General features: G+C 33.6%; 2 protein-coding genes across 2 annotated transcripts; both read right to left on the minus strand.

The window, feature by feature from the left end:
• Positions 1-40177: 40177 nt before the first annotated feature.
• LOC120124781 (SEC14 cytosolic factor-like) lies at positions 40178-43079 on the minus strand. The gene is made up of 6 exons (XM_039143356.1): positions 42836-43079; positions 42484-42739; positions 41668-41704; positions 41417-41534; positions 40706-40816; positions 40178-40614 (listed from the first exon to the last, which is right to left on the minus strand). Exons 1-6 carry the CDS (start codon positions 42905-42907, stop codon positions 40381-40383), a joined length of 828 nt encoding a protein of 275 aa, XP_038999287.1. The 5' UTR covers positions 42908-43079; the 3' UTR covers positions 40178-40380.
• Positions 43080-57059: 13980 nt separating this feature from the next.
• Positions 57060-66295, minus strand: LOC120124715 (two-component response regulator ORR21-like). Its single transcript, XM_039143313.1, has 6 exons — positions 65961-66295; positions 65336-65488; positions 64858-65256; positions 64616-64692; positions 57926-59101; positions 57060-57341 (listed from the first exon to the last, which is right to left on the minus strand). Exons 1-5 carry the CDS (start codon positions 66163-66165, stop codon positions 57926-57928), a joined length of 2010 nt encoding a protein of 669 aa, XP_038999244.1. The 5' UTR covers positions 66166-66295; the 3' UTR covers positions 57060-57341.
• Between the last annotated feature and the right edge of the window lie 5794 nt (positions 66296-72089).

The raw sequence follows: 72089 nt of genomic DNA on the forward strand, positions 1-72089 counted from the left end.
ATGGTTATAAAGTCATTGACATTGCATCTAATCGGATTATGCTTGTTGGTCATAGAATAGGGAACATTTACATGGTGCATTTAGAATCTTTTGATATGACTAATTTATGCCTAGTTGCTAAGGATGAACATGATAGTTGGTTATGGCATATGAGACTAGGACATGCTAGTATGAGTGTTTTGCAACAGCTAATTCAAGGTGATTTAGTTCGAGGGATGCCTAAGCTTAAATTTGATAATGATAAAATCTGTGATGCTTGTGATAAAGGAAAACAAAAGCGTGTTTCTTTTAAATCCATTAATGACGTATCAACTAGTAGAGTATTACAATTGATCCATGTAGATCTTTTTGGGCCAACTAGGACTACTAGCTTGGGTGGAAAACAATATGCATTTGTCTTGGTAGATGACTATTCTAGATATACTTGAGATCTATTTTTAAGTACTAAATATGAAGCATTAGAACAGTTCATCACATTTTCAAAAATAATCCAAAATGAAAAGGGTTACTCTATAACTAGTGTTAGGAGTGATCATGGCACTGAATTTGAAAATCTTGGATTTATTGAATTTTGTAATTCTAATGGTATTAGTCATAATTTTTCAGCACCTAGAACCCCTCAACAAAATGGAGTTGTTGAGAGGAAAAATCAAACTTTAGAAGAAATGGCTAGAACCATGCTTTGTGAAAATAATTTGCCAAAATATTTTTGGGCGGAAGCCACAAATACTGCTTGTTATGTTGTTAATCGAGTAATGATTAGGCCAATTTTAAAGAAAACTCCATATGAAATTTTCAAAAATAAAAAGCCTAACATTAGCTATTTTCATCATTTTGGATGTAAATGTTTTGTTTTAAACAACGGTAAAGAAAACCTTGGCAAATTTGATGCTAAAAGTGATGAAGGAATTTTTCTGGGTTACTCCTTAAATTCTAAAGCTTATCGAGTATTTAATAAAATAACTTTAGTTGTAGAAGAGTCTATACATGTTGTTTTCGATGATAATCCCCTTCTAAGGAAGGATTCTTATGTGAATGATGATGTAGGTGTTATAAATACAAATGATGTTAGACATGAAGTTGGAGAACCATCATTAAAGGAAGAAACAAAGAATGAGGAAACTCATGATCCTCTTGAGAATCCAACCATTAAAGAAAGGGAAATATCTTATCCAAGAGAGTACAACTATGTCAAGGGTGGTGAGATTATAGGTGATCCATCCAAAAGGGTAACAACTCGATCTTCTCTTAGAAATATTTGTAATTATGTTGCATTTATTTCATGCATAGAGCCTAAGAATATTAAAGAAGCATTAAATGATGAACATTGGATTATGGCTATGCAAGAAGAGTTAAATCAATTTGACAGAAGTAAAGTATGGACATTAGTTGAAAGGCCTAGTAATAAATCTACTGTAGGTACTAGATGGGTATTTAGGAATAAGCTTGATGAGAGTGGTAATATAGTGAGAAACAAGGATAGACTTGTTGCTCAAGGGTATACTCAAGAAGAGGGCATAGACTATGATGAAACATACGCTCCCGTAGCTAGGATGGAAGCAATTAGAATGTTATTAGCATTTGCATGTTTTCATGAATTTAAATTATATCAAATGGATGTTAAAAGTGCATTTTTAAATGGTTTTATAAAATAAGAAGTGTATGTGGAACAACCTCCAGGTTTTGAAGATTCAAAATTTCCAGATCATGTTCTTAAATTGACAAAAGCTCTTTATGGTTTATAACAAGCTCCTAGAGCTTGGTATGAAAGATTGTCAAATTTTTTAATTAAAAAAGGTTTTTCAAAAGGAAAGGTTGACACTACATTGTTTTTAAAGCATAAAGGTAAAGAGTTATTAGTAGTTCAAATTTATGTCGATGATATAATATTTGGTTCTACTAATGATGTTCTTTGCCAAGAATTTTCTAAGCTAATGCAAAGTGAGTTTGAGATGAGCATGATGGGGGAGCTCTTATTTTTCTTGGGACTCCAAATCAAGCAAAGAAAAGATGGCATCTTCATTAATCAAGCTAAGTACGTCAAAGATATGCTCAAGAAGTTTGGACTGGAAAATGGGAAACCTCATGACACTCCAATGAGCTCTTCAACAAAGCTTGACTTAGATGAAGGAGGTAAATGTGTAGATGTTAAATTATATAGGTCAATGATTGGCTCTTTGCTTTATCTAACTGCAAGTAGACCGGACATTATGTTTAGTATTTGCTTATGTCCTAGATTTCAATAATGTCCTAAGGAATCACATTTACTAGCTGTTAAGAGAATCTTTAGATACCTTAAGGACACTCCTAGTTTAGAACTTTGGTATCCTAGAGACTCTAGTTTTAGCTTGCATGCCTTCTCTGATGCGGATAATGGAGGATGTAAATTAGATAGGAAAAGCACCTCTGGTACTTGCCAATTCCTTGGAAATATGCTGATTTCTTGGTTTTCAAAGAAACAAAATTGTGTTGCATTATCTACCACTGAAGCAGAATATATTTCAGCCGATAGTTGCTGTGCACAAGTTTTATGGATGAAACAACAACTTTTTGATTATGGAATTGAAGTAGGTACTATTCCTATCAAGTGTGACAATACTAGTGCTATTTGTCTCACTAAAAATCCCATCCAACACTCTAGAACTAAACACATTGAAATTAGACATCACTTCATTAGAGACCATGTCACTAAGGAAGATGTAGTTCTAGAATTTGTTGATACTTTGCATCAATTAGCGGATATTTTTACAAAACCCTTAGATAAGGAAAGGTTTTGGACACTTAGGAGAGAATTAGGTTTAACTGACCTATCTTCACTTAGTGTTTAAAATAATTCAGCACTTTTAATAAATACTGAAAAATGCTCATAATAGTAATTTTTGATTGCATTCATTGCTATTAGTTAGGGGGAGTTTATGATTCTTGATGAAAAATTAATTTTATGTTCAAATATCGATTAAAGATTAATTTAATTGTTTGAACATAATTATTTTTCAATATATGAGTTGCCTATACCACTAGAGAAGATTAATTTAGCATTTTGTGTGCTTAAAAATCGGATTTTAGCATTTTGGTGCAGAGGGAATCGATCCCCCCTCATGAGGGAACCGATTCCCCCTTTGAAGGGGAACCGATTCCTCCCACAGGGGAATCGATACCCCCCTGGGGTTCTGTTAAATCGGGCAGAACACCCAAAACCCCAAAATACTCAAACCCTCTTCCCCCGTTCTCTCTCAACTTTTCTCAAATCTCCATTTTTGCTTCAAATCAACGATATTAATTGGAATTCGAATCAAATATCATCTTCTAAACCTGTTGGAATCATTAAAATCGTGCAAACAACATCTAAATCCCCTCAATTTTCATCTTTCAAGGTAAATTTTTCTAAACTCTCTATTTCATTGATTTTGAACATAGGATTAGTTTTAATTAGTTCTAGGTTGAAATAGTGATCGGGCATTGGTTGTTTAGTGATTAGAAACTAGATGTTACAACTAATTTCATCAAAAACACAAGAATTTTCCAAAATTTTTTAAATTTTCGAAATTAAAAAAAATATATTAATTTTCAAATTATTGTGTTTTTATTAAATTATGTTGTTGTTATGAAAACTATACATATATTGTTTCTCAAAACCATATTTTTCAAAAGTTTTTCAAAAACTTTGCCCATTAGAATTGATTTAGAAAACCTTGAAATATCGAGGACTCAATTGAGTTTTGGGATTAATTGAATTGCATACATTTGTTTTTAAAATTGTAGGTTATCCAATCTATTCCGATTTCCTTTACCATGTCCAATCCTAAATGTGCTAGATCTTCATCTAGTTGTTCTAGTCGTCAACCAAATCCACCTCTAAATCCTCCTCATATTCCTCAAAATCCTATTCCAAATCTTGATCCTAACTTGACTATCCAAAATTCTTGTTTCAATCAACCGGGTCCTAAAGATTATCGTTATTGGTTTTACCAATATTTTGACTCGTATAAGATTAGGGAAAAACGTATCCCATCTCTTCAAGCTATGGTTGCTATTAACTTTAAATATCTCCCTATCTTGCACAAATGGAAATTTGATAAACTTTTCGAACTTGAACCCGTTGTCTATCATCAACTTGTTCGTATCTTCTATTGTAATGCCGTTTGTATCAAAAAATCGTGACAAAACCAAAACCATAGGAGTACGTTCCTACCTCCTAGGTCAATATTTCCATCTTGATCCGGCTTACATAGCCAATGCCTTAGGCTTGGATAATGAAGGTTTATCAAATGAAAAACAAGTTTTAGGCTCACGATATAAACGAAATGATAGTGCAAGTGTTCTAGATCTTCATGAGTGTTTTCTTTATCTCATGATCACTTGGTGGTTTCGACCATCCGGGGGTCGTTATTCTACTCTCAGAGCTTTAGATCTTTGGTGGTTGCATTGTTTTGAACACAATATAAAAATAAACCTTTCCGAGATTATCTTTGCTGAGATTGTTGAAACCGTTAACCTAGTGCCAAATAAGAAACTCTGTTCTTCACTAGTTTACGGTTGTATCCTTAGTAATCTCTTTTCTAAAGCCGAGCTTCGAGTTGGTCTAGATGCCTCATTTCCTCTTAAGAAACAAATCAATCTTCTTTCTTTAACAAGAGCGGGATGGGTCAAAAATAAAGAAACCGGTGAATGGGTTCGATCTTCTGCAACTACTCCGGGAGCTAGTTCTTCACAAGCTCCACTCAAAGCTGACGAAGATCCAGAGTTTGAACAATTAATGAGGGATATCGATGAAGCCGAAGATGAGCCTGAGCAACCCGAGGAGCACGGACAACAATCGACTCAAATGCCTCCATATTTTCAATCCTTTATGGAGACATTTGATTTCCGATATGCGACCATGGATTCGCGCTTTACTTCTATAGAGTCCCATTTATCCACAATGGGAGCTCAACAATTAGAGATTCTCCGAGAGATGCGAAAAAACAACGCTTCAAATGAATGAACGTATTGATGCACTCTCACACGAGATGGCCGCTATGCGAGCTCATTTTCCTCCTCCCGATCCTCCTACGGATGTTTGATTCTATATTTTGCTTTGAACTCCAAACTTATTGTTTTAACATTTTGAATATTTTGGAATGTTTGAATTTGTGGATTGTGAATTTGTTTGGATTTGGATGGTGTGAACATATATGTTTGGTGTGATTATCATTATTGCATCATTTACATCATTATTAGCAATATGACCAATTTTGCCATATCACATTGTTTATGAATATTGATTATGGAACTAATGGCTAACGTTTCTCTTGATTGTGATCTTAGCAGCTTATGCATACATATACCTAATCAATTGGCTAAATGATTTTCACGTTTCTTTGAATCTTTTTGATTTAACAAAAAGGGGGAGAAGTGTGTGTTTTTAAAAATGATAAATGGGAGAAATGTTAAAGTAAGGGGGAGTAATTTCAAAACTTGATTTCAAAATCTTAAAATTACTAAAACGTTTTGTTATATCAAAAAGGGGGAGATTGTTGAAAACATTTTGATATTTCGATATAACAAATTAAGTTAAATGAATTTTAAGATTTTCCAAATGATTTTCTAAGTATATTCGATATAATTATTCAAATATCAAAACATTACTCCAAATATTTCAAAAATAATTTTTAATCCTTACTTAAGTGTAAAATTAAGTTTTAATCTTAAAACAATTTCAAAATAATCTTTCAAAGTATTTCGAGCCATTTCAAAGCCAAAAATTCCAGATTGCTCAGAGGGAACCGATCCCCCCCCAAGGGGGTACCGATTCCCCCCTGAATGGTTTGGCTCCGAGATTTCCAAAATGCTTGGAGGGAACCGATTCCCCCATAGGGGGTACCGATTCCCCCTGATCAACGGTCAAAATATTTGAATTTTACACTTAGGGAACCGATTCCCTATGAGGGGGAACCGATTCCCCCACGCTCCAAGCTGTTTTATTAATTATTTTCACACTAAAACGGCTATATGATCTTCACTAATCATCCCCAACGTTCATAAGTGATTCAAGGTGTATTTAAACAAGTTCTGAAGCCCTTGATCAATAAGAAATCATAGAGAAACAAGAGAGAAAGCATCAAACACCAAGTTTGTGCAAATCAAGCCAATTTTCCTTTCAATATTCATTTTGCTTTCAAGAACATCATTTGTGCTCATTTGTAATTATCTTTGAGTGTTCTTTTCTTGTTCTAGAATTGTGCAAACATATTACCTTGTGAGGTTTTCCTTGTAAGTTTGTAAATTTGTAATCTTCTCTTTGGGAAAGAGTGTTCTCAAGAATTGGGGTATATTCTTGAGGGTGTTGTAAGGTTATCTCTTTGGCCTCAAAAGAAAGAACAAATTAGTGAATTTGTTGGAAAATCCTTAGTGTGGATAGCTAAGGTAGTGGACGTAGACTTTGATTGAGAAAGTCGAACCACTCTAAATCGTTGTGCAATTACTTTCAATTATCTGCAAAAGCTTCCATCAAATTTTTAATTGCCAATTCACCCCCTCTTGGCCAAATCCGTCAATCGATTAACTCAACAATTTTAAATTTTTAATGTTTTTTTCATAATTTTTAGTTCATCATAATGAATTTTGGTCAAAATTGATTTTCAATGCAAATGATATCTCTCTAACAATTGATATTAACTTTTCAAATGCTTTGATTTTACAAATTTTAAACTTTTGACCTTAATTTTTAAATGTTTATGCATATGATTTAAAATGTAAATGATATCTCTCTATCAATTTATATCAAAATTTTCATATGCATAACATTCTTGGAAAACTTTATGCATATGCACTTAATTTCAATAATTGGTATTGCATAAAGTATTTTAGGCTTGGATATATTGAATTTCATGTGCTACTAACATGTTTGTTATTATTTATTTAAATTCAATTTTGTTTAAGTGTCAAGCTTTTAAAGTCAATTTTTGTTTGGAATGCACATTTTGAGGGGGAACTTTGATTTTTTAAATGACTTTTAATGTAAAAATTATCACTTACTCTTTGAAGTTATTTTTAAACTTTAAAGTTGAATTCTTTTTTATCTAACAAAAAGGGGGAGAAGTATGGTTTGAAAAATTCAATTTCTTAATGAAAAAAGGGGAGCTGAACTTTTTCCAACAATTGATATCTTTTTCATTAAATATTTTATTAATGGGGAGTTTTGCAAAAAATAATTTTTCAAATGGTTTGTTATATAAAAAAGGGGAGAGTGTTGAACTATATTTTGATATAACAATTAAGGCAAAATGTTTTTGGACTTGAATTGAATTTATTCAAAGTTTTTCAAAGTTTACAAAAATAATTCAAAGTCCATTTAAAAGGTTGGAATTGAGCACAAAACGTTTTTATGGACAAGTAGTACCGATATTGTTCTTACAATATTAATACCTAATGAACAGTATCGATATTGCTTTTATAGTACCGATACCAAAGGTAAAGGAAGTATCGATACTCACTAGGTAGTACCGATACTAACAACATTGCTCAAATTCCAGAATGCAAAAATGGTACCGATACCCAAAGGGATACCAATACTACTATATATAGTAGTATCGATACCATAGGCATAATATCGATACCATCCCAACGGCTAGTTGATTTAAATATAACAAAGTTAGTACTGATACTCCCTTTAGGAGTATCGATACCATCTGTTCTGGGCAGCTTTATTTTGTATGAAAATTGATCCCCAATGGCTCCAAACCACATCCAACGGATAGAAACAACCACAACAACATTCCAACACATAAATACAAGTTGAGGACACTTGAAGAAGGGTTAGAACACCTATCCAAGCAATCAAACACAAGAGAAGAGCTTTCAAATATTATTTTTATTTCTCTTGTAAATATTTGTTCTTGTGAGCTAAATTTTGTAAACATCATCCTTTTTAGAGGTTTTATTTGTTTACATTCTTTTTCCTTGTAAAGGGTTTTTGGTTCTATCTTAGCCAATTAAAAAGATAGGGAGTGTAAATGTTATCTCTTGATCCTTTAAAAATAAAGAACAAATTAGTGAATCTGTTAGAAAATCCTTGGTGAGGAGCTACGGTAGTAGAGGTAGACTTTGATTGATAAAGTGGAACCACTATAAATCATTGTGTTCATTGTCTTATATTTTTCTCTCCTTACTCCCTAAACAAATTTCTATCAATTAACCCCCTTTCACTTTTTTGGTTGTTCAATTGAGCCTCTTCAAATACCAACAGAGTGTAGCATGGAAATTACATGCAATGTGAACCGCACATGTCTATTTCCAACTAGTCCTCCTTAGTGAGATCAAATTTTACCAAAACCATAGTGTGGATAAACCAAAACAAACTTTATTTCTGCAGAAAATAATCTTGAAATAATTATCCTTAAACCGAAGTAACTGAAATTATGTTTATAATAAACGAGCATTAAATACAAACTCTCACTAAAACCAAATATCCTTAAGTGATATTACACCCACATGAGTAGTGTTCTCATGAAAGACCTTGGGTGACAATTCCTTAATAAGCGCACAATTTTGAGTTTGTACCAATGTGCTCTATAAACACATAACCACTCTAAATTTTCTTTAACAAATAGAAACATAATGTCTACGTTCTTATAATTTAAGGTGTTTTTGTTATATATATGAAATAAAGGACTGCAACTTATTGTCACAAAATAACTCAAGTGGTCTTTCTTATCAATCCATAATTAGCAGTTCATGTGAAAAAATTTTGCATCCATATTTCAATAAATCTGAGTCCATAAATCTGATGATCTCTTACTTATTAGACCTCCGATATGTGAACATGTAACAATTTTTGTTCATAAATGTATCGTATAAATCAATTTGACTGCTATCCAATGATCCATACCTAAATTGCTTAAATATCTGCTTAATATTTTAAAATCATATGCTATATACGAATGAGTATAAACCTGAGTATTCATTAAACTCCTCATTTACTTTTGAGGCATAAGGAACCTTTAATATTTCCTTAGTTTCAAAATCATTCTTAAGGCACTGATCAAGACTAACCTCATTTCCTTTAGCAATAGGGGTATGATCTGGTTTGTTTACTCCCACTCAACTTATAATGTATACAATTGTCAACCAAATTCATCTAAAAACCAAACGAGATAATCACTTAGTAAAATTTGTAATATAATTAACGGGAGTCATACTTAAACTCATAAATGGATTTCCCTAATTTGCATATCATTAATTTTTTATCATTAGATACAATTTTCTAATTGCACTATATAAACCATCTTGTCAATGTTACTATTTTAAAATCCAACTTTTGTAACTCAAGATTAAATATGAGCAAGAAGTATCATGGTTATCCTATAAGAGTCTTTCAATGAAACTAAAGAGAAAGTCTCTATAAAATTAATGTCTTATTTATGAGTATATCCTTTAGATACAAGACATGCCTTATACCTGTCAACATCACCACCTTTTGCATATATTTTGGTTTTAAATATCTTTTTGCAACCAATTAATTTTGCACCTTCAGGTAATGAGACAAGTCCTTAAACTTTTATTATCTTGTATAGAACTTATATTATTCTTCCATGACATTAATCCACTTATGAGAGCCAGAATTTTTATGACATGACGAGTTGATTAGATCATCCTCCATCATTTTGTTGTCATCCTTATTGTTTTTGGGGAAATACAACATAATAATCCAAATATTATTTCTCTCATCTTGTGGATCTTTTTAATGACACTTGTTATCTGATGTTGCTGAGTTTGTTCTTCCGAAATGATTTCTCATCTTAAATGGAAAGTTGTTCAAAATGTTGTTATTGAGATTCTAGATTCATTTCTTGATTAACGACATATATAAATACATGGATATCATCAAAAGTGACAATAAAAATTGAGTTATAATCCAATTCCTCCTTAAAATCAATTCCTCAAACCTTATTTCTCCCTCCAAACTCAACATCCTCAAAATTAATATTATAGATCTCATCTTAAAAAATATTCCTAATTATGAGATCATAAAACTTATAACCCCTAAATCATGTAGAATAACCAAAGTAGTTGCTTACTATTTTAGAATTTAATTTCTCCTTATATGTCCTAACCTATTACAAAAGAGAACAACCCTTTATAATATATGATTGTCTCTTTTGAGTTGGACCCTTAACTACTACATTCTTGTTTTATTTTTTGCCATTATCTTTTTATGCACTTTTCAAGTGAGTACTTTCAAACTTATTATTCTTCAACCTTTCTTCCTCTTGCACACAATGAAAAATGAGCTCATTTAGAGTCCATTTCTCCCTTTAAGTTGATTAAACTCTATAATAAGCGATACTGAAATCACAAGAACAAGTAATTCTTTAGAAAAACTCGATCTTAAGTGTCTTAAGACTAGAAGCAATATGAAATATATCCATAATGTACTCTCTCACATTTACTTGACCTTTATACTTTATAGACATCAAATAACTAAAAAATGATGTCATTTAAACCTTATTATTTTTTTTAAAGGAAATATTTCTCAATTTTGTCAAGAAAACCATTAGCCCTAATGATCTTTTCAAATTATGTGTCCCTAAAGGCTTCTAAATATTGTGCTTCATGACACTAGACTTATGCAATTTGAACAAATTTCACTCTCAAAATCCAATTAAGGATGTTATCCCCCATGAGAGGTGGAAATTGTTCTTTCCTTAGTGCAAAGTTAATGTTCTTAGAACCAAAAACCTTATGTAAGTGCATTTTCTCGTTCATTGAAATTTGTCCCATAAGCATGAGAATAAAATTGATATTAGCAGAAACTATGACAACAAAAAATTAGATGAACAAAATAAAAAACAAGCTCATATAAGCAAACAATAAGTTCAAAATAATGGCTAATTCCCATCACAAGATACCAAACACTACATCAATACCATTTTTTTGGATATTAATATTAACAGTAAACGATACTCTTATTATAGAAGTCAAACACGGACAATAAGCTATGTCAAACAAAAGATTAATCTTTGGACTAATGTAATGCTCACATAAAAATACCTTACAGTTGCCACATGTTATTTGTAACACCCCAACCTGTACCCGACCCGGATACGAGTCCGAGGTGTCACATTGACCAGTCAAAGCATATACTTTATAAAAGAAACCATAGAAAATTTAAAACTTCTATTCTATAAGAAATTCTTTTACATAAACATGTCAAAAACTTTAAAAGACTCCATCAGAGCGAACATATTTAGTGACTTAGTTACATGGAAACATACTAAATTATATGACACGACGTACTTTACAAAAATATTTCTGATCTGAACTTTGCAAGGAGATATGCTGCTTTACGGATCCCAAGCTTGATCTTCTGATTGATCCACACCTACGTGTAAGACACTTACACGCTAAGTCATAGACTTAGTGAGACATGTAAATATATAAGGTAAATTAACAATTGCATGAACATCTTATGTAATACACATTATACTTATACACATATTGAACTCATCACTAACATGTTTATCCTTACTTATTTCCTTGTCATTAATTTCATTCCATTATATGAGCATATATTGAACATAAACATATAATATAACTTCAACACACAACAATACATGAGTAAGTACTATGATCATACCATGCATAACCATATAACATCTCATATCACCATTACATATATGCACTTGTTACCATTACTATCATATGATCCTAACTTATTACTTATACATATCACATATCACATATACCTTTTCACGAGAAACACACATATCATTATATCAAATTATATTTCTTTTCAAAGCCTATGCACACTATTGAGAACTTAAGGTATGTGAGTACATAGAGGTTGTGCACAATGCTGTCACCACAGCTCGTATAAATCCCACTAGGGGCTCGTAGAATTTGTCCCGTAGGATCACTATGTCCAGAAGGACCACTGTGTCCCGAAGGACCATTATGTCCCGAAGGACCACCATGTCCCGAAGGACCACGTAGACCCTCAACTCTTGGCATGCCAACTATAGCTATAGCTCTCTTATTATATAACATGGGCATTATTATTCATCTTTTTACATATTCACGTAGGCACATAGTTCACTTTCACATAACATATTTCCATGTAATTCACATTCACTTATCACATAACTTTTCACTTTTTCTTGAATTCCTTTTCACATAGTTCATGGCCATGATTCTTATCTCACAACACATGTTTGCATATACTTATTATCATACTACCCCTTCATTCAATTATAACATCTAATCTATCTTATTAAACTAACATGTATTCATATCATTCATTTCACATACATAACATATCATATAACCTTCTAATAGAGACACATATGAGTCATATTATTTTCACATATATTTTTATCATATATCTCATGATCACATGACCTATTATCATACATACATGCATTTACATAGTTCACACATAAAGATATATTCAACAATTAGACATATGCATTTACTCATATACCATACATCTAACACCATATCACTACATGTTTATGCTTTAGTACTTATATCATATAATATCGGAATTAGACTCATCGCAAGTCTTAATTCCCTAACATAACATACACTTATTATCATGTACTCACCTGGTCTCAATGAACACTCTTAAGCTCTTGTTTTCTTTGTGTATCTTACTCTGTAGACCTATCCGAACTTTACTTTCGATCGATTTCTACACAATCATATATTTATACTATCAGTATTCCATTGATATATTATAATCTATAATTTCTTAGACTGAAAGAAAGATTTATTTCATTTCCAATTGAAGTGCATCGGTACATTATACCATGCATCGATGCATCCCTTAACATGTGCATCGATGCACTACCCATGCATCGGTACACCAATCACCTTCGATGTTTTCATTTTTAAGGGGGTATATCGATGCACTCCTTATGCATCAATGCACTAATGGCATTCGATGCTTATTTATTTGAGAGTGCATCGGTACACATTGAATGTGCATCGATGCACACAGCCCAGAAATTACTTCTTGAGCACGAAAATGTCTTGTTTTGACCCCAAATTCTACTTATTAACCCCTCCTTGTACCTTAAAACTTATCTATACATATATAAACCTTATTATAACACTATAACACTTTACCAACTCCAGTAATCCACCATAATTCTTGAATCAAAGAATTTCATTAAATTTTCCATGTGTTCTAAATTTAATTCTATCACCTCTAACTTCTTAATTAACCCTTTGACAAGTAAAATTCATTCTTGGAACTTCAAAAACCTTTTTATAACAAAAGTTCATTTCTTAACTCTTAATAGAAATTCATTTTTATTTCTTTCCTCTTGGTGTTTTAAGCTTATATAAGATTTCCTTAAGCTTATATAACACTCAAAGAATAAAACACAACTCAAATATTCAAGAATTAACCATCAAAATTAAAACTCACCTTTGAGGCTTAAGCATGAACACATGGGAAGAAGAAAGAAAGAAGAAAAAGAAGAGTTCCAGATAACTCTCCAAACCCACGTGTTTCATTCATATAAAAGGAAGAAAATATCTTTTAAGCTAACATTACCATAATGCCCTTAAAATCCTTTCATATTTACCCTTTCATCCAATAATGAAATATCCCTATTAAAATTCTTGAACTTTCAATATTTCCTAAATTGATCCCCAAATTTTAAAAATTCTCATTTTTATCACTAACCCTGATTTTAGGATATTATAAATCTTCCCTCCTTTAAAGAAAATTCGTCCTCGAATTTTCACTTTACCTTGAGATGAAACAATCCTTTATAATACTAAACAATTCTTATCTTACCCTTACTATTAACCTTTACTCATATACAGTTCTCCTTCGATACTCAATATAAATATCTTTCTTACTCCTTCTATAAACAACCTTCATACAACTTATTTACTTGGAAATCATATATTATTAATTCTTAACAATTCATTATTTCTTGCTTCTACTCAAATCTATTAAAACCAAACTATTTTACTATAGTATCGAAATTTACCTGCCAAAATCTCTAGGTCATCAAAATCTTCATCAGTCCTTAAATTATAAACTTAGGCAGGTGGTTGCATATCATGTTGAGTGAATGACTTAGATCGATTCCTTCTACGACCTCTACCTCTATTTCATTGAGTTACTGTAATAGATATTTCTCTTTGCATCGTCTCCTCAGTCATAAGTGGACAATCTCGAATAAAATGTCCAACATCCCCACATCTAAAACAAGCTTTAGAGATTACTCTATATACCGCTGTATGATTCTTTCCACAATATGAACATTGCCTGACTTGACTGATATTTGATCTTCTATCAATAAAAACATCTGATTCCAACATATCTTGAGTTGGAGGATCATATTCCCTATTTTTCTTGCTTCAATTTCAGAAATTTATACACTGTATAATTCTCTTGCTTCAATTTCAGAAATTCTTGCTTCATCCGTCTAATATATTGGTCACCAATATACTTACGATTGAATTCTTCCAAGAAGAATAACCAAGTCACTTGATCACTTCTTAATCTCATGGTGACATTAGTACACCATATTCTAGCTTGTCCCCTTAACAAAGAAACTATTCCATCTAATTTCTCCATATCAGAATAGTGGAGCCCATCTAACATAATCTTAACATCGTTCAACAAAAGATCTGCAGTAATCGGGTCTTCCTCAGCTTCACCCTTAAACTCAGGTGCTCCTAAACCTTTCAATTCTTTAGTTATATTCATTCGAAGAGCTGAGGCCACAGAGGGTTGAAAACTTGACAAAACATCATTTAACGTCTCGAAAAATATCCCTTGATCTCTCACTGGTACTACTGAAGGTGTTCGCTCCTCACCATGCCTGGCCAGGGCAGGTGAATTGCTACTACCCTCAGGTCCATTACATCTCCTTTCACTACGAGGACTCTCACGATCAGACATATAATACATAACAATATAACATTATTAGAAGACATCATACTCATGACTCTATCAGATCAGAAACTTTCACTTTTTATTGGCATGTACACCTTTTCAAAATACTTTTGACTTCGGTTTAAGCCTAGAATCGGCTAAACCTTAGCTCTGATACCATTAAATGTAACACCCCAACCTGTACCCAACCCGGATACGAGTCCGAGGTGTCACATTGACCAGTCAAAGCATATACTTTATAAAAGAAACCATAGAAAATTTAAAACTTATATTCTATAAGAAATTATTTTACATAAACATGTCAAAAACTTTAACAGACTCCATCAGAGCGTACATATTTAGTGACTTAGTTACATGCCAACATACTAAATTATATGACACGACGTACTTTACAAAAATATTTCTGATCTGAACTTTGCACGAAGATATTCTGCTTTACGGATCCCAAGCTTGATCTTCTGATTGATCCACACCTACGTGTAAGACACTTACACGCTAAGTCATAGACTTAGTGAGACATGTAAATATATAAGGTAAACTAACAATTGCATGAACATCTTATGTAATACACATTATACTTATACACCTATTGAACTCATCACTAACATGTTTATCCTTATTTATTTCCTTGTCATTAATTTCATTCCATTATATGAGCATATATAGAACATAAACATATAATATAATTTTAACACACAACAATACATGAGTAAGTACTATGATCATACCATGCATAACCATATAACATCTCGTATTACCATTACACATATGCACTTGTTACCATTACTATCATATGATCCTAACTTATTACTTATACATATCACATATCACATATACCTTTTCAAGAGAAACACACATATCATTATATCAAATTATATTTCTTTCCAAAGCCCATGCACACTATTGAGAACTTAAGGTTTGTGAGTACATAGAGGTTGTGCACAATATTGTCACCACAGCTCGTATAAATCCCACTAGGGGCACATAGAATTTGTCACGTAGGACCACTATGTCCCGAAGGACCACTGTGTCCCAAATGACCATTATGTTCTGAAGGACCACTATGTCCCGAAGGACCACGTAGACCCTCGACTCTTGGCATTCCAACTATAGCTATAGCTCTCTTATTATATAACATGGCATTATTATTCATCCTTTTACATATTCACGTAGGCACATAGTTCACTTTCACATAACATATTTCCATGTAATTCACATTCACTTATCACATAACTTTTCACTTTTTCTTGAATTCCTTTTCACATAGTTCATAGCCATGATTCTTATCTCACAACACATGTTCGCATATACTTGTTATCATACTACCCCTTCATTCAATTATAACATCTAATCTATCTTATTATACTAACATGTATTCATATCATTCATTTCACATACATAACATATCATATAACATTCTAATAGAGACACATATGAGTCATATTATTTTCACATATATTTTATCATATATCTCATGATCACATGACCTATTATCATACACACATGCATTTACATAGTTCACACATAAAGATACATTCAACAATTAGACATATGCATTTACTCATATACCATACATCTAACCCCATATCACTACATGTTTATACTTTACTACTTATATCATATAATATCGGAATTAGACTCATCGCAATTCTTAATTCCTTAACATAACGTACACTTATTATCATGTACTCACCTGGTCTCAATGAACACTCTTAAGCTCTTGTTTTCCTTGTGTATCTTACTCTGCACGCCTATCTGAACTTTGCTTTCGATCGATGTCTACACAATCATATATTTATACTATCATTATTCCATTGATATACTATAATCTATAATTTCTTAGACTGAAAGAAAGATTTATTTCATTTCCTATTGAAGTGCATCGGTACATTATACCATGCATCGATGCATCCCGTAACATGTGCATCGATGCATCCCGTAACATGTGCATCGATGCACTACCCATGCATCGGTACACCAATCACCTTCAATGTTTTCATTTTTAAGGGGGTGCATCGATGCACTCCTTAAGCATCAATGCACTAAATGCATTTGATGTTCATTTATTTGAGAGTGCATCTAAACACATTGAAGATGCATCGATGCACACTACCCAGAATTATATCTTGAGCACGAATATGTCTTGTTTTGACCCCAAATTCTACTTATTAATCCCTCCTTGTACCTTAAAACTTATCTATACATATATAAACCTTATTATAACAGTATAACACTTACCCTCCCCGTAATCCAATAATTCTGAATCAATAATTTCATTAAATTTTCCATGTGTTCTAAATTTAATTATCACCTCTAACTTCTTAATTAACCCTTTGACAAGTCAAATTCATTCTTGGAACTTCAAAAACCTTTTTATAACAAAAGTTCATTTCTTAACTCTTAATAGAAATTCCTTTCTATTTCTTTCCTCTTGGTGTTTTAAGTTTATATAAGATTTCCTTAAGCTATAACACTCATAAAACACAACTCAAATATTCAAGAATAACAATCAAAATTAAAACTCACCTTTGAGGCTTAAGCATGAACACACGGGAAGAAGAAAGAAAGAAGAAAAAGAAGAGTTCCATATAACTCTCCAAACCCACGTATTTCATTCTTATAAAAGGAAGAAAATATATTTTAAGCTAACATTACCATAAAGCCCTTAAAATTCTTTCATATTTACCCTTTCATCCAATAATGAAATATCCCTATTAAAATTCTTGAACTTTCAAATTTTCCTAAATTGATACCCAAATTTTAAAAATTCTCATTTTTGTCACTAACCTTGATTTCAGGATATTACAAATCTCCCCTCCTTTAAAGAAAATTCATCCTCGAATTTTCACTTTACCATGAGATGAACAATCTTTTATAATACTCAATAATTCTTATCTTACCCTTACTATTAACCTTTACTCATATACAGTTCTCCTTCGATACTCAATATAAATATCTTCCTTACTCCTTCTATAAACAACCTTCATACAACTTATTTACTTGGAAATCATATATTATTAATTCTTAACAATTCATTATTTCTTGCTTCTACTCAAATATTAAAACCAAACGATTTTACCATGGTATCGAAATTTAACTGCCAAAATATCTGGGTCATCAAAATCTTCATCAGTCCTTAAATTATAAACTTGGGCAGGTAGTTGCATATCATGTTGAGTGAATGACTCAGATCGATTCCTTCTATGACCTCTATCTCTATTTCGTTGAGGTACTGTAATAGATCATTCTCTTTGCATCGTCTCCTCAGTCATAAGTGGATAATCTCGAATAAAATGTCCAACATCTCCACATCTAAAAAAAGCTCCAGAGATTACTCTACTATTATGATTCTTTCCACATATGAACATTGCCTGACTGACTGAGATTTGATCTTCTATTAATAAAAACATATGATTCCAACATATATTGAGTTGGAGGATCCCATTCCCTATTTTTCTTGGATGGAGAGGAGCTTGACGAAGCACCCATCCTTTTATACTTCTGAACTCTCTGTTCTTTAAATCTTTCATTCTGAGCTCTCTCTAAAGCTTTAGCTCGATTAACCACTTCTTGAAAGGATGAAAAATTCAAGGCTATCAGCAACTTTCTTAGCCTAGGGTGTAAACCATCCACAAACCAGTCACATACATCCTTCTCAGTCGGAATAAGCTCAGTAGCAAAATGACTTAACTTATTAAACTCACATTCGTATTCATACACTGTATAATTCCCTTGCTTCAATTTCAGAAATTCTTGCTTCATCTGTCTAATATATTGGTCACCAATATACTTACGATTGAATTTTTCCAAGAAGAATAACCAAGTCACTTGATCACTTCTTAATCTCATGGTGACATTGATACACCATATTCTAGCTTGTCCCCTTAACAAAGAAACTATTCCATCTAATTTCTCCAAATTAGAACAGTGGAGCCTATCCAACATAATCTTAACATCGTTCAACCAAAGATCTGCAGCAATCGGATCTTCCTCAGCTTCACCCTTAAACTCAGGTGCTCCTAAACCTTTCAATTCTTTAGCTATATTCATTCGAGGAGCTGAGGCCACAGAGGGTTAAAAATGCGACAAAACATCATTTAACGTCTCGAAAAATATCCCTTGATCTCTCACTAGTACTACTGGTGGTGTTCGCTCTTCACCATGCCTGGCCAGGGCAGGTGAATTGCTGCTACCCTCAGGTCTATTACTTCTCCTTTCAGTGCGAGGACTCTCACGATCAGACATCAAATACATAACAATATAACTTTATTAGAAGACAACATACTCATGACTATCAGATCAGAAACTTTCACTTTTTATTGGTATGTACACCTTTTCAAAATACTTTTCACTTGAGTTTAAGCCTAGAATCGGCTAAATCTTAGCTCTGATACCGTTAAATGTAACACCCCAACCTGTACCCCACCCGGATACGAGTCCGAGATGTCACATTGACCAGTCAAAGCATATACTTTATAAAAGAAACCATAGAAAATTTAAAACTTCTATTCTATAAGAAATTATTTTACATAAACATGTCAAAAACTTTAACAGACTCCATCAGAGCGTACATATTTAGTGACTTAGTTACATGCCAACATACTAAATTATATGACACGATGTATTTTACAAAAATATTTCTGATATGAACTTTGCACAGAGATATGCTGCTTTACGGATCCCAAGCTTGATCTTTTGATTGATCCACACCTACATGTAAGACACTTACACGCTAAGTCATAGACTTAGTGAGACATGTAAATATATAAGGTAAACTAACAATTGTATGAACATATTATGTAATACACATTATACTTATACACCTATTGAACTCATCACTAACATGTTTATCCTTACTTATTTCATTGTCATTAATTTCATTCCATTATATGAGCATATATTGAACATAAACATATAATATAATTTCAACACACAACAATACATGAGTAAGTACTATGATCATACCATGCATAACCATATAACATCTCGTATCACCATTACACATATGCACTTGTTACCATTACTATCATATGATCCTAACTTATTACTTATACATATCACATATACCTTTTCACGAGACACACACATATCATTATATCAAATTATATTTCTTTTCAAATCCCATGCACACTATTGAGAACTTAAGGTATGTGAGTACATAGAGGTTGTGCACAATGCTGTCACCACAACTCATATAAATCCCACTAGGGGCGCGTAGAATTTGTCCCATAGGACCACTATGTCCCGAAGGACCACTGTGTCCCGAATGACCATTATGTCCCGAAGGACCACTATATCCTAAAGGACCACGTAGACCCTCGACTCTTGGCATACCAACTATAGCTATAGCTCTCTTATTATATAACATGGCATTATTATTCATCTTTTTACATATTCACGTAGGCACATAGTTCACTTTCACATAACATATTTCCATGTAATTCACATTCACTTATCAAATAACTTTTCACTTTTTCTTGAATTCCTTTTCACATAGCTCATAGCCATGATTCTTATCTCACAACACATGTTCGCATATACTTGTTATCATACAACCCCTTCATTTAATTATAACATCTAATCTATCTTATTATACTAACATGTATTCATATCATTCATTTCACATACATAACATATCATATAACATTCTAATAGAGACACATATGAGTCATATTATTTTCACATATATTTTATCATATATCTCATGATCACATGACCTATTATCATACATACATGCATTTACATAGTTCATATATAAAGATACATTCAACAATTAGACATATGCATTTACTCATATACCATATATCTAACCCCATATCACTACATGTTTATGCTTTAGTACTTATATCATATAATATCAGAATTAGACTCATCGCAAGTCTTAATTCCTTAACATAACGTACACTTACTATCATGTACTCACCTGGTCTCAATGAACACTCTTAAGCTCTTGTTTGTTTTGCGTATCTTACTCTGCAGACCTATCCGAACTTTGTTTTCGATCGATGTCTACACAATCATATATTTATACTATTAGTATTCCATTGATATACTATAATCTATAATTTCTTAGACTGAAAGAAAGATTTATTTCATTTCCTATTGAAGTGCATCGGTACATTATACCATGCATCGATGCATCCCTTAACATGTGCATCAATGCACTACCCATGCATCGGTACACCAATCACCTTCGATGTTTTCATTTTTAAGGGGGTGCATTGATGCACTCCTTATGCATTGATGCACTAATGGCATTCATTGTTTATTTATTTGAGAGTGCATCGGTACACATTGAATGTGCATCGATGCACACAGCCAAGAAATTACATCTTGAGCACGAAAATGTCTTGTTTTGACCCCAAATTCTACTTATTAATCACTCCTTGTACCTTAAAACTTATCTATACATATATAAACCTTATTATAACACTATAACACTTTACCATCTCCCATAATCCACCATAATTCTTTAATCAAAGAATTTCATTAAATTTTCCATATGTTCTAAATTCAATTATATCACCTCTAACTTCTTAATTAACCCTTTGACAAGTTAAATTCATTCTTGGAACTTCAAAAACCTTTTTATAACAAAAGTTAATTTCTTAACTCTTAATAGAAATTCCTTTCTATTTCTTTCCTCTTGGTGTTTTAAGCTTATATAAACTTTCCTTAAGCTTATATAACACTCAAAGAATAAAACACAACTCAAATATTCAAGAATTAACCATCAAAATTAAAACTCACCTTTGAGGCTTAAGCATGAACACACGGGAAGAAGAAAGAAAGAAGAAAAAGAAGAGTTTCATATAACTCTCCAAACCCACGTGTTTCATTCTTATAAAAGGAAGAAAATATCTTTTAAGCTAACATTACCATAATGCGTTTAAAATCCTTTCATATTTACCCTTTCATCCAATAATGAAATATCCCTATTAAAATTCTTGAACTTTCAATTTTTCCTAAATTGATCCCTAAATTTTAAAAATTCTCATTTTTGTCACTAACCCTAATTTCATGATGTTACATTATTACCACAAATATTGCTTGAAATTCAGCCAAATATTAACTTTCCTTTGGCCCAATTAATAAACACATGAATCACAAGAAACACATAATCGTCTTGATAATTTAAATAAACTAGTCTACACAAAAGAGATCACTTTGACGACATTTTGTTTCAACAAATCAACTAAAATATCAGACTTAGCCAAAATATGAATTAATTTGTTTCAAAATATATATATATTCTAATAATCAACAATCAAAACCGAAAAAACTTCATTGAATATATGCATATATTGCATTAAAAATACAAATAAAACCATAAAAATATTGTCAACCAATCAATTTCTCTTAATTTTAGCTTTCAAGTAAACTGAAAATAACCAAAATAATAATAAATTTGAATACACTTAAACCTTATCTCAAGATAACATATACTCCATTAATATTTTATCTTTAGACAAAATATTCAACTTAAGTGATATCTTGTGCGATAACCAAACATTGATAATAAAAACATGTCGAGCAAAAATCTTTCTTTGGGCTGATTTATCACTCACACATCAAAATGAATATACATACAAACATACATATATACATACATACATACATACATATATACATACATATATATATACATACATACATATATATAGTTTTTAAAAATATATTGGATAATTTTTGAAAAAAATATATAATATATATAATTTTTGAAAATATATAGTTTTTAATAAAATATAATATATATATAGTATACATATATATTTATTATTTTTATTTTTATTATTATTATATTATTATTTTTTTAGGTCTGAATAAAAGTTTAGAGTTCAAAATATTGGTAAGTCCAGTACAGGCCATGAAGCCCAGCAGATAGGTCTACCTAACCCGGCAGGCAAGCCCAAGAAGCAAGTCCAAGGAAGCTAGGGTTTTATACTTAACATTGGTGTCGCACAAACATCAATCGTTAAATCAATATGGAGATTAACGACCAGGATCATAAGAGAGCTACGATTTTTAAACCCTAAACATATCATCAAAAGTATAGCCAATACTGGACCGTTAGATCTGACCCAATCCAACGACCGAAAAATCAACTGGGAGATTCTAGAAAACTAGAAGAACACCAACTATCACCGATCAATCAATGATCGACACGTGAAAACCACTCAACAACAAATAGCACCATACAAACCGAAGTAGAGGGTCATTCCAAAATGTTCAAGCCATTTTTCTCAAGAAACCAGAACCAAATCAAAACCCAAACCCAGACAATCATAACAATCGTGCCGAATCAGACTAAAATTGGGATCAAGACTGCAAACCAAAGTAACAACGATAAGAATCGATACAATGATGAAAATACTCATGCATGGCAACAAAACCATGACAGTCAACCAAATCAAACCCAAAATGGGGCAAATAAAAAAATAGAAGCAAATCATGGTGACAACGAAGATAAGGGAAGGAAACTGAATCACTCAGATTAGGAAATACAACTCCAAGGCTCCTGTAAATTATGTAAAATCAAAGAGAAAAAGAGAGGGAGAGCTACTTAGCTTCGAACGAGAAAGGTGAGACCATCGGGGTACCAAGGAGACACACACTTCACTTCGTGGGTGGTGGCCGGAGTGACAAGCGAGGTGATGGTCAGAGAGAAATTTTGGCCTGTGAGAGGGGTTTTGTTTCTAGAGAGTAGAAAGAATTGGAGAATATGAGGGGTTTTGTTTTATGAAAGAATGTTACAAATGAAGCATAAAGGAGATATAGTGGCTTTATATACGAGGGACTTCAGTGCAAATACAAAATTTTTAAACCTTTTATGCAGTCCCTCCCCTTTTGGCGTGTAATTCATTTTGGTCACCATTTATAATTTTACCTTTCAATTTTAATTTTATTTCAATTTAATCCTTTACATTATTATTTTATTTATTTTAAATTAGTACCCTGATTTATTTTCTTTTGTTTTGCAACATCTTTATTTATTTTATTACTGTTATATTTTATTTTTACTCATTTATTTTCTTAACATTAATTTCATTTTGTTTCAAAGGAACTCATCCAATTCTTAAATAATCGTCAAAGGCAAACGACTCGACTCAATTTTAAATTCTGTTTAAACTTGAAATTCTCGTGTTTAAGACGATCTGGTAATTATATGGTACCAAAATGGTGGTTCGGGGTTGTTCATCATTCCCCAATCGTAAATGACTCCCGAACCCGATGAATTTCTGGTAAGACGTAGACCGAGGTATCCTACCCACCTATTCCAAAAGAGGTTAGTGGCGACTCCATCATTTCATCAAAGTCGAGACGTAACCACCCGAAGGACTGTTGCGACAGTTTGGCGACTCCAATGGAGACGTTAGAGAGCCTAGCCAAAAATTGATTACACGGTCGTCTTCTACCGTGAAATTTGTAAGTTTAAACTTTAATTTATTTTTTATTCGTTTCTTTTTACCTTTGACTTTTAAAAAAAAAATAGTAGGACTAAACATTTTCTAATGATTTAAGTTTCATTTTTAAAAATAAAAGGGCATGTACTTCAAAGCTCTAAACCCGAGCTCCTAACTCGTTTAAGTAGGGGTGAAAGCGAGCCTTCGTGAGAATTTATTCTCTGTGAATGACTATCCTAACCCTTGAGATTTGTATGCCTTATGTCTTTATAGGAATTTATTCCTCATATAGACATAGGGAAACATGTCTCCTCGAGTTTAACTCGATCCGTATAAGCATGTGATGGGTTTAGGATCAAGGGTCTGGAAAGCCCACGGGGGCACCAGTAAGGAGAACTCGGGTCCCTTTTTAAAACCCAAACCATATCATCGGGAGAATTAAAGCCTACCCCTAAATCTCACACAAACCCTAAGATGGTGTCATTTTATTTCCTCTTTTTTTTATTTTACAGTTCAAAGCATACGAACTAGAAATTCATGTGGTTAGGCTATTTATGTGAAAAAGCCTGTGGAACTAGAGATCATGTCTAGGTAGGAATTATTGCATGCCAAGTAGATATCATGCGGAGAATGAATCCTTATAATGCCTACTTGTATTAATCTGTCATACTAACCTTGTTTCCTATTGTTTCTCTTTTCACTTTTTTTCACTTTTTTTTTATTTTTCACCATATGCATAGAGACATTGATCCCTGAAATGTATGACAATTCGAGATGTCATTCATTAATAGACAAAGTAGTTGTAGTGTAAGAGGTTAAAACACATGGGCACAATTAAGAAGGACAATACCACGAGATGGCCATGTCAGCTGGCTTCACATCAATCGAGCAGAATGATGCTGCAAAACATATGGGGCAGACAAAAGTACGGGAAAAAGCAAAAAATTTCAAAATATGCTCCACAAACAAGAAGAATATGTTGAAATTTGAGCATTAGTTCTGGAATCTGCAACACATATGGAAAGCAGAAAGTCCATTTCCGAGGGGCACGAAACATTGAACTCAAATCACGAAAAGCAAGCGAGCTTCATATAGTCCATACGATGGAGGACCTAGTAGAGAACAGACCCAACGAAAGTGAAGTGGTTATTCGGTAGCTCCTGGAGCAAGTCCACAAAATGGCTCAGCAGAGTACACTGGGGCAATAAGATATGACATCCAACCAAAGACCAATGAAGTGAGAAGACTTGATGAAGTTGCCTAGAGTTCAACAATACGCACATTTAAATGTTTCTAGCCATTTTTTTAAATGACACTTTCGTTCCTATGAAGGTTTTTTTATCATGACATGCACTTTTTGGATCAATACCTCGAATTCATCATGCATTCTGCATTTTAATCCAACTAGTTTTACACCATGCATTCATGACGACTAAAAAGTAGCGTTTTATCCATGAAGAGAAAAGCACCAGACCAACTTCATATGCATAACACCCGATTCAAGGCATGAAGAATGGAAGCCAGAATGAGAGTGCTTGAAGAGAACTTTGCCAGGATACAACAAGACTTGGAGAACAAATTAAGTCAGAGTCTTCAGACCATATTGGACTCGATCGTCAATAATCAGAATACTCTGATTGATCAACTGATAGAAAAACTAGCTAGTGTAAATTGTGCTAATGTATCGGGAACTAGAACCGTCAAAGAAAGAAGAGCCCCATCACCATAATTAATAGTTATGCTTGGGTGTCATGCAGATTCTTCTGCCACCAGGGGGCAAGCCATGGTGACCAATCCCAATAGCAATCCTAAAAACTACGTCCTAGACTTTGATGAAGATGATAAATCTAAAAAAATAGAGGAAAATATCAGATAGTTAGAAGACCAAATGAAAATTGTCAGAGGAGATGAAGGCTTCTATGGGATTGACACCTTGGAATTAAGCTTGGTCTCGAATCTCATATTATCGCCCAAGTTCAAGGTTATAGACTTCGAGAAGTTGAATGTGAATATCTACCCTTCACCACACTTGACCATGTTCTGTCGCAAGATGACCAAATATGTCAAAAATGATCAACTCTTGATTCATTTCTTCTAGGAGAGCTTGTCAGGCTCGACCATCTATGACATAATCAGCTGAGTAGGTCTCACATCAAAACCTAGAAGGACCTTGCTAAGTCCTTCCTAGAGCAGTACAAACATGTAAACAAGATGAGGCTAGATCGTGTAATACTGCAAGGGATGGAGAAAGGAGAAAACAAAAGATTCTAACAATATGAACAACGATGAAAGGATGTAGTTGTTCAAGTTCATCCTCCCCTTGATGAAAATGAGACAAGGAAACTTTTTGTGCATACTCTCAAAGCTCCATTCTTCGGATATTTGGTTGTGATCACTTCTGGGAGCTTCGTAAATATCGTGATGGCCAAAAAAATGGTAGAGACGACTATCAAACAAGGAAATATAGAGGGAAGTGAGGTCCCATATGAAACCATCCTCACGGAGCAAGGAAGTGGAGATCAACAAAGTTTCCATCTCATAACCAAAGTCAACTGCACTATCAAGGCAAGTTGACCTTACTCCAATGACATATCAAGAACTGTTTTAGCAACTCCATGATAAATGTTGTTTGAATGCCCAATGCGTGGATCTTGAAGCGTTGTTGCCCCTATATTCACAATGGTCTGAACAAAAAATCAAGCCAACAACGATTCGATCGTTCCACTTATGGTTCTACTTGGCCGTCGTCGATTTACCGCCCTAGCATTTATACAAGTCTTTTACAATTCAGAACCAGCCTCATCGTTTTCTTCTCGTCGTGGTGGATGTCAACAGCATGCCAAGTGTTCATCCGTTGCACCTGAACCCTTTCACACCCCAGCCGCTTCTCCTTCATTCGTCAGTCGTTTTTCATGTTGACCCAACACCGGTGGCCCAAGTAATGACTGTTGGTCATCACCCCACGGTCACTAACTCCATTGTTTAACTCCATGTCGACCGTGGCATCGTCCTCATCTTTTCGATCGAGGCGCTCAACAATGCGATCTTGTGCCATGCATTCGTAGAGTCGGAACAAAATCCAAAGGTAAATTATGAACCTATTTTGATTCAGTCGTTACTGATGTACCACCCCACTTTTGTTTTTACATAGGATTTCTCTGTTGGATTTTTCCCATGAGAACCCGATGACGATTTATCTCCAGAATTTCATGTTGGGTAGCCTTTCTCTCCGTTTTATGCATGAAGCGCAAATGTATTTCCAGCAACTCCTGGAAGTTAAAAGCCTTTCTCTCCGTTTTATGCATGAAGCGCAAATGTATTTCCAGCACCTCCTGGAAGTTAAACACCGGCTTCAAAAAATTTCAAGCACAACCGACGTGGCCGGTCTTATGCAGTTCCTGTCGATGAACGACTAAAAGGCTACTTGCACTTTGAAAAAGACTAGATGGTTCATTTCGAATCAATATACCATTGACCCTTCCACATCTGTAATTCTTTTCAACTTGACATTTGAAAAATCTTCATATCCATGATGTTGTTTAGGCTTACTTTGATGCGATAGGTTGGACACTATTTTCACGGATTAAGTGGACACATTTTATGAACTTGTTTTTTTAGTTATATTATTCGTTCACATTTTTACAGTCTCGATTTATTAATTTAGTATCTCCTGTTTTCATTTCATTTCATTGATGTGACCATTATTTTTTTATATCTATTTCTGAATTTAACCCTGCCATGTGATTCGTGATGGATGTCACGTGTCATGATTATCTAACCGTTTTAATTGAGATACCACAGGAGTTTAACGCGGATTGTACATAAGCTACATTTATCGGCTTATTCGATCAGCCTTTCAATCCTTGCACAACCAAGGCCGTTAATATTCATGACCCAGTGTTATGATATATATATATACACCGATTCTTAGCCTATAAGTACTCGGGCCGAAATGATTCTTCCGGTGGTTTGAGTGAAACTGAACTTTTCTTTCTTTGGTGTGTGTTAAATGGTCGAAAGGTAAATTTGGGCTTTTGATTTGCCCAGGCTTTTGAGATCATCATTCGATCCAATCGCCCATTTATCCTTGGTCATTACATTACTAATCTTGCTGCTCGTATTGTTAATTTTGATGTTATCGATTAACTTTTACGCATTCTCTATGGATGGCCTAGATGAGTGTTACTTGGATTTGATGGACTTGTCTACTATACTTCTACAGCGCCTTACTTCGTTCCACCAAGAATAATGATACCACGAGGCAAACACATATTCATATGTCGTAATGCGCCTCTACCACCGCCATAAGACCCACGCCCAGACGTACAAACGCAAATGCATGATGTCAATGTTTGTCTCTAATCTATCGAGGTGAATATCACTGAGATCCTATCCTACCTCCGTCCTAGTTGAGGCTGTGGCTGTGGCCGTGGTCGTCAATAAACACGGGGAGATTTTTATATCATTTTCTTGTACTTTAAATGTTTCGTATTGGGACAATACGACTTAAGTGATGAGGGTAGAGAAATCGTTGAATTTAACCTTGCTTATATTTATGCTTGATTATAGTATGCCTTGGTTGAATTGGTTTAAATTTCAGTTGAAATTCTTTTCATTTGTTGAATGTTTTAGTATGTCAAGCTTAGATTGGTTACCAAGGAGAAAAGCAAGTTATAAGAGTTTGACCTTATAGATTGTAACCAGTATGAATCCTAAAGTAAAATCATTTTCAATGATCAAATGCAATTGAAGCAAAGCTAAACTCAAGGCTATTTCCTCATAATTATTTTTGAATATTTTACTTTTATTGTTTCCATTGACTTAATTTTTTAATTCTTACTTTATCAAACCTTCTTTTTTATTTACCATCGAAGGTTGGCCTGAGTGGAAGGGACTCTGGTCGATTAAGCAAGTGGTCTCTAGTTCGAGCCCTTGTGGATGCAACAAACTTTCTTGAGAGAGGTCTCCACCTTTAGTGCCCGACAGTAATCCTCGGAGGATTAGTCCCAGGCAAAGCCTGGGGATACCTCGAGATACTCAAAAAAAACCTTCTTTTTATTTACATTTTGTTATAAATTCCTGGGTCAAAATCAATGTAACTCTTTTCCTATCTGTTTTATTTTGGGAAAAGAAATTTATTTGACGAGTAAAACGATGCTTGTCAAATTGAACTATTTCTTCAAACCCATAAACACTAAATTTAAAATCTTAAAAATAATGTTACTCTATTTGATTAATTGTGGCTCTATAAAGGAGATGGCCACAACATTCTCCCCCACCTATTTGATTAATTGTGGCCCTATAAAGGATATGTTCACTTTAGCCACAATTGTGATAGGTCTTTCATACTTGCGAACCAATTGACGATTCTTCTATTGCAAGAAGCTAAGTTGCTTTGGCATCAGCTTAACCAGAACTAAATTCCCAACTTGAAATTGTAGATCATTTCTTTTGCGATCAACACACTTCATCATATATTTTGCTGCTTTCTCCAAGTATGCATTGGCAATTTCAACATTCTGTTTCCACTCCCCTACAAAATTAGAAGCTTAGGGACGCCTCCCTTAATTAGTATCATCCGCTGTACTAGGAAGTCTCGACTATTGACATATCACAAGTTTAAAGAGACTTTTATTTGTGGAAAAACTCTTCTAGGAATTGAAACACAATTGAGTAACTTCTAATAATGCAGTCTAATTCTTTTGATTGGCGTGAATGAAGTGCCTCAGATATTCCTCTAGCAGGCCATTAAAACACTATGTCTGACCATTTGTCTGAGGATAGTAACTCAATGAGAAATTCAAGTAGGTTTCAAGCAACTTGAAAATCCCCTCTAGAACTTCCAAATGAATCTCACATCTCTATCACTGGCTATCATCTATGGAATACCTCATCATATGCTAGAATCTACATAAAAATACGATTGGGTCATTGGGTCAAATATAAAAATAGAAACTCAATTTATGAATTCTATCATGCCCATCGATATTTAACTGTCTGTTTGATTGAAATCCCTAATCCATTTTTTCCTTCTCAAAGTTGAAAGCAATATGTTCCTTTTATTTTTCTTCCTTCTTCAATCAAATCATTTCAGGTTATCTAACCAAACAATGAAATATATATTAGAAAATAGAAACGTGTTTCTTGCCCCCATGCAATAATGCGTGACAAATCGGTTGAAGCATATGTCGATCTACTAGAACTACTCGACCAAAAATCAAACAATAGAACTTGCATTCGTTAACCAAGTTTAAACAATATAGCTATATATCCTTTTAGGTATATGTGTCTTTTAGACTCCTCATAGCTTTTTATTCCATCTAACAACTTTTAATGGGTAAATTTTGCCCAATTTAATTTCCCATTCAACCCTTTCGTGCACAACAACTTCATGTTGTCCTTGCTCGGACATGTCTCACTTGTTGGACATAGAAATACTCCAAAAATGTACAACAATACCCTCACCTTCAGTTTATCTCCATCATATTCACCATATTTCTCGCTCAATTTCCGAGTTGTTAACCTTATTCCTTATATTATGCAAAGAAGCAAGTTCTTCCCCATTCTCCCTTTGCTTCACTTCTTCAACGTTAGTCCATTCATTTTTCAATCCCAAAACGGTTACAACATCTTCTACCGTAAGAGGAAATCTATAATCATTGAACATAATAAAACCATTTTCAACATCAAAATGCTCGACCAACTCTCGACAAATTGATTGTGCCTTAATTCCAATCAAAGGCCCGAACCTTATTTCACTTACAACACTTCTCTTTTTCTTCCCCTTCAAGTCTTCCATCATTTCCAACAGCTTGATAAGGTTACATCTTGTCGAAGCTTCCTACATTTTTTTAAATAAATAATGTTAGTATGATAATAACATATTTTCACCGAATTCCACAATTTATTCATGTATACTTCTTTAATTGTCAACTCTTCCACTCTTGATATGTTTTTTTTTTTTTTTTTGCTTTTTGGTCAACTCATTAAACAGTTCTTTCTCTGCTTCACACATCTTCTTCCATTTCTCTCTTGTCACTTTTTTCTCACCTGTAAGCATTTCTTTATCAAAATTCTAACGCTACATAATATTCATTGTCTACGAATTTTACATTTACTCAAAGTGTAAACATTTATGAATTTGTAATCACTTATCCTGTTCCATATAATACTCAAACACATAGTATACATCTTGATTTGTACTTACTAGAAATGCATATATAGACCGAGTGGTTTCTTCGACGGCATGTCATCTGTTGCAATTTTTTCTTCATCATTTTTTACATATTCTACTTGTTGAAAATTCAATATTAGCCTATATGTTCACACCTAAATTAATTTGATGTCATTGCTTACATCAATTTAGTTTTGATGTCATTGCTTACATCAATTTAGTTAGGTGAAAATTAAGTATTTTTCTCATGTTTTAATTTCAATGGTTTAGATTATTTAGTGTTTATTTTAATGAGTGGTTTAGATTGTTTCTTGTAACCTATAAATACCCTACTTGTATTTGAGTTTTATCATCCATCAATCAAAGCTTAATTATAAGCATTTGAAAGCTTTCTTAAGAGTTCTTCCCTTTTGCAATTTTGTGAGATTATTCTAAAGAGAGTTTTTTTTTTATCAATTAGAGTTTTTACTCTATTTTGATTCAACAATTGGTATCCGAGCCACGTTTTTTAAGATCTCTTGAAATTCTGAGTATGCTCTGTGGCTGCAGTTTTTAACTGATCTTCCACATCAGAAAATATTTCTTGAGTTATTGTCGAGGTTATTACAAACCTTGTGGAGCTTCTTTGTGTTTAGAGTAATTTAGTACTCTGCACGTTTGTTACTCAAGCTTGTTCGGTGTAGTCAAAGCCTTGCCGTTAAGATGGGTGATCTTCAAGTAGTTGGAGGAATCAAGAAGCTCAACAACAAAAACTACAACACGTGGGCAACATGTATGGAGTCATACTTACAAGGTCAAGACCTTTGGGAGGTTGTCGGTGGTGGTGAAGTTACACAACCGGCGACAGAAGATGCCAATGGAATCTTGCGAAAGTGGAAAATTAAAGCAGGCAAAGCAATGTTTGCTTTAAAGACCACAATTGAAGAAGAAATGTTGGAGCACATCCGGGATGCTAAAACACCAAAGGAAGCATGGGACACTTTTGTTACACTCTTTTCGAAGAGGAACGATACAAAATTGCAACTTCTCGAGAATGAACTTCTATCAATGGCGCAACGCGACATGGCGGTTGCCCAATACTTTCACAAGGTGAAGTCGATATGCCGTGAAATTTCAGAATTAGATCCGACAGCTGCTATTGGGGAAGCCAGGATAAAAAGAATAATTGTCCATGGTTTGAGACCCGAATATCGAGGGTTTGTTGCCGCTGTACAGGGATGGCCGACACAACCATCGCTTGTTGAGTTCGAAAATTTGCTTGCAGGTCAAGAAGCCATGGCCAAGCAAATGGGAGGAGTCTCGTTGAAGGGTGAAGAGGAAGCGCTCTACACCAGCAAAAGCAGAGGCACTTTTCAGCGGTATACTGGCAATGGATCTAAAAAGGATGGTGACAAGGTGAAAAATTACCAAGGAAAGGGAGGCCCTCATTCAGGGGGAGCTTCCAAGAATCGCGGTAATAGTAGAAAGTTCGATGGCAAGTGTTACAATTGTGGGAAGATGGGCCACATGGCAAAAGACTGTTGGACCAAGAAAAAGCCTGTTGAAAGTAATACTGCTACTTCTTGTTCGAAGGAGAATAGTGAAGATGGTTGGGATGCTGAAGCGTTATTTGCTACGGAGGAAGAAGAATTAGCTCTCACAGTAACAACACCAGAACGGATTGACTACAAGAATGATTGGATCGTAGATTCTGGCTGCTCAAATCATATGACGGGTGACAAACAGAAGTTGCAAAACCTGTCTGAGTACAATGGAGGTCGTGTGGTGGTGACAGCTGACAACTCAAGGTTACCGATAACTCACATCGGTAAGACAATAGTTACTCCTCGATATAATACTAACCAGGTGCAACTCCAAGATGTTTACCATGTCCCAGGAATGAAGAAAAATTTGCTATCTGTGGCTCAACTAACATCATCAGGCCATTATGTCTTATTTGGTCCCCAAGACGTGAAGGTTTATCGTGACGTCAAAATCACAGAAACACCAACAATGGAGGGACGACGTTTGGAATCAATTTACGTGATGTCAGCAGAGTCTGCATATGTAGACAGGACAAGGAAAAATGAGACATCAGATCTATGGCACATGCGGTTAGGTCACGTTAGCTATTCCAAGCTAAGTGTGATGGTGAAAAAGTCGATGCTTAAGGGGCTTCCTCAACTAGACGTGAGAACAGACACGGTCTGTGCGGGATGCCAGTATGGTAAAGCACACCAATTACCATATGACGAGTCGAAGTTTAAAGCAAAAGAACCTCTGGAGTTGGTTCACTCTGATGTGTTCGGACCGGTTAAGCAACAGTCAATTAGCGGTATGCGGTACATGGTAACATTCATTGATGACTTCTCCAGGTATGTGTGGGTTTTCTTTATGAAAGAAAAATCTGATACTTTCTCAAAGTTTAAAGAGTTCAGAGACTCAGCTGAAGGAGAAGTGGGAAAGAAGATATGCTGCTTGCGCACAGACAACGGAGGAGAATATAGATCAAACGAGTTCTCTCAATACCTAAGGGAATGCCGAATACGTCATCAGTACACTTGTGCCAACACACCACAACAGAATGGTGTAGCGGAAAGAAAAAACCGGCATCTTGCAGAAATTTGTCGAAGTATGCTACATGCAAAGAACGTATCTGGAAGGTTTTGGGCTGAAGCAATGAGGACTGCAGCCTTTGTGATCAATAGACTTCCTCAACCAAGGTTAGGATTTGTTTCACCCTTTGAGAAACTATGGAACATAAAACCTACAGTTAGCTACTTTCGAGTATTTGGCTGTGTATGTTATGTGTTTGTTCCTGATCATTTACGGAGCAAATTTGACAAGAAAGCTGTTAGATGTATCTTTGTGGGATATGACAGCCATAGAAAGGGGTGGAAATGTTGTGATCCAATTAGTGGAAGATGCTACACGTCACGAAATGTGGTATTTGATGAAGCATCTTCTTGGTGGTCCTTAGAGAAGGAGGTGTTGCCAGATTCGAGAGAATTTGGAGACAAACTACAACAAAAGATGGGGGAGCATGATGTTCAACTTCAAACAAGTTCAGATGAATCAGAAGATCCAAATGGCGATGATGTCGAACAAAGAGTGACTCAGAATCCGTGGCAAACTGGCGTGTATCAACAACCAAACGAAGAAGGTGGGCCTAGTGAAACAGAAGAATCAATTCCACAATCTCAACTTCGAAGGTCAACAAGAATACGAAGGCCAAATCCCAAATATGCCAATGCAGCCATAATTGAAGAAGCAACGGAGCCTGAGACGTTCGAAGAAGCATCGAAGAGTTCTGAGTGGATGACAGCTATGAAAGAAGAGATCGATGCACTTCAGCAAAATCAAACTTGGGATATTGTACCAAAGATAAAAGATGTGAAACCCATATCTTGCAAATGGGTTTACAAGATAAAGCGCCGTCCAGATGGGTCAATCGAGAGGTACAAAGCGCGATTGGTAGCTCGTGGTTTCTCTCAACAGTATGGATTAGACTATGATGAAACATTTAGTCCAGTGGCGAAACTTACAACCGTACGAGTCTTACTTGCACTTGCAGCCAACAAAGACTGGAACTTGTGGCAGATGGATGTAAAGAATGCTTTTCTTCATGGAGAGCTAGATCGAGAGATCTACATGACCCAACCAATGGGTTTTCAGAGTCAAGATCATCCTGAATATGTGTGTAAGCTGCGAAAAGCACTCTACGGATTAAAACAAGCACCTAGGGCGTGGTATGGTAAGATTGCTGAATTTCTAACGAAAAGTGGTTATTCAGTAACACCTGCAGATTCTAGCTTGTTTGTCAAAGCCAATGAAGGTAAGCTAGCTATCGTGCTAGTGTACGTGGATGACTTAATCATAACCGGTGATGATGAGGCAGAAATTCTTCAGACGAAGGAGAATTTATCAGTTCGTTTCCAGATGAAGGAACTTGGACAACTTAAGCACTTCCTTGGTCTAGAGGTTGATCGTACACACGAAGGAATATTTCTATGTCAACAGAAATATGCTAAAGATTTGCTGAAGAGGTTTGGAATGCTCGAATGTAAGTCAACTTCAACGCCAATGGAACCAAATATCAAAATGTGTGCACATGAAGGAAAAGATTTGGAAGATGCAACAATGTATCGACAATTGGTAGGTAGTCTGATCTACTTAACCTTGACCCGACCTGACATTTCTTATGCAGTTGGTGTGATGAGTCGGTATATGCAAAATCCAAAGAAGCCTCATTTGGAAGCAGTTCGACGAATACTGAGATATGTGAAGAATACAATTGACTATGGTCTTTTGTACAAGAAAGGTGAAGACTGCAAGTTAGTTGGTTATTGTGATGCTGATTATGCAGGAGATCATGACACCAGGAGATCAACAACTGGGTATGTGTTTAAGCTTGGCTCCGGAACAATTTCTTGGTGTAGCAAAAGACAACCAACGGTATCATTGTCAACCACTGAAGCTGAGTATCGAGCAGCAGCAATGGCAGCTCAAGAGAGTACATGGTTGATACAGTTGATGAATAATCTACATCAACCAGTAGATTATGCAATTCCGTTGTATTGTGACAACCAATCGGCAATTCGGCTGGCGGAGAATCCTGTCTTTCATGCAAGAACTAAACATGTGGAAGTACATTACCACTTTGTTAGGGAAAAAGTTTTGCAAGAAGAGATTGAGATGAGGCAAATCAAGACAGATGAGCAAATTGCTGACTTGTTTACAAAAAGCTTGAGTGTTGGAAAGTTTGAACATTTCCGTCGTCAGCATGGCGTGATTGAAAGAATGGAGGCTAACATTGAGGGGGAGTGTTGAAAATTCAATATTAGCCTATATGTTCACACCTAAATTAATTTGATGTCATTGCTTACATCAATTTAGTTTTGATGTCATTGCTTACATCAATTTAGTTAGGTGAAAATTAAGTATTTTTCTCATGTTTTAATTTCAATGGTTTAGATTATTTAGTGTTTATTTTAATGAGTGGTTTAGATTGTTTCTTGTAACCTATAAATACCCTACTTGTATTTGAGTTTTATCATCCATCAATCAAAGCTTAATTATAAGCATTTGAAAGCTTTCTTAAGAGTTCTTCCCTTTTGCAATTTTGTGAGATTATTCTAAAGAGAGTTTTTTTTTTTTATCAATTAGAGTTTTTACTCTATTTTGATTCAACACTACTACTGGAAGTGCCATGTCCAAATTTGACTTCATTTTTTTTTTTTGGATCTATCACCAACTTTTTGATGTTCATTCATAATAATAAAACACATAAATTAATTGAATGAAAAACAAACCATATATTCACAATCAACTCCTTCCATCGAACAATATGCACTTCACATTTTACACCAATATATTGTTTACCTTTTCCTCATTTTCATAAACATGTCATCACATCACATCGTACATTTTATTTACATCCAACAGTATGCACTTGCATCACTTCAATCTAAAATATTTTATAACAATATCATGCATTTCTTCATTCGTTTAATATATCACATCAATGCAGGGCTTATATCTATGCATTCAATATCAGTTACAATCGATTATGTTATATACAAGCTGTTACATTTTTTGTTAAACCCATGATGTTACATCACAGTACCGGTTTAATGAATTACAAATATTGTTATATACAACCACAACATTTTCGACTCCAACCCACTATGTGAATATTTAAGGAGTTCAGGCAATATGCTTTGGGGTGGTTTATAAACAGAAAAAGTTGTCAAACAAAAATATTGAGTTCTAGGGACAGACGTAGGGGTGAGCTTGAACTTATAAAATTTTAGGGGGCGGACTTGGATTTATAAAATTCTTGGTGGCAAAAACAAATTTTCAACATAAAATACATAGATAAAATCTAAAATATATGACAATTTTAAATTTTTAAGGGGCGACCGCCCTCGCCTAGGTCCATCCCTAACAGGTCCAAATAATTTTCCGATTCAACAACGCATTTCCAACCAAATAATTTTCTTCATAAACCCTAAACCCAAATTACAAAAACTGAAATATGCATACATTTCCTTTCTTTAAAATGTGATTATGAGTTTCTTTCATACCGGTTCCTTGCAATTTCGCCTCAGTATTGTTTGGGAAAACTTTTTATCACACTTTAGGTTAAAACCAGAAAAGTTATTGTTGTTATGAATTTTTAATATCTGAGATACTTTATTCACACCAATCAAAAGAATTGGCCTCGAGTTACTCAATTATTCTTCAATTTCTAAAAGAGTTTTTCCACTAATAAAAGTCCTTTTTGGACTCGTGATAGGTCAACAATCAAGACTTTCTTGTACAGTGGATGATACTAATCAAGGGAGGTGTCCTGGAACTTCTAATTTTGTAGGGTGTGGAAGTGGAATGCTGAAACTGCTAACGTATACTTGGAGAAAGCAACAAAAACACATGAAGCAGGGTGATGATTGCAATAGAAAGAATCTGCAATTTCAAGTTGGGGATTTAATTATGGTTAAACTGATGCCAGAGCAACTTAGTTTCTTGTGATAGAGGGATCGTTGATTGGTTCGCAAGTATGAAGGACCTATTGTAATTTTGGCTAAGTGGGGAACGCTTCTTATAAAATCGATCCTCATGCTTTCATGCTACGTCGACAAATTAGGTGGGGGGAGAATGTTTTGGCCATCTCCTTTATAGGGCCACAATTGATCAAATAGAGTAACATTATTTTAAGATTTAAAATTTAGCATTTATGTGTTTGGTGAAATAGTTTATGGTTCAGAATTTAAGGTTTAAAATTTAAAGATAATTTTTTTAGTGATTATATTTTAAGATTTATAATTTATAATTTAGTGTTTGGAGGTTTATGTTATAATTTTTATTTTCATGGTAGTTCTGTTCAAAAATAAATTAGGACTAAATATTGCAAATTAAGTTTTCAACGAAGGGTCAATCCTTAAAGTATCTTTGTAATATGCTGTCAAGTTTCACTTCAATTAGATTCACTATATCTCTAAGTTCATTTCAAATGCTTTCGGCTGGAATCCTCTACAAAATGTGTAACTTACAATCATACAATTTGTGATGGTCTTATATTCTATGGTTTAAGATCAATTTAATCATTGGACAAAAAAGTTTGTTGGAAATCTGACTCCCGGTTCAACTGATTGGACTATTTAACTTCATATAAATCTGATGTTCAAATATTTAATGTAAATTAGCTATTCAATATAGTTGATAATTAACAGAAACAAGCGGGTTGATTAATGGAATGATAATTAATTTCAAAAAGGAAAATCAATTATATAATAATGGAATCTTTACTTGTTCAACAATTACCAATTATCATATAATTGTTAAGCCAAATAGACAATCAATTCTCAATTCAGACCTAATTAAATGATTAAAACGAAGTAAAAGATCTAATTAATTATAAGATTAGGCTCAAATTTGTCAAGGGTTTTAGGGTTTTAGGGCTTAGGGTTTGAGTTTTGGGGTCTAGGGTCAAGTAGGGAGTGTTTAAATCTAGGTATCCGATGTTCCGGGTCCTCGGGTACTTGATTGGCTGGTCATTGTCCAGACCTGGATGTTGCAGGTACTCGATAATTGAGTACTCGATTTTTTATCATTTTCAAATTATTAATTTAAAAAAATACACAAATTTAAATGTTCGAGTTACATACTCTAATATCCAAACATAGAATTTAAAAGTTCGAAATACATAATATAAATAAAACATAAAAGTTGATAGCCAACTTATTTGAATCAATACCAACAAATGAGTTTTCCAAAAGGGATTTAAGGTTTGTAAATACATAATTTATGCCAAAGAAAAACAAACCATATACTACAAAGAATCTTAACAACAATCATAATTCACCACATTCATTATCAAAGAGTCAAACACAGAATCATCATTGTGCATAATAATTTATGTAAAGTAAACAAGTATGACGATGACAAGAAGTTTTTTCTGCATATTCAACCCTGACAAATCAAATTAAGCTTCTAAGACAAAAGCACAGTACAGACTTGCACAATGACATATTAAGCAAATGGGAAAACAAGAACCTATAACCGGGTACCCGAAAAAAAATTAATTTTGTGACCCGGCCTGACTTGGAAAATGTCAGGTTGAGTATCCGATCCAGAATTTGAATTTTTTTAAATATCTAGATCTTTTGATCGGGTCGATGGGTAAGGTCATCTAGGTAGGGTATTTTTGAACACCCTAGGGTCAGGTGTGTAGGGTTAGACCTAAGTCCAAAAATCTAGGTTTGTTTAAAATAGGTTGGACTGGAACTTCAAAATTCAAGACCCAAACCCCACTAAGGCAGTTCCGTTTTATAAGTTTACGATATGTTATATTATATTATATTTATATATCATATATAAAAATAATTTTATAATAGACATAAAAACAATTTTAATGAAGAAGAAATTATATTAAATATTAAATTAAAATAGATAAAATATTATTAGAAAACATACACAGATTGAAATGAACTAGATTAGTCATTTATAGATATGAACGAATTTGTATAAATTTTAGTACTTATTTTACAGGTTAGACTGTCACATACAAACATAAAATATGTTAATCTCTTGCATAAATTCAGTCTTAATCTTACATTAACCTTTGGCAGACTGAAATATAAGATGATATATATATATATATATATATATATATATATATATATATATATATATATATATATATATATATATATATATATATAAAGTAACTAGTTGAATGACATGATACTTCCTTCAAAGAAAGGTCCAAAGAAGGTTATGTTTTCAAATTGTAGCTATTAAAGATGAAGACAAGATGGCCAATTGAAAGCCAACATCATGTTGGCAAGTTGACAACTATCATCATCGCAACATTAAGCGTATGAAGGTTTAAAGATTTAACACCTTCAATGGCAGCCAGTGTGTTAACTATTCTCAATCACATCGAAATACTCGAATGAGTTTCGAGTTAAAGCAAACACTTGATGGCCTGCGAATTTTGGGGGTCGGAGAATCATCAGCCAACCTTCCAACGAGGGAACTTGTACATCTTGGGCAGCTCTCAGGTTTGCTTTGCCACAGTACTCGACGGGCACGGCTTCTTCGCCTATCTCCTCTACAAAGGTTTTCTTCTCATCTTCATTGGTCACAATTAGAATCTGCATTAACAGAATGTTTTTACTACAAAGGAAACTGTAGCTCGACATGGCATGAATCAATCGAGCTAAGCTTCAGTTTACAAGGAAATACCTTTTCAAGTGTTGCTTTCTCAATGAAGCTAGAAACCATCCTCCAAACACTAACAAAAAACCTAGGCATATTCAAAACGTAGCACTTTGCTAAGCGCTCTGGGAAATCAGCCTGTAATAAGTGAAGATTAGCACTAACCAAACAATAAAAGAAAAAAGCATTAAGTTTCTTATACAGAAGCTAGAGATAAATACAGTTAATTATCGGTCGCGATCTAGTATCGATACTAGAGTCCAATACAATATAGATTGGGTACAAAAATATATTCCTCAAAATACATGAAATGATATATTCTCGTATCGAACACATGACCATATCCGACATTTTATCTGAATTTGAGTAACATAATCCAAAACAAAACCAAACATTTAGGTGTTATTTGCTAAGATTCTGCTTACTAGTGTTGCATTTACTTCTAAGACACAAGAAAATGTTTGGTAGAAAACTTGGGGAAATAAAATGTTTGGAAGAAAGCTCTGTAGAAAAACTAGGTTTACTTGTTCTCGTTCGCTTTGACAATGTACACAAGTCCTGCAAACATAGTTGTTTATACCCGGATTTTTTAGATAAACAACATTCATTTTTACTACTGAGATCACCTAATGAGTAATCCCTTGAGTCCACCATAGTTCTATTCATGATTTTGTTTCTCTTGTGTAATCCCACATGAGGCAATGTTCTTTTGAACATGTACCAGAAAACAAACATTACCTGTAAGAACTGGAATCCAGTTATTAGTCCACGTGCATCAACATTTTTGTATGTAATATTTTGAAAATCAAGAATGCCGATCAACTTCTCGTTTCCTACTTCTCTTCCTCTGATGGCACTGAAATTGGGACAACTCAACAAGTCAAAAATATTATTATAAATCAGCTAAACAATACCAAGTAAATATATAGCCATGGGTGCTTGTATCTCAAAACAAATTCTTTTGTTTTGTTTTATTGTCAGAAAACAACCTTGCTATGGTTTTGTCTAGCAGATAAACCACGAACTCTGCATCAAAAGATACACAAAAAGACACGTAAAGAGTAAATTTTGAAGTATTAAAAAAAGGAAACTTGCTTGAAACAACAGAACAAAATCATAACATGTGAAAAATAATCTTAAATAAACTTTGCTCTAGTATCCTCCTAAATCCTAATTTCATAATAATCCATGAAGTTCATGTGCAAATATAATATACTTTAGACTTTCAGGCACCACGGATTCAACTCTGGCATTTATGGGCAAAATTGTTTGAATAATGGGCGTGAAACAAAAATTGTTTATATAATGTGTAGTAGAAATTATTTATTCAATTAAAACTTTTGCTACAACATTAAGTGGAAGTGGTGAAGATTATTCGTTGACTTTTGGAAGTCGTCGGGACTACACGACGACTTTTCTTATATAGGTGACAAAGAAAAACATAATTTTGGACAGAAATCGCGATAGTCTCGACGACTTCCAGAAGTTGTCTTGTAATCCTGAGTAATTAAAATAATTTCTAATACATTTTATGTGACCCATTTTTTCTTTCTCACTTCATTATTCAAACAAAATTATCGGCATTTATGAGCATCCTAAAATAATAAGCAATGTCTAAAATGTTTTAGACCTCAGATTTATGTGTTTTACCCCCATTTTGTGCCATTTTCTAATGATGAAGCCTTCCTATCAGGAGTCTGGTAACCAAAAGTTGTCATTTCAACAATCGGTAAGGAATCGAATTAAAGTACATTATAAGCAAAATTGATCAATCATGAAGAAGTGAGAGCAGGCTAAATAATTACTCTTGAACTGGAGATGATCCTCGGGAGGATAATGTTTGCAAGCTTGAACAATCAGCACTGGATGCCCTGCTTTTGACAAATCTTGCAAAAAAATCTTTCTAGCTTCCAATTGATCAGGAACTTCAGAATCTGCAACGAACCCATTAGGAACTAATGAAGACCTCCACTTCAGCCATTTAACAAACATCTTTGAAGCATTATCTGTATCCATTGACCTTGCAATCAAGAACCTCATGAGCGTGGGATCCCCATATTTCTATATTAACAAAAAAAAAAGGGTCAAAAACACTGAATTGAAGTAAATAAAATTATAAATATGTAATTTCAGTTGCAAAGGGTAGTGATTAGATGCCTCTGTTGAAAACCCAAGTTTCTCAACTGATTTTCTCATCTGGGTAAGCTCAAGTTCATGGCTTTTCTCCATGTTAGATCAAAAGAAACCTGCTTTGGCTTGTCAGAGAGGGAGAAGTAATATAGAAGAAAGGATAAAGAGAAGTTGATTATACAAAGGGAAGAAAAACAGGTGAGTAGAAGATGACAAAAAGAAAACCGGAATAAAGGGAGGAGACAAGGAGATTAGGCCACAGGGCAGAGCAAAAAAGAAAATGGTTGGCCTGTTGCTTCTGGAGTTTAAGTTCCATTTTCAAGCTTGAAAGCAACTTTCTCAGATTTTTTTTTATTAAATTAATTGATTCTCTCTAACCTAGAAAAAGGGAAAATGGTTTTGTATAAATTTTTAGGATAAATTATACTTACTATTACTGTATCTTTTCATTTTGATCATTGATCTTCTAATTTTGTCAACTAAATTATCTAATCATTTAATTATTAATCAAACTATCATTAACATTTAGTAGATAAAATGATGTGGCAATTAAATGATTTGGTATAATTACACATTAGATCCATGTTGTTTGCATAGTCTATCAATTTGATTATAATTTTAATAAATTAAAATAAATTTAACTAATAGAATATGGAAGTAACAAGGACCCCAGACATACAACTTATAGATTTACCTAGAGAGTTGGGTTACCTTCACTCTAACAATAGGAGTTACTCTATTATGATTTAACAAATGTTGAGATGCATTTGCCCTAGTGATGAGGACGTCGCCTAGTCATTTCTACCAAGGCAAAGATGCCTCAATCACACTTGCTTAATCTTTTAATAGCGTAGAGATGCCTCCGTTAAACATGCAGTATAACTCTGCAGATTGAGTTACCTCTTCTATAGGTCGAAGGCGTCGAGATGCCTCTGCTCCTATAAAATCAGAGAAAATCCTTCTAAGACTAATCAAAAGAGTTCAAATGTCTATATCTTGGCAATAAAAATTAATCAATTATTGATTTATAGGAAGTAGAGATGTGTTAATTCTAACAATAAGAATTACTCATGTAACGTTTCAAATCCCGAGTTAAAAGTTTGATGCTAACCCAATAGGATTTTAGGTAAACCCATTAGACCAATAGGAGGCCTTTGTTTAAGTTTGATTTGGATTGGGATTGGATTGAGCCCAATTAGAAATAAAAAAATACATTTTTGAATGGTGACCAAGCTACAGGGACTAAGGAGTAATTTCACCATCTAAAGTTTAAAAGGTTGATTTCATTTTCATATTAGTGAGGTCACAACAGATACCCGCTCTTTCTTCCCACTCTCTTTTGTCATATTCTTCCTTCAAACTTCATCTCTTCTCCATGGAAGCTTGAGCAAAATGTAGAAACTTTGTTGGCCTACAATCCTAGTTCGGTTTTGCTAAGGTAAGAAATGTAATCAACAACCTTAGGGCTTTCATTTAAGGTCTCAATATCAAGTTTTGGTTGTGGTAGTTGTAGATATCCATTTTCATCCGGGGCTTATTTAGTATATATATTAATATAATTTTTGAAAATATTCTTAAAAGTATATAATATATAGGTTTTTTTTAAATATTTTTAAAAACATATAGTATATAATTTTTAAAATGATTTTTGAAAATATAATGTATGCTATATAGTTTTTAAAATAAATATAGTATACATATTATTTATTATATTTTTATTATATTATATTGTTATTAATATTATTTTTCATTTTTTTAAGGTCCAATGGGTCCAAAAATTCAAAGTTCGGGTCCAAAGATGAAGCCCAACTAAGCCTGCAAGCAAACCCGGTGGGAAGCCCAGCAAGCAAGCCAAGATAGAAAAAATATCTATTAGGGTTTTGGTGTATAGTCCCAACGCCGCATGGCTTACAACCGTTGGATCTGACCATTTGATCCAACGGCCGAAAAACACCAAAGGAACCCAACGATCGACGTTCAACAACCCGTGAAGACCACACGCCGACAAGGTCATCACTATGAACTAAACCAAAGCATTCCAAACTGAAAAATCAAAACAAAATCGGGATTTCCCATCATTTTCAACCAACACAAACCCAAGCAAATCGAAAAACGGGGGGAAAGAACCCCCAGAAGAGCCTCCATCAAGGGGTTATATAAACCTTGCGAAATGAAGTCTCAACACAGAAAAAAGGAGATCAAATGAACGACAGCAATCAAAAACCAAAATATCACAAAAAACCCAGCAAAAAATCGAAACAACATAGCAAATAACCATCGAAATGCACCAAGATAAAAGAGGAAGCAATACTACACGGTAAAAATCGATAATCAATCAAAAATAACTTTCGAAAACAACAAAAAATGAAAAACAAATCAGTGTTTGCATCGGTTTTTTCTGATCGGGATAATAAGGGTTGTCGAGAAAGCGAAGAGCCACACCTAAAAAGGTAAAAACCCAAAAAAAAAATCTTTAGATCTACGTCGAGAGGGGCATTTTTTCGATAATTGGGCCTCGATTTTGTGCTCGTGAGGTTGGGGGAACGGTTTGGGTAAGTTTGGTTTTTTCGGCCGTCGAGTGGCGGCCAGAGCAACGGTCGACTGTGGCCAGGATGGTGGGGCTTTGTCGGAATGTGGTCGGCCTATGGCTGGTTGGAGGGAAAGGTTAGGAGGATTTTTTTAGAGTGAGGGAGTTTTTTTTTTGTGAAATAAGGGGGATTTTTTTGTGTGAATTTGGGGTATTTATAGGGAGGGCTATGGTTTAAATAGCAAATAGTTTAATTATTTACACAGTCCCTCTAAATTTGAAGCGTAATTCATTTTGGTCATCTGCTGTAATTTTACCCTTGAATTTTGAATTAATTCAATTTGATCCTTATTTGTATTTTTTATATTTTGCAAATTGACCCCTAACTTTTTTATTTTTCCTTACAGCTTTCAATTAACATCAATTTGGCCCTTAACTTTTTAATTTTTTCCCTTCAATTTAATCCTTCCGTGATTTGGTACTGAAAGGGCAGTACAAGGGTGTTAATCATTCCTTGACTGTAATTGACTCTTGAATTTGGTTTATTTCTGGTAAAACGCAGATCCAGTAAAATGGTAAACTAAGGTATCTGATCAACCTAATTTTAAATGATCGGTGGCGACTTTAACACATATATCTAAGTTGAAGCCCGATTTCGAGCCCACCCGAAAGACGATTACGACAGTAGCCATAAGTGGGGGTTTTAGGGGGTTGAAACCTATGTTTAACCAGGTCGTTTTTGGGAAATTTAAGCCATAATAAACTTTCTTAACATTTTCCTAAGCTCCCAAACAAGTCAATAATTAATTTACATGACTTTCGTCTAGTGAGAGAAGTTGGAGAAAACTTCAAGAGAAAGGGAAAGGAGAAGCTAGCACTTGGGTGAGCCTTGAGTGTTTTAGCATCTTAGGATTCAAGGCAACGCATTTCTAACTCATCTATACCACCTATTGATCTCTAGATGTGTTTGGTTGGTTTGCAGGAGTTCATGAAGGATGTAAGAGTATCCATGGTAGATTTTAGCTTATGGTGTTATTTAGCATGTAAATTGACTTATTATGACCCCTTTAATCATACATAAGACTTAAATAACTTATAAGGGCTTTAGATGGACAAATGGGTGAAATGGGGTGTCATTTTTGTGCTCAAACAGAGCATCTCTAGGTTTGGGTATTTGTATTGGATGAACAATACCGATATTGTTTTTCAGATTGCCAAAAACAAGGGGTTTTTCATTGGTGGTATTGATATCCTATTCATAAGGTATCAATATTGTTCATTGGGTATCGATACCTAAGGGTATGGTATCAATACCATCTTTAGATTATAAATTCTACTAACCATTTTTTGTATCGATACTCAGAGATTATCGATACCATACGAAGTAGGGGTATCAAATACCATACGAAGTAGGGGTATCAATACCCCAAGTAAGGGTATCGATACTGAATTTAATTTTTCCAAAAATCGAACCTCATTTTGGTATCAATACTAAGGATGGTATTGATATCCTAGTGCAAAAGTATTGATACTCCAAATAGGGGTATCAATGTTGTCAGGTTTTTTTAGATTCCAGTATCCAATTTTGGTATCGGTACTAAGGGTGAGTATCGATATTGAAGGGTTAGTATCAATACTAAAGGGTTTAGTATCGGTACCATCATCTTGAATTGGGTAATAAATATAATTCAATCAAAAGGTTTGGGAAGGGGGTCTAACAGAACCAAAACTTCTTAAATGAACTTACAAGTGAGAACAATAAATGAACAAAGCTACAACTACTAATGATATTGAACTAAGATAACATAAGACTAGTCATTGTGTGACGCTTGGGAAACAACAAAGACACTCGAGTTACTCTAGTAGTATGACAATCGTCTTTTGTGATTAAAATATATTAATATATCTTAACTAGTGTCAAGGCACTTTAGTTACTGGCTGGGCGCAGATGCCCCAAGACTCTAAGGAGTAAGTTGGTCGGGTGTATGTTTTCGTTGCAGTTATAGATCTTACCCCAGATACCCAAGGGTATTATAGGTAGGTTAGTAGAGTGTGCATCTCGAGATGCAAAACCCTCCAACCACACCATGATGCCTACCTCAGCTTTGCATGTTAGTGTATGCCTCTGTTTGCTAGCATGCTCATGTAGCGATGCATGTAGTATAATACAATTATTAGTGTGACACTGAGCTTTTCAGAATTTGTTTCCATGTATAGGTTCTTAAGAGATCTCTCGAGGAACATTATTGTCGTTCGTGGTTCTAGACTTACCAAGGTATCAAAGTACGTCTTGAGTCTTTTTAAAGGACATGTACTATTCATAGACCTTGTACTAAGTCGTAACTCTATTTTGAAGTAATTGACATGTATTGTTATGGGATGCATTTTGAGAGCTCCCCACTTTTGCAACTTAACTATTTATGATTTTATATATGATTTCATGGGTGTTATTTTAATTGAATGTTTCAAGATTATTTTTAAAGAAAATTTTTGGATTAACCACTTCGATGATTCCATATAATACTCTAGTCCATCAATCTCAGGTAAGATTAGACTAGGGTGTTACAACTCCATTATTGATTGACATGACGTCAATATGCCACCACTTGAAAGTGTCATGATTTCTCTGAAGAGTTTGTGGTATTATATCGAGGAGTTGTCTCACTCTCTAACTGTCACAACTCCAAGGAGCCTTAAAAGGGTGATGAGAGGCCTCCGCTCAATAATTAGAATTTCTTGCTATTATGAGCATCGAAATGTCTTTCACCTTGTGAGAGGAGAAAAAAACCTACACATTGCTTCTATTAAGGTAAAGATACATTCGTCCATCAATCGGGTCACTTCTATGGTGTCAAGATGTATCCATTATGGCTGAAAGTGTGAATATATTTTCACCCTATCTTAATTATGAAAATTACATTGCGATCTTCTCATTGGTCGAACGAGACGAGATGTCTCCACCAAATCTACAAGAGCTTAACATTGGCCATTACAAAACATCGAAAAGATGTTATTTGAGTATCCCGACAAAGCAATGGAGTTTTCGTAGAAATATAGGCGAAAAGACAACTTCACCTAGCAAAAGCATGTTTGAGTTCCATAAAAACTAAGACAACACGATTAAAACATGAATCTAGGAAAATTCGTAAAAGCATCGAGAAATTATTACATTCGCGCACATTTTACTAAAATATTGAGAATCCTCTATATGATACAAATTAAAACAAAGACAACTTCACATAATTAGAGATTACCTATTACAATGAGTATAACCAAGCCAAAGTGTTTGGTCGTGTATGGAAGTGCCAAGACGATATTATCTTTGACAAGTATTTAAAAGCAACAACAATCCTCCACAAAATACATAAACGAATATTACAGACAACTTTACTCCGATCTCGAAATGGCCGGCTTTATTTTTTGAAAAATTAAGACAATACTCTTGGACCTTAGGTTGAGAAATTTTTTAAAACATGTAGACTCCTGGCGACATGCTTAGTGCACAAACGCCTTCGTCCCATCACTGTATTAAAATGCTTTAAGAATGAGAACAAAATTCCAAAGCTCATTCAATAAAAAAAACGTATAAACAACGATAGTAAAATAAAAAAAATGACAAAATGTGAGGAAAACAAAAATTTTCATTAAAGAAAAAGTTAAAAACAAAATTCTAAGCCTATTACACAAAGGATTAAATCGAATGACCATCCATATGTGTCTCCAAACCAACAACTAGATTATCTAAAGGAGCCTTAAAGGCTGGCACAAGGTCATTTCTCACAGAATTCTCTGCACCCAACTTTAGAAAAGTGTTTGAATTAGTCTCATCCAAAACATAAGCACCTCATTGAAATTTTCGTAGCTTTCTCCGAAGGGTCTATAGGGATCGAAGGATAGTTCCCCTTGTAAAATTTCTTAATAGCACCAAAGGTCCCATTTCGACATATTATATGGTTGATGGTAGCTTGAATCACACAAACCAAGCTGTATTCATATCTCCCATAATTTTTGAACTCTTGTAGTTCTGTATTGCATGACGGGACAACTTTTTGACATTCACCTTCACGGGAAGTAATCGTTGAACTTCAGCATCAAAAGCTTCTTTCTAACATCACAACTTCGCCATACCATCCTAAAAGGCCTTTTTCTTTTCTACAACTACATTCTTACCTGCACTGGACTCTTTACGAGCCTTCTTCCCTTTCTTTAGGCCTCCATTATTTGCCTTCTAGCCTCCTCGACTTGCTCATGAACTTTCCTAACCTCTCAAATCTTGTTCTGAGCGATCGTTAACTCATGCTTCAAATCTTCTAGCTCTCTCCTCAGTGCCACAACCAAAGCATTAGTAGCACGCAACTCTGCCTACTTAATTGTGTCAATCTTCTTATTCTCACTGCCCTCCAAAGAAGCCTTCACAAAGGCAAAATCAACCTTCTCCTTCGATAGTCGAAAAGATTTCACAACTTCAACCATTAAGTTGGCAGCCTCAGTGAACACCATTCTAACTAGGTGGTGAGTAAAACTCGATTTGAATTGACTTCGAGTGGTAATTTCATAAATCAAACTAAAAAAAATTCAAGTTCGAACCGAGTTGTAAAATACAACTCGAATAACTCAAAATTTTTAGTAAATAGAAGATTGATTTTAAAGTTTAAGTTGAGTCTCTCGAATTTGTATGATATATGTATATTGCATATGGAAAAAAATATATGAAGAAATATATATGTATTGTATATGGTTATAGAAAACTATTTAAATTTTAATCAAATATATCATAATATTATAAATATTTACAATTAAATTTAAATAGAAACTAAAAAAATTCGACCGAAAAAATTTCTAAAGTTAACTTCGAGTTGTAAAATAAGACTCGTCAACTCGAATAATTATAATTTTTTTTACTTGACTCGACTCGATGAAACGGTCACTCGTACTTCTAACTTTCATATAGTTAGGGCCACGAAAGCATAAGGAAGACCCAGAATCTACATTCCCTTTGGAGATCCCGCCAATAGAAGAGGCTATATCCGAACAAATATAGATCAAACTAATAAAAGAGATGAATCGTCTATAATCATCAGAACATAAATATTTCCTTAATAAAAGTAATTTTAAATTTGGTTACTTTCTTTTTATATTTGTACACTTTTTCTCACCAAATTAAAAAAACATAAATTTTGGTCACTTATATTATCGTTTTATTAAGTTTTTCATCACTTACGTTATCTTTTTATTAAGTTTTAGTCACTTGGACGTTGAATACCATTAGTTTGATTACGTGACTCGTTAGTAAAACAGTTTAATTTTTATTTTAATACCTAAATTTTAGACAAAATACTGATTATGATTCTTTTTGTAAATTCAAGTTAGTTTAGGGATAATATTTCAATTTATCCATTTTTAATATTTTTTTCTCCTCAACTCCCAATATTTCTCATCTTCTCTCTGCTTCTTCTTCAGACATCTCGGTTCCATTGTAATAGCCTTCTTGTTTATAATTATTAGTTGTGATTATTTGAAGTCAAATTAGGTGGATTCTCAGTTGTAAGAAAATGTATACAAAGAAGCAATGGAGATCGTGAAAATGCAGAGAATTCGTTATTAAAACTCTGAAATGATTAGCCACCACCACGACGCCACCGTCTCGAGCCAAGAAAAATATAGCTTCTTCAATGGTGGCATTATTGACGACATAGTATAGGTTTTCATCTCTAACTTGTTGTTAACCAACGAAAGCCATGTGATGCGAAAGATCGTCTAGAACGTTTCATCGCATCCAAATATGATCAACCTCCACGACGTCTATGAAGATTAAACTGACGTTCACTTAGTACTTGAGCTATACTCCAGAGGTGAGTTGATCGATACGGTTGTCACATAAATAAGGTACTCGTAGGCCGACGCGATGGCGGTAGTGCGAGAGATCACGTAGGCCGCAAGGGTTAACGATAATTCATAAGGCAAACATTTTTCATAGGGATCCAGAATTGGAAAATTGCTTGTTCTTGAGCAAAAATAAAAATTCAATGTTGAAGACCATGGATTTTGGATTGAGTTCAGTGGATAAATTCACAGATTCAGTTATCAGGTTGTTTGAATCCCTTGATTATGTTTCACTGGAGGCACTTTCTCAAGAGAAAATCACCACGAAGAGTGATATACAGTTATCAGGTTGTTTGGATCCATTAATTTGTCTTTTTGTTCCTTGTTGGATTTGATAGTCTACAATCTCAATCTTTGGAAATTGAATTTTAGTTTGTATAATTGAGATTATTGAACTTCATTTTATCTCTAGATACCTACCTTTTCATTTTTCAATAAACTTGTGATGTTATTTTTTGTTATCGGAAGTTGAAAATCTTGCATTATTCTTGAAATACAACATGAGTCTTTGAAAAAATGCAAATAGAATAATGGAGTAGAGATGTCTGAAGAAAAAGCGGAGAGAAGATGAACAACAATTGGGTTGGGAAAAATCTATTAAAAATGGATAAATTGAAATATTGTCCCTAAACTAATTTGAATTTACAAAAAAACACATAATTAGTATTTTTTCTAAAGTGTAGGGTTTAAAATAAAAATTAAATCATTTTAGTAACTGAACACATCATCAAACTAACGACATTCAACGTCCAAGTGACCAAAATTTAATTAAATGATAACATAAGTAACCAAAGCTTAATAAAACGATAACATATGTGACCAAATCTTACTAAAACGATAACGTAAGTGACCAAAACTTAAGTTTTTTAAATTTAGTGAGGAAAAATGTACAAATATGAAAAGAAAGTGACCAAAACTTAATATGCATATTATGTACGTGGAAATGATGTAATTTTAATTTTATATATTTATCGTATCATGTCAGCAAACCCTTAAAGGTTTAACAACCATTAATTTTCAGTGACCACATCTTAATTAAAACGAAAAGAAAGTGACCAAATATTATGTTTTTTGAATTCATTGAGTAAAAGTTTATAAAACTCAAATAAAAATGATCATTATGTAGTTTACCCTATTATTAAAAAAATTTATATTTTTTGAATTATATATAGAGAAAATCGCCTCAGTGACCAAAAATACCTTATAATATACGATTTTAACCAACTTTTTTTGGATTTGCCAAAATGACCAATAAAATCGCAACGCGATTTAGAAAATCGCAACGCGATTTAGAAAATCGCAACGTTAAAAAGAAAATCGCAACGGTCAAAAGAAAATCGCAACGCGAGCTTCCAAGTTCGCAACACGATTTAGAAGAAAATCGCAATGCGATTGATAGAATCGCAATGCGATTGAGAGAGTCGCAACGCGATTTAGAAGAAAATCGCAATGCGACTGAGAGAATCGCAATGCGATTTATAGAATCGCAACGGTCAAAAGAATAGTTAAAAAAATTTTGTTTCTTAAGAATTTTCTCTAAAAAGATAGTATCCGCGCGTACGTGTCGAAGACACGTATTACCACGACCACGACCACGACCACGACCACGACCACGACCACGACCACGACCACGACCACGACCACGACCACGACCACGACCCGAGACGAGACGGCGGCGGCGGCGGCGCGCGAGAGTCCCCCTTGTCCTCTTTCACTCAACAAGGAAGTGCAAAATACAAGCCTTAAATATAATTCACAATAGTGTTTCCAATACTATGTGGGATTGAGCATTACCAACACTTGTTCCCAATATCATTATTCTTCATAAGTTATCATCCATTACAATATGAATTATCGATAATAAATTAATTCATTTTAATAAGTATTTAAAATTATAACTTGATAAATACATGAAATAATTCTATTATTAAATAAAAAATATATTTTTTATATTAAAATTATTGAGATAGATATTTACTATAAAAATAAAAGATTTTTTTTTCACGTACAACCTCTATGTGAATTAGTTTCACAATAAGGTATCGGTTATGCATTGGATTCTTTCGTATTAGATGGTCTTTAATAAGATCATCATCATCATTCTTTTGTTCAACAATACCATATATTAATGAGGTATATTGGTTCATTAACACGACTAATTCATATTGTAATGGATGATAACTTATGAAGAATAATGATATTTGGAACAAGTGTTGGTAATGCTCAATCCCACATAGTATTGGAAATACTATTGGGAATGGTATTTAAGGCTTGTATTTTGCACTTCCTTGTTGAGTGAAAGAGGACAAGGGGGACTCTCGCGCGCCGCCGCCGCCGCCGTCTCGTGGTCGTGGTCGTGGTCGTGGTCGTGGTCGTGGTCGTGGTCGTGGTCGTGGTCGTGGTCGTGGTAATACGTGTCTTCGACACGTCCGCGCGGATACTATCTTTTTAGAGAAAATTCTTAAGAAACAAAATTTTTTTAACTATTCTTTTGACCGTTGCGATTTTCTAAATCGCGTTGCGATTTTCTCAATCGCGTTGCGATTTTCTCAGTCGCGTTGCGATTCTCTCAGTCGCGTTGCGATTCTCTCAGTCGCATTGCGATTTTCTTCTAAATCGCGTTGCGACTCTCTCAATCGCATTGCGATTCTATCAATCGCATTGCGATTTTCTTCTAAATCGCGTTGCGAACTTGGAAGCTCGCGTTGCGATTTTCTTTTGACCGTTGCGATTTTCTTTTTAACGTTGCGATTTTCTAAATCGCGTTGCGATTTTGATATCGCGTTGCGATTTTATTAGTCATTTTGGCAAATCCAAAAAAAATTGGTTAAAATCGTATATTATAAGGTATTTTTGGTCACTGAGGCGATTTTCTCTTATATATATATATATATATATAGAGAGAGAGAGAGAGAGAGAGAGAGAGAATTCAAACTACTCGATCCTACCCGCATTTAATGAATTATTATTATACAAATAAAATGTTAGTTTTATTTCATCAATTGATTTGACAAGTTAGTTTACTCCTTAAAAAATGACAATAATATTTAAATTATCAATATTAATTCAATTAATATTGTTATTGTCTTTAATATAATGATTAAAAAATAACACTAAGCACTACGGTATTTGATAAATGTAAATTTAGAAATTAAAAATGAAATATTTAGAAGTAACAAATTATATAAAAATATTTTCAACCCTGTCCAAACTAACAATAAAAGTAATTTATTTAAATTATTATGGCTTATTTTTATTTGAAGGATAATATATTGTTGAGATAAAAAATTAAGGACTGCCTTAATTTATCCTCTATTAATTGACAAATAACTTTTAACTTATATTTTCCAATGTTTTTATGGAAAAGTTTCAATTAAATGATTATTAACATTTATTATCTCAACATATTGGCAAAAAATAAATTAAAAAATAGAATTTATAAAAAAGATATGATATTTTTAATGATTTATCAAGTCTTAATTTGTAGAGTTCAAAATTATAATATCGATGCATGAAATATTTCTTTCTAATAATTTCAACATTTGATAGAATATTAAGAGATTTTTATCTTTTTATTTTATTATATTTTGTCATTATATCATTAAATTAATAACAAAAAATGACGTGATATATTTTATGTCGATGTAGAAGAAAAAAACAATTCTTTTTTTACATGGTATATTTTTTCTTTTTCTTTTCTTTATTTTATCGTCTTTTTCATCAAACATAATTATTTTTAGCCATGTACAAATTCTATTGTTCTCCAACATCTTTATTGTCATTATAGACATTGGCAAACTAGACCAATTATTCTCTACCACTTTATTAATTTAATTTTTTTCAAAACCTTTTTAAAATATATGAAATAAAACACTAAAAAATCATCATTTTAGGAGGTTTGAGTGTCTATTTGAAATTTGAATAGCGAAAAATATTCTTTCAAGAAGATGAACATTATATCTCAAAACTATACTCATCGAAATAGCACGAGAGGAGATCGAAGCATTAAAAGGTCAAAACTATAAATCGATAAGAAGAAAAAAAAAAGAGAAATAAAAATATTTTGATAATAATCTTGTCATGAACAACAATTGTGATAATAGTCGGAATAATTTAGGATTTTATGTTTTAAAAAAAAAAGATAAAGATAATGACAGGGTCATCACACTTTTAATAATTCAACTACAAAAAGTTTAGTGACACAGTTGAAATTTTTTATAGTTTGGCGATCAAAACAAGACAGATCTAAAGTTTGATGGCTACTGGTATAATTGACTTATATATATAACATTTTTTATTTTAAGAAATATCATTTTCAAATTAAATAATGCTCTTGGTATAAGATAATTAGTTGACCCTAGTTTCATATGTAATGGGGTAAGGGGAGGTAAGGTAGTAGGCTGCCCTCAGCGCCAGGTTGAGAGCAGTTTTCGTGGAAGACCTCCATTATGAATTGTCCGTCTAGCTCAGTTAAAAGATGTCAACGTTTGTATGTTAGAGGGAGATTTGTTTTATGATTAATTAGTCCAATTAATTTGTTTCAATAGTTGAAACTAATTTAGTTCTTAAATATGATTAAGACATAGCTTAATGTAATATTTTATTTAAAAATAATAATAATAATAATATTAATGGATCTCAGATTCTCTAGTGTATTCTATAAGATAATACAACTTTTATATTTAATAGGTAAATTACTCATCATCAAGTGAGAGAATGAGAGAGAAGTGAAACTTGAAGACAGAAAAAATAGCACTTTATTTTTAATATATATATATATTTTTTTTTATTTTTTTGGGTAAAGAACATAAATGGTCATCTCACTTATAGATTCAAAAATATTTTTTAAGGTGAGCACATATATATTCATAATATAAAATTTTTAAATGGAGTAGGTACAACTAAAATTTTAGGATGCACACCATCAGTAAAATAAGTATAACTAATAAAAGAAAACTCAGATTTTAAGATGGAAACAAAAAATTTCAATGTGGGTATCATCAATAAAATAAGTAACAAATCAAAGAAAATTTAAATTTAAGGAGATCACATGCCCACCCTTACTAAGTCGTAGCTCCGCCATTGACCTAACTATAGGGTATTGCTTAAAGTCCGTCAATTATTAAAAGTTACAAAATGATCATTCGACTATTTGTTGAGTCCCTCAACTATTAAAGTTACAAAATTTTTACTCGGTTATTCATTATATTTCAGACTCGTTCTTTTTCATTAAAAATTTGACGGTTGTTTAAGCTGGACGTTAACACGATGAATGAGATATGATAGTCGTTTGAGATTTTGAGATCAAATTTTATTATATTACAATGAACAAGTTAGTGTTCAGCTCACAACATCATCCATTTTTAACGGAAAAAGACAAGTTCAGAACATAATGAATAGTCAGATGATTATTTTGTAACTTTTAATAGTCAAAGACCTAACAAAACAACACTCCATAGTCAAATGATCATTTTATAACTTTTAATAATCGATGAACTTAATAAAACAATATGCTATAGTGGGAAGACCATTTACGTTTTTACCCTTATTTTTTTATAATCACGATCAAATTAACACATATAGAAGGTTATAATTTTTAAAATTAATATCAAATTGTTATAATATATAAATATTAAAGATTAAATTTATTATTATATCGGTTTAAAGATAAAGACTGCATCCCACTTTTATTAGTAAGTTAAATGGAATGGTCACAGGAATATTAGTATATTATCAGTACTTCGAGAGAAACAGAGACTAAGATATGAGGGGAAATACACACACATTCGAGCATTAAACTAAATGAGAAATCTAACATGACTACCCAAATACTCTACGCAAGATGCCATAATATTTGAACATAAACACATACAAGCAAGCCATCTCACAACCTACTTTTCCCGCAGACTAATTGCCACATACTATCATTCTAGGCTAGACGCGAGTAATGCCTACGCCGTCACCGGAAATGTACAAAAGAGAGCAGAATTCAGTTCCTGCTCTTTTGGAATTTCCATATACCAAGTAGCTTCATAGTATTAAGACTTCAACTGGAAACTATCCGAGCGGCTAACCACACAAGAAAACTAAGATGGGTCTTTGTTCTCACCATACAATGCAAGCCTGTATTAGAAGCGCACTGGATTCAGTAAATTCCCAAATATTAGACATTGTAAATATTGTCTATATGCATGCCATTAGTGTTTCCTAGAAAGAAAGAAAAAACAACAGAACGACTCTTAGGTTAGGTTTGATAAAATTCTAATCACAAGATGAACACCCATTTTTCATAGCGCTTCGATAAATTATACTTATGTTGCACGAGTTGTGTTCAAGACATGTTCAGTATTTTCTTTTTGTTTTACAAGATCTCCATAAATCTGGAAAACCCTTCAATGATCCCATACCAAGTGTGAAATGGGTATTTTTGAAAGAAAAAAGAAAAAGAGGACAACATAGTTTGATAGTGATGGACTGATATGCATAACTAGCCAAATGTTGATTCCTAGCATTCACATGCAAAGTTGTGTGTTGCTTTCAAAATTAGGTCAAACAGAGCAAATGTCAAATTTTCATCAGAGAATGAACCAAGTGGCAAATTACTTTTAGTCAAATAAACGCCACGTAAAAGCAACAAAAGGACAAATCAACTTGTGCACATGCATGCTGTTAGGAAAATAAAATTTAGAAAGACCAAATTAAAATACCTATTCAGTGAAAACACTCATGAGATCATTTGGAGGAAATTTCTGTAGCATTGGTATTCCCACTTTTGCATTATCCCCAAACTCCATATTAGGCTCCTGCTTCACTCTGGTACCAATGTTCTCACTGAAAACCTTTCCAAGGCTAGAGCTGCTCGAAGGTGACTGAAATCCATCAACAAGATACCGGGCAGCGAGGCAGGTCCCTTTGTTGATATATCCAAGACTACTAAAAGGTGCTTGATCAAGCAAATCTCCAGTCTTGGTAGAACCATAGGAATCCTGAACATTGTTCGTGCTATGTACAAATCCTGGAAAATTCCTGGGTGTTTTAAATGTCATGCTTGAGGTTTGAACTTGCTGACTAGCACAATTTTCAGCATTTACTGAGCAGGATGAAACAGATGGAGAAACAGAAGCAGGGGGGATATAACCACAAAGATCACCAGTAGTTTGGAGATACACATCAGAGACTTGCCCGATACTCAATGAAGAACAATTTGATTGAGACGAAAGAAGATTGTAACCAATACCAGAAGCCCTACTAAAGCTGCCATTCTGGGTCACAGAAATGGGACTATTTCCTACCTGAAAACTAGCAGATGACTGAGAGGGTGCAACATGGCAAGATGGCTGCACGTTGATCAAAGGGCGAAGCTCAGGAACAGTAGATTGCTGCTGTGGTTGCTGAAGTTGTTGATTTTGCTGCAACAAATCAATAAGCATGTTACCACTCTGAGAACTTAACCCTCCATTATTACCGGGTCCTACTGTACAGATGTTATTCGAGGGCCATCCTCTGAATCCAGAAGAAACATCTTCGACAGGGGTAAAGGATTGTGGTAAGTGTTTGAAACTGCTGTATTCGCATTTTACTAAAGGAGGAACAAATGTGACACCATGGTCAACTTGAATCGACTTGGGCCCTCGAAGGGGTGCTTGAAGAAGAGCTGGCTGGTCCATGGCTGTAGCTAAATTACCAGTTGGTTGACATAGGAGCTCAGCGTGGAAGGCCGCTAAGGAGTGTGGAGGAATTTGTCCAGAGGCCGCCAATGCTTGGACGTTAAATCTCCCAAGTGGACCAATTTTAACATTAGGTTCTACTGGCCCACAAAGTGGATTTGAAATACTACCTTGTTGAGTCACTCCGCTTATTCTCTTCAAGTATAGTCTGAATTTCTGCATATAGAGATCATAGTAACTGGGGTAAATATAGTTTTATTCAACAGGAGCAAAGAAGTAGCTAAATATAATTTTTATTTACATTCAAAACAAATTACAAAAAATGATCAGTTTAAGCCAAATATCAAAACGGGGTGCAACAATGATCGATGCTACAAGCATGACCGACCAATATAATTTTTCAGTATATTCAAAACTCAGTTATGAGGCCCAGTTCCAATCAGATCTAACATGAATCAATTAATCCTCAAAAGGAGATAATATATAAGTGTAGGATATTGGAGTGTGAAGCAGTAAATTATTTAAATTAGAAGTTTAGATTAGCTGTAACTCTAACCTATTTGATTTGACAGTTTAGATTAACTATATCTTATTTGATTTAGTAGTTTAGATTAGCCTTAACTTTATACTTTTATTTTGTAAATAGGATAGAACCTCCTTATCTAGGAGTAATTGAAGTTATATTTAAACTCTTCTACTCGGCCTATTTGAATGAGGCTACATTTCTCTTCTAATCAATCAAGAAATTTATCATTTTGATCTTTGTTCCTAAATCCTTACTTTCTACATGGTATCAGCCTAGGTTTTTGAATTTTTTTTCTTCCATCCTTGATTCAATGGCCGGCGATGAAATCTCTGAAATCAATTCAGGAGTTAGTCTAACTCACATACCCATAAACGATTTCCCTCCTTGTACATAAAAAACTTCTACAACACAGGACGGTAGTCTTTCGTTTGCTAATGCCCTTGATAACCATTTTACTCATTAGATTGTTGACAGTGGAGCCTCTGATCACATGACAGAAGATCTACGCTTGTTTACAGAATTTGGTACTCTTGAGATCAAGTTCAATGTCAAAACAACTAATGCTTCCATGGTAGCCATTGAAGGGAGTGAAACAATTCCGATCAATAAGGATATTGTTTTATAATCTATGCTTTATGTTCCACAATTAGCTTTCAATTTGTTATCTGTTAGTAAATTATCTCATGACTTGGGATGTTGTACTAAGTTTGATCTCAATGGATGAGTGTTTCAAGTACTGGGTTCGAGGACGATAATTGGCAATGCTAGGTTGTTTGGTGGACTTCACGTTCTCCGAGGTTCTCTTTCTCCACCAAAACAAGCCTATTCCAGTTGCATTTCGCAATCTATTCCCTCTTCCGACTCTATTTCAAGTGAGATTATGTTATAGCATTTTAGAATAAGACATCTAAATTTCTTTTATCTTGCCAAATTATGCCCCAACTTTATTTGTTAATAAAAAGGCTAAGCTTTTCCATTGTGACACTTGCCAATTTGTCAAACATTACAGAACATTGTATCTACCCTCTGCTTATAAATCTTCTCACCCATTTTCCATCATCAATAGTGATATATGAGGTCCTTTTCCGGTGAAAAATGTTAATGGATTCAGGTGATTTATAACATTTATAGATGACCATGGTAGAACAATTTGAACCTTCTCGTGAAGGATAAATCACAAGTCGGTGCACTCTTTTTCCTTTCCCAACATGGTTGAAAATCAATTCCAAATTAAGATTCATATTCTTAAAACCAATAATGGGAGTGAATATTTCTCCAACTTTCTCGAGTCTTACTTTGAAGAAAAGGGTATTGTTCACATCAGTTCATGTGTTAATAGTCCTCAACAGAGTGAGATTACCTAATGTAAGTAGCAAGGTCTCTTTTGTTTGCCTCTAATGTTCCTAAATGTTTTTGGGGAAGCCATTCTTACTGCCACTTATCTTATTAATAGAGTCCTTAGTCGTGTTCTACACTTTCGATCTCCTAGAGATGTTCTTGTTTAATTTCCTTGGTTCAAACCTTTTTCAAGTGATCTTTTTCTCAAGATTTTTTGTTGTATTGCATTCGTTCATATTTATTCTAATCATAGTTCTAAACTGGATTCACAGTCACTAAAATGCATCTTTCTCGGCCATTCATCTATTAAGAAGGGCTTTAAATGCTATTCTCCTATTACAAAAAAGAACTATGGATGTTACTTTTCTGGAAACTAAATCCTACTTCTTGAAATCTGAAATTCATGGGGCGATTCAGGATGAATTTCAGGTACAAGTTTTTTTACAGCCTTCAACACTTGACAGGTTTGCCTTCCAATCTTACATCTCAACCAATATTAGCTTTTGAACCTCCTTCCAATCCTACATCTCAAAGATATTTTCTTGTGAACCTTCTCCTTCACTTAAACAACCTTCTCCAAATCCTTCTCTTACTCAAACACAGATTCAATCTCTGACTCCCCAAAAAAACAATTCAAAAAAAAATAATGTCTACAAAAAGAGAGAGAAGTCCACTCTACAGCCTAGAAGCTGCCGAGAGTTGGACTTGAATCCAATTACCATGTAAATTTTGGAAGGTATGAAATCTTCTACTAATGAAAAGCTTATTCCTCTTTTTATTACCGATGATTTGCTGAATGCTCAAAGGAAAGATGTAAGAAAGTGTGCTACTCATTCCATAGAAAAGTATGTTGCTTATAACCATTTGATGTCTGCTTTCAAGGCCTTCATAACAAGTGTTGATAGTACACCAATTCCAAGGACAGTAGGACAGTAAGAGAGGCTTTGGGTGATCCTAGATGGAGGAAAGCAGTGGAGGAAGAGATGTGAGCCCTTGAAAAGAATGGAACTTGGGCTTTGACAGATTTACCTCAAGGAAAGAAACCAGTGGGATGCAAATGGGTCTTCACCATCAAATACAATTCAGATGGCAACATTGAAAGATTTAAAGCAAGGTTAGTAGCAAAGGGGTTAACACAGTCTTATGGTATAGATTACCAAGAGACCTTTGCTCCAGTTGCGAAGCTAAACACAGTGAGGATCTTATTATCTTTAGCCGTGAACCTGGGGTGGTCACTTCATCACTTAGACATAAAGAATGTCTTCTTGAAGTTCAAAAAAGATAATGAAAGTGTTCTAGTGAGCAAAGAGAAGTATCGGCATTTGGTGGGTAAGCTGATTTATTTATCTCTAACATTGCTTGACGTTGCTTTCTCGGTTGATGTTGTTAGCCAACACATGAATAACCCAAGAGAGGAACACCTTGATGCAGTACACGAGATTTTTCGACATTTGAAGACAACTCCAGGACATGGCTTGTTATTTGAGAAAAGTGAAGGTCAGTTAAAGTCTCTATTGGCTCGAGCTAGGCAGGTGAACTCACTAACCAAAGATCAACGAGTGGGTATTATACCTTTGTATGGGGAAATCTAGTTACTTGGAGAAGAACGAAGCAAGTTGTGGTTTCAAGGAGTAGTGCAAAAGCCAAGTATCGAGCTCTTGCACAAGGAATTTCTGAGGGCATGTGGCGTTACAAAGAATGTTGTCCGAACTAAAATTAAAAAGTTGTAAGTCGGCAAATGACAGTCAATTTGCTATTAGTATTGCAAAGAATCTTGTGTTACATGATCGCACTAAACATTTGGAGATACCTAAACATTTTATCTGGAAAAAGTCAACAGTGGAGTAGTTCAACTCAACTACATACCTATAAAGCATCAATTGGCCGATATCCTTACTACGGCTCTTCCAAGGCCGATTCTAGATGATTTTTCATCCAAGCTGGGAATATTCAACATATACGCAGCTTTAGGGGTAGTGTAGAATATTGGAGTGTGAAGCCATATATTATTTGAATAAGAAGTTTAGATTAACTATAACTCTTATCTTTTTATTTTCTAAATAGGATAAAACCTTATCTAGGAGTAATTGTGGTTATATTTAAATTCGTCTACTCAGACTATTTAAATAAGGCTTGTATTTTTATTCTAATCAATGAAGAAATTTAGAATATCACTTTGATCTTTGTTCCTAAATCTTTACTTTCTACAATAATTTGACAAGATAACAACAAAAGAGATATCGTCTCCCTCTAACGAGTCCCAAGGTTTCAATCTCCCTTTGATAAGCAGAATTGTTACCCAGGAATTGAGGTAAAGGGAAGACAATTGACTTCGACTTACCCGTCACCTGTCATGTGACGCAATCCTACTTGCGCATTCTCAACACTAAACAAAGTTATATTCAGTGTTTGCTTCAGCAAAAGCGGCTGCCAGAAAGTCCAGCCAGCACTCAAGGCAAAGCTTCGTAACATAATCCAACATACAACCATGACTTGCAAATGAAGTAAAAAAATGAATAATACAACCCTTGTTCACCATTGTTGCTCTTTTTCTTTCTAAACTCATTATGAGATCTGTTTTCAATCAGACTGCTCTGACTTGAAAATACTGTCCTCTTAAGAGGATTGTTTCATAACTGCACCAGATGTCGATCAATAATATACAACACATTAGATAAAGTTGTGCCTGAGATTAGCATGACTTTAGACATTTTGAAGCTATTAACAACCAAATCTTGACAATAGTCTGAAATTAATAAGACTCCCAACAAATTTGAGTTTGCTAAACAGAAACGATTATGACTCATATCCCATTAACTTTACATCAAAACTTCCCTGTATATATCCGTCCAGTAAATATGATATTGGATATTGGCTAAAACTTCAATCTTTATGGAAGGGGGAAGCAATGTAGTAGACTAGATGTAAATTAAAATCCAAGTATGGTTGATGTCTAAGACAATATTTTGAACCTAGAACTGCATAAAGGGAGGAGGAGGAGCTCTACCTCTAGCTCTACTAAATTTCAATAGAGTAAAACCAAAAAGAAGAAATAAATGATATCTTCTCGCTAAAAAAAATAGAACATAAAAAGATTGTTGAAATAATAAGAACCAAAATGACATATCAGCATCAAACTATCAAAACTTTGTTATCAGTCAAAAATCTGAAAGTCAAATTGAATAGGAAACATGCAAGCAAAACAACAATCAACTGCTTTTAATTAGTTCACTAAACAAAAGCTGAGAACCAATCACCAAATGCTTGAATATATTTATCATCAGTCCAAATTAGTAATAGCTGATAAAGTAAATGTAGGTCAGATTAGGGGTGCTTAGCTCGTGAGCAGCTCGAACTCGACTTGGTCAAAACTCAATAAACGCCAACTCGAGTTGGCTTGACTCGAACTCGAACTCAACTCAAGACCTTAACGAGCTGAGTCGAGCAAAGTCTAACTCGACTCGATAAGTTCGCGACCAGCTCGTTAATTTTTTAAATATATTTTTAGTAAGTACTTAAATTATTTCATTCAAAAAATAAATCTAAATAATACTTATTAATTTATTAATAAATAATAAAAAATAATAAGTTAGCTAATATATTATTTTTAATAAATAATAAAATACTATTAATTAATAATATTATTTTAATACAAAAAAAAAACACAACCCTAATATCCTAGTATATTATTAGTAAATTTTATTTTAAGTTAAAAAAATAAGGTAAATTTTTAGTGAACTTAACGAGCAACGAGTTGAGTTGAGCAACAATTTTTTTTAATCAGCACGAGTCGAGCAATACCCAACTCGCAATCGACTCGCTCAATAAGCACCCCTAGGTCAGATACACATGGTGAAGAACCAAACCTGCAAATGGCTTGCAACATTTTCTCTAGTTAAACCAGGCACATTCATCAGCTCAAGAATTCTCTTGGGAACAGCCTCTGAAACGGAAGCCATAATGTTTTATTCAGCAAGAATTAAGAAAAAAGCAATTAGTATGAACATTTCCTATTTTCAGAGATTAAACAGAACACAAAATGCTACCACCATACACATTCAACATTGTAAGAAAAATAAATAAAAGATCAACTCATTGGAGATCTTACTATCAATCCCCAGCTGGTTTACAGCACTAACAAATTGTTGATGCAGCTCCACTGACCAAACCACACGTAGTTTCTTTGAAGTGGATGGATCATCATTGTCAATTTCACCATCATCCTCTTCTTTTGTATTGCTCCTCTTTTTCAGAGGTTTCAATGATGCATCTGTTGCATCATTGACAGAAGAAGCATAGTCAGCGTCATCATTACCCTGTCTGTCCCTATCAGCATCATCTAAGCTTCCTGAATGTCCTAGTTCTTTATTCCCATTCCATTTCTTCCTAACAACATGCTGCCACATATTCTTTAACTCTTCCTCACGTACGGGTTTAATCAAATAATCACAGGCCCCGTGTCTAATTCCCTTCATAACAGCACTAGTTCTCCCATCAGCCGACATCACTGCAACAAATTCATCATGTTAATATGCAGAAACAAATTTTTATCAAAAATCTTAACAGGAAAACAAAACAGTACTTACTAATTACTGGAAGATCCATTTCAAGCCCAACATGTTCGAGAAGTTTATAACCATCCATATCTGGCATATAAACATCACTTAGTATCACATCAAAACATCCTTTTCTCTCCCGTAAAAGGCTGAGGGCAACTTTGGCTTGGGAGCAAGTAGTTACTGCAAAAAAAGAAAAGGACAAAAAGGAACTACATTTTTAGAAGAAAAATAAACTTTGAACAAACGACATGACATTTTATTCTCCTCACAAATAACAAAATTAAGATGAAACCATAAAAATACTTAAAGACTCTTTTTGGTGTTTGATAGCACGGAGCCTAAGACATGCGAAAGCAAAGCGTATTTGGGTAAGTGAAGCAAAGACATATTGTAATACTTTCAAAAGAATTAAAATGTACTTTTTGATGAATAAAAAAGCGTGATTTCACGCTTTTAGGAAATAATTATGTTTAAATTTGCCTAGTATTGTAGTGATCCGATCATCTCTAACTGAATACGATTGTTTTTTTTATTCAAATATGAACCACGAAAATATACTAAAAACATTGTTTAATTAGAAATGGAAGTTCTATAAACAGAAATACATAGAAATATATATAAAAATAAAATTTAAAAAGCCAAAATTAAGCACCGATATAGAGGCAACGGCGAAGCATCTGCTCGAGAATTCTTAAGCAAGTAATGTCATCGTCGACAACTAGAACCCTCAAACCAGCCGGGAACTGATCGGAGATCACAACCTCCTCTCCTTTGCACGACGACAAGCCACCGTAGCAGCTGGTGGTAGCGGCGCTGGTACTCACATTCGACTGCATCACTCTCTGCATGGCAACCATATCCAGAAATACACACCTCACTCACACATTAGGTTAGGGGTTCGAACGTGAACAAGTGAAACGGAGGGAAAAGGGAAAGCCTAGAAACGAGGGTGAGATTGAGAGGCTTAAAGCGTGATGGGATCGAGGAGTGAGTAAAACCAGAATAAGTTACGAAGATTATAATTTCTTTTGAGTTGAGTTTCCTTTTCTTCTTTTATAGACAGAACAAGGGAAATGGAAAATAGAGGAAAAGTTGTCCTTGTCTGCTAAGGAGATAATAATTGGTAGCGGTAGTAGTGGTGAATATTAAATTTAGTAAGTTGAAAAAATTAAATTATTTTAATTAATTTGCATTATTTTATTATTTAAATTTTATTTTTGAAAAATTAATTTAAATTAAAATCATCAAAATTATAAATTTAACTAAATCGAAACAAAATATTTAAAATATTTTTAATAAAAATGAATGATTACAAAATAATATTTATTCAAAAAAATTTATAATTAATGATAATACACACACAATTACTCAAATCTATAATCTATAAATAAAACAATATTATACGTCTCAATATTAAAATCGTTCAATAAATTGAACAGAAATAAATCTTTAATAATAAATGAAATTAAAATTTTCAATCTTTTGGAAAATAGATGGAATTTTAGTCAGGTTACAGTGAACGGGAGGGATGTAAATTGGATTGAGAATATCGTTTTTATATTTGGAGTATATAATATAAATTAATAAATTAAATATCGAAAAATGAGGTAGGTGGGACCGGATGTCAGGGTGAAGCAAAGCCACAGTGGCTGGCGTGCGATTTCGCTGCCGGTGAGTTCTCCTGGCTTCGGTCTGCTCTGTGTTGGTAGGGAGGACTCAACCACCTGCCTACTGCCTACATTTTTTGTTTGTATTTACTGCATTAAAAATATTCAAACGTTTTTATTGCTTTGTCCTTTTTCTTCTCCCCCAACCAAAATATCACTGCAATTTAAACCCTAACAAACAAAAGTTATGGACTTTTGGTGATGAGTAAAGAGTTTAACTGTTGATTTTCACGCTTTGTTCAATTATTTTTAGAGTAAATTATCTATTTGGGGTCATTCATTTATTTTTACATTTTTGTTCTAGTAATTTAATTGTTTTTTTTTTTGAATTTATACTTAAATGTTTCATTTCTTTTTCTTAAAGAAGAAACTAATTTTATTCAAAATAGAAAATATCTTAAATTACAATAAAATTTACGATCATAATCGTAAATTAAGCATATACTTATAAAATTTTCCTATAATCATCGAAACAAAACTAGCAACTTAATATCACATAAGAATCATACAAGGAAATATTAAATCTAACCAAGAAACTCGAACAAAGATAGATACAAACAAATCTGATCGCATCGGTAAACAAACCACAAAAGGGGATCAAGCTATTGAAAGACCACTGACAAACCTCAAATCAAATTCGAGCGATGTGAAAAGTTATTCATTAAGTAAATAGGGTATCCAAATCTGTTGAACTATATTTTGATATAACAATTTATGGCAAAAGGTTTTCGGACTTGAATTGAAGTTGTTCAAAGTTTTCAAAAATAATTCAAAGTTCATTTAATTTGGAATTGAGCACAAAATATTTTTCTAGACAAGCAGTGTCGATATTGTTCTTACAGTATCGATACCTCATAAACAGTATCGATATTGTTCATATGGTACCGATACCAAGGTAATGGAAGTATCGATACTCACTAGATAGTATCGATACTAATAGTATCGATACTACCAGCATTGCTCAAATTCCATAATGCAAAAATGGTACCGATACCCAAAGAGGTATCGATACTACTTTACATAGTAGTATCGATACCAGGCATAGTATCGATACCATCAGGCCCCAACGGTTAGTTGATTTAAAAATAACAAAGGTATGGTAGCTTTATTTTGCAGAGATTCATCCCCAAACGGCTAGAAATCAGCCCCAACGGCTAGAAACGAACACAACTTCATTCCAACATATAAAAACAAGTTGAAGACACTTGAAGAAGGGTTAGAACACCTATCTAAGAATTCAAACACAAGAGAAGAGTTTTTCAAATTTTATTTTATCTCTCTTGTAAATATTAGTGTTTTATTGAGCTAAATTTGTAAACACCCTACCTTTGAGCGGTTTATTTGTTTACTTCTTTTTACCTTTTGTAAAAGGGGATTGATTCTATCTTAGTCACGTGAAAAGATAAGGAGTATAAAGGTTATCTCTTGATCATTGAAAAATAAAAAACAAATTAGTGAATTTGTTAGAAAATACTAAGTGAGCAACTTAGGTAGTGGAAGTAGACTTGGTTGATAAGTCGAACCACTATAAGTCATTGTGTCAAATTTCTCTATCTTTTACTCTCCTTACTCCCTAATCAAATTATTGTCAATTCACCATCTTACAACTTTTTCGGTTGTCAATTCGAGATTCCACAAATTCTAACAAAATCCAATCCGAGGGTCCAAATGAAGGAATATCAACAAGATATCAGAATAAGCATCATCTTGATTAGTCGTGACAATGTCAAAACAACCCTTAGAAGAAGAAAAATAATCGAAAAAACGACCAAAGAACAGGAAAAATACCAAAAAACATAAGAAAACATGTCATAAAGGTATAAGAAAAAGTGTAACACGAGCAAATTTTTTGAAAATAAAAATACAATATAAAAAAAGACAATAAAGAATATCGGCGATCAGCAACCAATATTAAAGTTGGTGTTGTTGCCAATTAATAAAACTAAAAAAGAAAATAGATAAACGACATACTAATGAGAGAAAGGTTTTTTTTTTTGAGAGAAGACGTTAGGCCTTAATGTTTCATTTCTATTTTGGTTGTTCATAATTAGATTTCATTATTGATTTATTGAGAATAATTATATAATGTTGTATGAAAATAATAATTTTAATCCTAAAACTTATTTTTTTTATTTTTTTTGTCCTAATTCAAAATCTCACCGAAGACACTATATTCATGTGTTCAATCTCACCGAGGTCCACTTTGTAGGTGAGAGGAGATATGACCCCAACTTTGATGGTCTAATTAATAAACTTTGATGGTCAGTTTTAAAATTAATTCCTATCTTATATCTGATTAGTTTAATTATTTTTTAGAGTAAATTAAACAAAATGATTTATTGACTACAAAATATTATTGTTATTCTATGAGATCCAAGGTTCGAGCACAAAAAAAAAATCAGAGGTATGAACATTTAATGTTAAATGATTAAGAGTAATCTTTGAAAAAATATTGTTTTGTACTTATCTCAGATTAACCTTTAACTATTAAAAGTTATAAAATTATCACTTAGCTATTCATTATGTTCTAAACCCGTCCTTTAACTTTAAAATATTATTAATCGTCTGAATTAGTCGTTTAAACAGTCGTGATGATTATCTTATATTTTTTAATAATTGGGGAATTCATCAAAACAACCCTCTGAATTAGTCAAATAATCGCAAGTATTTAAGTATGGCCTTTCCTAACGAAAGAAGCTGAGTTGAAAAATGAATGTTTTGAGAAAAATCTGCACTGGTTAGGCATTTAGTTAATTCAATATGTGAATTTGAGCGATTCGAACAGGAATTGAACTAGCGAGTTGGTTTTGATGATCCGATTTGAGTTAATAACTTTATAAATTTGTCATCAATAAATATTATTTTTGATAATTCGATTCGTCGTATTTCATCAGACAAAAGATTATGTTTTATTTGTATCACATATATAGATTTAATATGATAAAGATATTGTATTATTATGTAACTTAATGTTTCATGTCAATAATATTTTAGATATTTATTTTAATTAAAAAAAATTCTAGATATTTATTTTGACCAAAATAACAACTTTAAATATTTATTTTGATTAAAAATATTTTTGGTACTTGAGTGAAAAAATTATGTACTTCAAGTATTTATTTGTAATGATAATAATAATAATAATAATACAAGAATACAGAAAAGCGTCAATCATTAGGTGGTTTTGATAGTTAAAGAGAATGTTGTTCTCTCTAGAATTTTTGAATTCGAGTAACTATGTCGGTAGGATGTGTGTATATTATCAATTGATTAAAACTTATGAACAAATATCATCTTGTAATTGTCCTAGACTAATTAAAAAAAGGAATAGAGAGATGGAGTGTAGATTGGAAACAAGTGCATTAAATTTAGGACTTTGTAAAGAGAGTTGGGGCATGGATTTAGGTGGTTGGTAGGTAAGAGCTCTCCACTCATTAATGTGAATTCATTAAAAAATTATTAAACTAATATGATTATAAATTAGTATTTGTTTTATATACTATCAACCCTTTGATAATGAAGGCTCAATCACCCCGTTGTAGCCACTGATGCTCAAACCCGTGACCTTTAGGAACATTAACTATTCCTTTAATTACTGAGGTAAGTTGGTTCAAGCAATTCATTAAATTTCTTGAGTACACATCAAACAGTCCTTTCCTTTCTCCCAATTTTTATTAAAAAATAAAAAATTTTAATAAAAAATTTTGGATTAAATGTGTAATATTTCCATATAATATTTAAAATTCTCTGAAGTTTGAGGGTTTGAGTTATATATATATATATATATATATATATATATGGATATAAGAGTGTAATTAGTGAAGTTGTTTACCAAATTGCAATCCATCAACTTGTATGTGAACAAACTATAGAATTTAGCCGAGACCAACTTGTTGGCTGAATTGCCCACAATCACTGTGCCCACCAGATATGACAGAGAAATGACTGGCTGCCATTTCAGTCTTGATTTCACTATAAAAACACTTGCACATGCATCATAACATAGCCGACATTTTTCAAATTTTGGTGAATATCCTATATGATCTTGTTGATAAGAAAATTTGGATTACGGTCATAGTAGACGGTCCAATTCTTTTAATTTTGATTTAGAATGAGAGTTACAGCCGATGATTATGGTGAATTGGGGAAACAAGATGGTGCATAATGAGTTGAAAGAGTGAATTTGAAATCTCTTCTTCAACCATATAAGGTGGCTTTTATTATATTCTGACATCTAGTATTCGTGTTGAGTTTAAGATCATGATAATTATCTATAAACTATTTGGACACATAAATATGACAGTTGGATAACAGATTTGGTTACGATAGATCACATAGGTTATAAATGACCGTATCAATAAATAAGTTGACCGAATGATATAAAATTTAAAAATCTCGATCAACGGAGGAATCCATAGACTTTGATAGGTGGAGAATCAAGAATAGAGGTACGACTTTCTGAAGAGATTAGGAGGATGTACAACAGAATCAGATTTAATAAGTTTAAATGTGATTATTCTTTAAAGATCAAGTGTTGTTATTGCTAATCAGTTCTTTTGATTTCAGATACAATCCATTATCCTCGCGTGTAGCAAGTAGATTTTATAAGGTGAGACCTTTGAAGTAAACCAAACGTCTATGGAAAAAGGCCAACAAAGCCTACCTCTACCGCTAGGGATGGATCGAGAGGGAACGGGTCGAGACAGTTGTCCTACTAAAAAAATTATAAGTTCAAGTTCGTTTCTTTAAATTTTATAAGTTCAAATTCCTTCCTCTGACCTAAAATTATGTGTCCATCTCTGTCCACCGCTCAAAACAAAGCCCGACCCCTTGAGGACTCTATATGTCGGAAGCATACCAAATATCGGTGAACATGGGAACATGCAAGTTATAGTGTTATAATCAATCACCAATAATCGAAGGGAGATAAATTATATAAAAAGAAAGGATGCCGAAGACAAATTTACTCCTCGATCGACACTGCTGCTATCAAAATTTGAGGTCAAATGCGTGCTGACCCAGTTCAAGACACATTTCTGCGTAAATCTGAAAATTTACTCATTGAATGGTTTTATCAAAGAATGCTATTTCTAGAGAACATAAGTTTGAGCAGC

This window comes from Hibiscus syriacus, unplaced genomic scaffold (assembly GCF_006381635.1).
Source record: "Hibiscus syriacus cultivar Baekdansim isolate YM2019G1 unplaced genomic scaffold, ASM638163v2 tig00110429_pilon, whole genome shotgun sequence".
Classification (NCBI taxonomy): Eukaryota; Viridiplantae; Streptophyta; class Magnoliopsida; order Malvales; family Malvaceae; genus Hibiscus; species Hibiscus syriacus.

Coding starts and splice junctions, on each gene's coding strand:
- LOC120124781 (XM_039143356.1), bottom strand. CDS start 42,907: ATGGAGAAAAGCCATGAACTTGAGCTTACCCAGATGAGAAAATCAGTT. Junction 41,705..42,483: donor GGATCATCTCCAGTTCAAGA/GTAATTATTTAG, acceptor CTTTTGATGCAG/AGTTCGTGGTTTATCTGCTA. Junction 40,615..40,705: donor AGAAAGCAACACTTGAAAAG/GTATTTCCTTGT, acceptor CTGTTAATGCAG/ATTCTAATTGTGACCAATGA.
- LOC120124715 (XM_039143313.1), bottom strand. CDS start 66,165: ATGGTTGCCATGCAGAGAGTGATGCAGTCGAATGTGAGTACCAGCGCC. Junction 65,257..65,335: donor AATGGATCTTCCAGTAATTA/GTAAGTACTGTT, acceptor AATTTGTTGCAG/TGATGTCGGCTGATGGGAGA. Junction 59,102..64,615: donor ATGTTGCAAGCCATTTGCAG/GTTTGGTTCTTC, acceptor CTCTATATGCAG/AAATTCAGACTATACTTGAA.